The 72,089-nt window shown below is 35.7% G+C and overlaps 1 protein-coding gene across 1 annotated transcript; it reads left to right on the top strand.

The window, feature by feature from the left end:
* The first annotated feature begins 31,272 nt into the window (after positions 1-31,272).
* Positions 31,273-61,697, top strand: LOC131030502 (protein BUD31 homolog 1). Its single transcript, XM_057961355.2, has 4 exons — positions 31,273-31,509; positions 35,411-35,610; positions 60,780-60,967; positions 61,295-61,697. The coding sequence occupies exons 2-4, from the start codon at positions 35,517-35,519 to the stop codon at positions 61,448-61,450; spliced, it is 438 nt and encodes a 145-aa protein (XP_057817338.2). The 5' UTR covers positions 31,273-31,509; positions 35,411-35,516; the 3' UTR covers positions 61,451-61,697.
* The last annotated feature ends 10,392 nt before the right edge of the window (positions 61,698-72,089 follow it).

Raw genomic sequence — 72,089 nt, 5'->3', positions numbered from 1 at the left:
TTCAAAGCATTGACATTGGTATCCAGTAAGCAGAAAAATATGATCCTGATGAGTGCAGGATACCTAGATATGAAAGAGAAAGAAGAGAGATAACATAACAAGAAAGAGAACTTGATTAGCTTGAAGCATTAATTGCTCGGAGATTGCCTAAAGGTATCGGTAAGTATGATGGTGTGTAGGGGAAAAAGCGAGACTAGGTTAACATGCCCTAATCCTACCTTTTGACACACATTATGGAATACGAAAGAGCCTAGAGATATCGCACAATTGGTTACTTCTTTTTGTGAAAGAGAGAGCCACGGGATATCTATTAGGATTTCTATTCCCTTGTTGAAATTGAAAGATAAAATGATGCAAGTTCAATCCCTAACCTCAAAATGCAAATAGGAACTAATGACAAGATTGCAGAATTGAACTTAAATGATGGAAAGCTGTAAACACAAGGATAAGACAAGAATGAAAATGCGTACCCGGAGTTAAAATCTGACTGAAAATGTTCGGGACGGGGGCGCGGGCGCCACTGTCCTGATTCTGCCCCTGAAACTGCTCCGGAAACTGCTGTTTTTGCACTTTGGAAAAAGCTGTCAAAAATGCTGAAAATGCTGTCGGACCAGGGCGCCCAGTGCCCCTGTCCCAGGGACCAGGGCGCCCAGAAGGGACCAGGGCGCCCAACGCCCCACGCCCCTGTCCTGGTCTTTTGCACTGAAATTTGGTGGAAAGGTCTGTCTCAGTCTGCTTCTCCCGGATCTGCAACCTGCGGCGTCGTCCGAGTCCCGAAACCTGCAATAATATCTGAAAAGGGGAAGAGGCGGCTATATAGGGTTTTGCCTTAGTCAAACCCCCACTTCGGTGATTTCCACCTCCACGAATAGCCAAGTTGTATTGTAAAATGTATTGTGTGTGCAGACCTAGTGTGTGTGCAAGGTCCTAAAATGCAAGAAAGCAAACTAGAGCAACCTAGAAAGTAAACCCTAATTGCTTGTAAATGATAATGTAAAATGCTCTAAATCAAGATGCAAAGTGATCTAAAGAATGAATAAAGGATATATTGAAGCTTATGCAAAGACATGAAAACAACATGAAATCATACCCAACCCTCAAGGGAGGAGTACAAGCCAATCTTCAGTCGGTAATCTCCTATTGTTCTTCAATGTCTTCCAAGCCCTAAATGGATGAATGAAATTGATAATTGCTTGATAGATGGATGTTGATTGTTGTTGAAGTCTTCAAAGATCTGCTCTTTCGCTGCATATGAGGTCCTGAAAATCAAAAATTGGATCCTTTCAAATGAAGAAAGAGAGCTCTTATGTATGAAACCCTAGGTCTTAATTTCAACTTTTGGCCGACCTAGAGATTGAATATCCCGCCAATTTCTTGGGGTTAAGCTTTATTTTATGATTGGATTACGCTCCTAAAATTTTGGGAAAAATGTCCGGGACCATGTTGCACTCTGGGCGCCATGGTCCCGACAACTTTTCACCAAATTTTCAGGGCCGTCAGATATGATGATTTTAGAGAGAATCCCGAAGTTACAGGTGATTTCGAGATGTTTTGACCCCCGAAATCAAGCCCCCAAGTTCAAAATAGGACCTAATTAGGGTTTTTGATTAAATGATGTATAGGAGGAATAAAATGAAAAGGGCACACTTTAATGAAAGGGCCCAACTTTATGATATGGGAGATGATAAAATAGAACCTTAGACCTAATTAATTTGATTAATTAAGTGCTAAAGGGGAAATGCAATGCAAAATGCAAAATGCGCCAAGGCGGGTGCTAAACTAGGTGTGAAATTGTACCACCCTAGCAAGTGCGTACAATTTACGATGCTATAGATGGAAAGTTGCCCTTGAAATGTTTTTCTTGTAATAAGATAGGACATTTTGCTTCTAGATGCCCGAAGATAGTGGCTAAGTATGACATACATGATAAGTTTGATATGCATGATAGGAATGATAGATATGAGAAGCATGAAAAGTATGGTAAGCCTTATAAGTTTAACTGGAAGTTTAGGAACCAGAAGAAATGTTATTATGCTGCAAATGAAAGTGTTACAGATGATGAATCAGAAGGAGATGAAGTTGTGTTTATTACTATTAAGGAGGATAGACCTACGCCTATTGATTCCACTAGTTGTTATATCGAGGAGAAAGCTTTGGATGCAAAGGTAGAAGAAAAGGGTGTATGGGTGATTTACAACGGTTGTTCACATCATATGACCAGTGACAAAAAGGAAATTTGTAAGCATGGAAAGGTATGATGGTGGAATAGTTAGATTTGGAGATGATAAAGCCTGCGTAATCCCTAAGAGAGATTCTATTTCTTTTGATGGTAAGCATAACACTGATGATGTTTTGTATGTTGAAGGTTTGAAGCATAATCTTTTGAGTGTTGGATAGATGGTTGATAAGGGTTATATATACAATTAAAAGATGGTAAATACAAGATCTTGAATGCCTCTGGTATAGAGATTGAATCTGGAACTAAGATTGAAGGTAACATTTTTCATTTGAATGTTGGTGAGAAAAGTTGTTTGATATCTGAGATAGATGAGAGTTAGTTATGGCATAAAAGAATGTGACATGTAAACTTTGATTCCTTGATCAAGATCAGTTCTACACAAGTTGTTAAGGATCTGCCCAAGATTGTTAAACCTATTAATTCAGTATGTAAGGAATGTCAGTTGGGTAAGCAAACAAGGATTTCTTTCAAGAGAAAACAGTATTCATCTGATGGATTGTTAGATCTTGTGCATACTGACCTGTGTGGACCTACAAATGTTATATGTGTGCAGGGTGATAGATAATTTATGTTGCTAATTGATGATTATTCCATAATGATGTGGGTTCTCTTTTTGAAGGAAAAATCAGAAGCATTTGAGAAATTCAAGATATTCAAAGGTAAAGTTGAAATTGAGTCCAAATTGAAGCTGAAGTGTCTGAGATTTGATAGAGGTGGAGAATTTTGTTCCAATGAGTTCAATTATTTCTATAAGATGCATGGAATTAGAAGACAACTATCTACTCCTAGGACCCCACAATAAAGTGGGATTCTTGAAAGGAAGAGCCATATTGTTTTGGATGCTGTAAGAACCATGTTGATTGAAGGAAATGTTCCGGAGGTCTACCAGAGAGAAGCTATTAGCATTGCAGTCTATACATTCAATAGAGTTCATATCAAAGGTGATACCAGTAACACCCCTTATGAGCTTTGGTTTGGTCATGTTCCTATTGTAAAATATTTCAAAGTTTTTGGTAGCAAATGCTATACCAAGAGATGAGGATATTGGAAAGTTTGATGCTAGAAGTGATGAAGGTATCTTTTTGGGATATTCTACAAATAGAAAAGCCTACCCGTGCTATAATAAGAGACTGAGAAAGTTAGTTGAGAGTGAAAATGTGAAGGTGGATGAAAACTTTGGGAAGGAGATTAGAACTTATGATGAAGGTCAACATGTTGTTTTAGCTCCTATTCAGCCTGAAGAGCCTAAGCAAAACGATCCAGTAGAGACTGTAAATCTGGATGTTGCTATTGTTGGTGATGATGTCCAGGAACCTAAGGATCAGAACAATCAGAAGACTTTGAGGTATGTCAGACTAAACCATTCTAAGAATTATATTATTGGTGATAAGAATAAAGGTGTGATGACTAGAAGAAGGTTAGTTGTAGAAGAAGTATGTTTGATTTCTGAAGTTGAACCTAAAGATTTTGTTGAAGCCTGTAAAGATGATAATTGGATAAGAGCCATGGAAGAAGAGTTAGATCAGATTGAAAAGAACAACACTTGGGAACTTGTGCCTAGAACTAAGGATAAAAATGTTATGGGTACTAAATGAGTTTTCAGGAACAAATTGAATGAAGTCGGTGAAGTAGTCAGAAATAAAGCCAGAATGGTCTGCAAAAGATATTCACAACAAGAAGGGATTTATTATGAAGAAACTTTTGCTCTGGTTTCCAGAATTGAAGTTGTAGATTGTTTCTTACTTATGTTGCTTATAAAGATTTCAAGGTATATCAGATGGATGTCAAAACTGCATTTTTGAATGGTGATCTAGAAGAAGAAGTTTACATTGAGCAACCTAATGGATTTTCATTGTCAGATGATGGAGACATGGTATGTAAGTTGAAGAAAGCATTTTTTGGATTGAAACAAGCTCCTAGAGTCTGGTATGCTAGATTAGACAAATACTTGCTAGAATTGGGATTTATCAAAGGTGCTACTCATAGTAATTTGTACTTTAAGATTGAAAATGATAACATTTTGATTGTTGAAGTCTTTGTTGATGACATTATCTTTGGTAGTGATGATGATGTGAGTATGAAGTTTTCCAGTGATATGTAAAAGAATTTGAGATGTCTATGATTGGTGGGAGGATTTTTTTCTTAGGTTTGCAGATTGCACAGATAGGAAAAGATATATTTATATCTCAAACTAAGTATGTGAAGGAATTGTTGAAGTAGTTTGGATTAAATGATTCCAAAGCAGTTGGAACTCCTATGGTGACTAGTTATAAATTGTCTAAAAATTATGGATCTCCTAAAGCTAGTCAGAGTTTGTACAAATCTATGGTTGTTGGATTGCTATATCTTACTCAAACTAGACTTGACATTATGCATGTTGTGTGTATGGCTGCTAGATATCAAGATGATCCAAAGGAGAGTCATGTCACTACTATTAACAGAATATCTAGATATCTAAAGGGAATTGAGGATTATGGTTTATGGTATCCAAAGAATTATGATTTCATGTTGTGTGCTTACACTGATGCAGATTGGGCTGGTGATGTTGATGACCGGAAGAGTACTACTAGTGGAGCATTATGTTTAGGTAAGAAGTTGGTTTTATGGGCTAGCAAGAAACAAGATTCAATATCTTTATCTACTGTTGAAGCTGAGTACATCGTTGTTGCTAGTAATTGCACTCATATAGTTTGGATGAAGCAAATGTTGAAAGATATCAGAGTTATTTCTGATGAGCCTACTGTTATATATTGTGATAATTCTAGTGCTATAAACATGTCTAAGAATCTAGTGCAACATTCAAAGACTAAGCATATATCAATTAAATGTAATTACTTGAGAGAGAAAGTCAATGAACATAAGGTGAAGCTGGAATATGTATCTACAAAGGAACAAATTGCTGATATTTTCACTAAGCCTTTGCCTACAGATACATTTGTCTATTTGAGAGACAAGTTAGGGGTATCCACCCCTCCCGATCAGAATTATATGCATTGAGTTTCATCAATCCAGTGGAATTCAGAGCCTTATTCTTTTATCCGGATTGATGAGTTGGTGTTGCTCCTCTGCTGGAGTAGTCTGTTGATTTGGTTGTGTGTCCCAGGGAGAGAGATTCATGATTCTGTATCGAGAGTTTGATTTTCTGTTTTGGAGATCTTTGGCATTGCTATCAAAGGGGGAGAGAGGTCATGTGAAAAACTTCTTTATCTATCTTTATCTGAGGGGGAGTTTGTTGGTGATATCTTCTTTCTTTGTATTGATTATTTTTCACATTTATATGTTGTCATCAATGCCAAAGGGGGAGATTGTTGTATTTGGTTGTTCATTGCTACTGCTAGGATATGTTGTTGTCATTGATGTCAACATATTCCTATGAGTTATTCCTATGAGTTTGGGAAGAGTTTTTGATCCGGTTTTGTAGGTTGGTTTTGTTGATCACTGTTTTGCAGAATCTAGTATTTCCTCTGGTATATTCTAGTGTGATCAGATCTTGTGCTGAGACTTTGGATTATTGTTTGAGATGATCTTGTGTATCTTCATTTCAAATGGTTTGTGATTTGGTGCTCCACAAGTTATCTTTCCTCATGACAGTTTTTGATTGGTTGTGTTCTTGAGCTTTAAGACGTTGACCGATGAAGATTTGAAAAGAGGTATTGGTGCAACTGTTCTGGATTATTCTAACATGCTTGTTGGTGTTTCCTAGTCATTTAATATTTATTTTGGGGATCTGCATTGATCGTTGTGTCAATTTTTGGTGATTTCTATGAATCGGTGATGATTTTTGTGTTATGCGATATTTTTGGTGGTGTAGCGTGTTGCGGTTGATCTTGGTGGGTTTTTCGGTGGATGTAATTGTTTGGGAATTTGAATTAGGTCCATGCTATGTAATGTAAATCATGATATTGGTCTGGTGGTCAATCTTTGTATCATGCAATGTAATTTTTGTAATTGTGAGTTGAGGGTTTAGCCGACCTTGTTATCAAGGTTGATGATTTGTATATAGGTGAGATGCTTATGTAATTTAGGTGTCAGTATTATGTCTGCATTATCAAAGAAGGTTAATTATGTGAACAAGAGAGTTATCATTCGGTGAAGTGTTGAGGTGAGATTGGTATTGCAGAGCAGACAATTACGCTTAACCGAAATTGTCATTAGGCATTTGTAGATGCTATCATTGCAGTTCATTCCTTCCGGATTGTAGTCCAAATCATATTGTAAGTCAGTGAGACTTACTTGAGGGTTATAGCCTTCTGGGCATATATCTTTTGAGCAGTGAGCTCTAGGTAGTGTGCCTGAGTACATGTGCATTCCCCATTGTAATATTTTCACATACTATTGCAGAGTATCATCTTATTGTGGGTAGGTTCCCACTGTAGTTTTTCCCTTAATCAGGTTTTCGACGTAAAAAATATTGGTGTTGTGTGTTGTGCTATTAATTTGCTTATCTGTTATTGCTGCAATCTATCAGTTTATGTTTTGAAGTTTAATTTGTTGTGATCTAGTGAAGATTGATTCAACCCCTCCCCTCTCAGTCTTCCTTCTTGATTGCTGCTAACAGGTTGCCAGTTCTTCTAGCCTTGACAAAATGATGGAAAAAGGTGGTATGCCTATCTCCATCCTAAAGCCAATCAATTCTAAACTTATGTTTCCAAAAGATCTCTTTCAACTCCCATTCTTCTAGATCCTTAATAGCTAAAACCCCCTCGTACTTCAATTCTAAAGTAAACCCATGATTTCAAGCGAGTGATATAATCTAGCTGAGCTTGAGCAACCTTTTTACTAAAGTGCAGGTTTTCGAAACATTTCCTATTCCATCTCTTGAGATTATATTTTAGATACTGAAATATTTTAACAAAAGTGTACATAACCCTGCCATGAGAAGGTTTCCCTTTAGACCACCAATGAGTGACTAAATTATGAAGAGAAAGGTCTCATAGCCACATGAGTTGAAACTTAAAAGAGGGATTCTCCGAAGGTCTGAAAGAGGCCAATGATCCGAGCCCCTCCAATCTAAGATTTCAAAACAAATATTTTATCTATCCCTTATCTAATAACAAGAAACAAGGAATCTATCAAGTCTCTCAGATATTGCATCCACTCCACTTCTGTTATCCCAAGTAAAAATGTCATTATGCAACTTCACATCAATAACATTCAAAAACTCAATAATATCATTAAGGAGGATGGTAGAAGGATCCAATCTAGATAGATCCCCTCTTTTTACCTCCAAATTGCAAACTACATTGAAATCACCAGCTGTAATCCAAGGGAGAAAGGGAGCTAGGGAACAGGCAAATCTAATGTGACTCCAAAGTTGTGACTTACCCAAAAGATCAGTAGGAGCATAAACATTGGTAAAAAGAAAAGTTTCTCCAGAATCCAAACTCGAGGCAACCATAGATACAAAAGAGTGGCTATAAATCCACCACTAAGGGACAATATTCCTAGGATCTCAAAACAAGCCAAACCACCCGAACTACCATGAGCACCCACACATTGATAAGCTCCACGAGACCAGATCCTAGAAGATTTATTTTCATCACCTTCAATTGTTAGTTTAGTTTTTTGAATAAAGACGATGCCAACATGATGAGAAGCAACCAAATCTTGAACAACCTTTTGTCTAAGAATGTTGTTCAAACCCCTCACATTCCATTATAAAAAAATCATTTATGAGGATGAGAGAAATGGGAATCAATGGGTTTCACTGACCCAGACTCAACCAAAGTTTCCCCAATAATCCTTACCTTCTCTTGGTCTGTTTTCCACCCACTCCTCAAAGGTTTCTCCAGAGGCCCCTTTTTAAGGGATTTTTGTTGAAGGCCTAAGATCGGAGGAGCCTTATTGCTCTTCCCCAAATCCATGGTCTCCTTCACTAAGGGAGAAATAGGAGCTATCAAAGAAACATCTTCTTTCAAAACTAAAGTCCTACTAGGTTCTAACACAATCAAGATCCTTGGAGGAATATATGTAGCCATCTACTCTACCATTTGATTCTCTATAGATATAGTGGGATTATCATTTCCATTATCCACCTCCAATGCTACCCCCTGAAGGTTAGCACCAGAGGATCATTCAATTGGAATTCCTTCCTCCTAAACCAATTCATCTAGAACCTTAATCTAGTTAAAGATCCCATCATTTTGTTGGTCCATTAGAGTTCTCTTTTGACCTCTCCCTTTATTGTGAGGATTAATAGAAATAAAACCATCCTTGTTCGCAGTACCTTCAACCAAAGGATCCTTCCCTTTATCCACTTTAAGGGCCAAATTGGAAGGGGAATTAGTAGATGACATCTTAGATCTAGGGCATCGTCTTTGCAAATACCCATACTCATGATAGATTCTACATCCAAATGGTAGCGTTTCATAATCTAGCTGTTAAATCCAAGAAGAGGATCCAAAACAAATTTCTATAGAATCTGGTAAAGTATTATTTAAATCAACTTCAACACAGATTCAAGCATAAGAGATTACCTTTCTATCTTGAGTTTGAGTAGCGTGATAGACAGGTTTCCCCAATAGAAGACTAATGGAATGAAGAATGTCCTCCTTCCAGAATTTTGAAGGAAGCCTTGGGAGACGAACCCAAACTGACACTCTCAAGGGAAGATCCTCTGTAGAGTTGAAGCTATCATTCCAAGGTTTAACAAAGAGCCCAACCTTGTCAAATAAATAAGGCCCTCCTTCAAAGGCTTTGTTTTTGTCCCTCGTGCATGAGAAAACAACCCAAAAATAATTATTGGCCTCAACATTATTTCAATGTCTCCATTAGGGTTCCAAACCCATCGTACCCAAGATTTCAAGATTGGTAAAGAAATTCGAAGCCCCCATAATTTAGAAATGAGAGAATGATTGCTTCGATAAGAAATGTCCTCTGAAACGGCTTCCGGTTGGATCATTAGGTCGGGACGCTCTTGGTATCTCTCCAAACACCCATTCACTTTCTTGCTTTTTGAAACTCCCTTCAAAGAGGTATCACCTTCATTGGACTTCATATTGAAATCATTAACCTGTGTATGTAGAGAAGGAGGATCTAAAACCTCCATAGTTTCAAAGATCACTAGACATGAGGAAACTCCAAGACTTGCCATGCAAACCTCCAGATTCAAGAACTCTAGGAGAAAACATAGAGGACAACCTTTCTTTAATAAATAAAAAAGAAACGGAGACAACCAAATCTTTGCTCGTAAAAGACAAATGCTGCAAAAAAGACCAAACCCCACCCCAGATACATCAAAGAAACCCCTCAAAAGAGAGTCGACTAAAACAAAGAAAATGAGGTACCCTCATCTCTTGTTCGCACCACCTAGAAAAAGCACCTGCCACTCACCTAATATCACACAACACAACGAACATGATCTTGTAGCCCCGCTCTAATGTTATTGAGTCGAAGCCACTTGCATTATTTCCCCAATCTACTAAAATTAGAGAGGTGGGTGCTTTCTAACTAAATTTGGTAGAAGCCCCAAGTCTTTGATAAATTGCTTGGTTTGATTTTGATTTCTCTAAATTTTGTATTGTATATGCCTCCATATATTCCTGAAAAACCCTCCAGAAAGTAATTTTTTTTTTACCTAGATGTAAGAGATATGTTCTTCCCAACATAACTCGGGGGAAATCCTAATTTTGTAATAAATCACTTAATTTGGCTTTGATTTCTCTATATTTTTTTCTAGACGACTCAATATATTCTTGAAAAACCTACCAAAATCAACAAAAAAGTTACCAAACTATGATATAAATACACTTCACAAAATGGCCTCCAAAATTGAAAAAAAAAAGACTTAACTTCATGGTGCCAAGATCATGCTCTAATACCACTTGCTATGAAGCCTCTTGTACAATAAAAGAATATAATTGTCAAGTATTTAGTAGCATCATCACCAAATCATTAAAATCCCTAATTGATAACTTGGAGAATCAAATTTAATATGCATCCACACTTATGACATGATAAAAGATTTATATGGTGCATCAAGGGTGCAAATTGATAATCCACGTATATTTTCAACACTTGTAGTATTAGTGAACCAATATAGTCACACAAATTAAGCAACTTGAGTAAGTGGTAAATTTGTGGTTAGCACAACTGACAAGTTTCTTACTAGATGATCATAAAATAGAACAATCAATTATTATACTTCTTCCTTAGATGATGTTGAAATTTTGCTAGTAGAAATGAAGATCCATGTCTACTACCTTCAACAAGTTATTGTTTAGTAGATAATACTGACCACTAATTTTTAATCATCTATAAGAACATTTTTTCATGACCAAGTTTGGTGTACTTCAATTTTGTTATTTTGGGAAGTGTAGTCTCCTAAGTAGAGGTGGCCAATTTTGCATTTTGATTCTCTTGTTTTATAGATATAGCCAAAATGTCTTACGGATACATCATGGTTTAAGTTAGGTGATGATGTTGGCAAGGCATAGTTTTTCTACCGGTTCAAATTAAATTTAGCTAAAAAATTACAAGGGCAATTAATCTAACACCTTTAGGTTGAAAGCCCAGAAGGGTGATCTAATGGAGGCCAATGGCAAAATCTCACAAGGGTACTAGAGGCTATAATTAAGACAACCATTTCCCATATAGTTAGAGACAACCAAGGTTGTTGTAGGAATTAAATAAACAACGATGGAATACTATTACTTGGTTTACAATAACTTCAAAAGGACAAAACTGCAAAGGAACAAGGTTAGCGACACATCCCTATATATGAAGAAACAATAATAAGAATATAATCGGGTAAAAGCACAATGATGTGTCACATTTTTATAAAGGAAGTGGCCAACACAACTAAAATTGTTTAACTTCGACTGCATAAAAGTGACATTTCTAAATTGAATTTAAAAATGATGTAAACTGATCAAATATAAAAGTATTAATAGAATTTATGTCTGTTATTTTTTTATTTTTATTTTTTAAATTTGACATTTGTTTTATATGTTCAAAGACAATTTTTTTATTGTTGAAAAATGCTGAAAATCAAGGGTTCTAGTCGGTATCACCAAACAAAATGAAAATGAACTTATTTTTTGTTGATTTTAATTTTCCAAATAGAGGACGTATATATGCAGTGTTAAAAAAATAATAATTAAATTTTGATGTATATTTTTCTTGTAATAATATTTTTAAGTCCAATATAGCTGAATTTGGTAGTTTTCATTCGGCATCACCTTTTGTCTACTAAATTTATGAATATCAAAAAAAAAATTATACCTTTTTGGAGAAGATTTTCTCATCTAGTGAAAAATATATATTTTAAATTTTTTAATATCATTTAATATTTTTTAAAAATTTCTAATCAACTTCTTTTTGAACTTAAAAAACCTACTTGCAATGTTTAATTAATAAAAAATATTAAAATTAATCAAAGTATTAGAAAAGTTATATGTCTAGATTCGTGATTTCGAGCTCTACAAAACGATATTTTTTGAATTTTGTAAAAAATATTATGCCCGAAGAAAAATTGAGTAGAAGTGAAAAGTTTCAGAAATACAGACAAAATAGGTGATTTGGCTGCCACATCAACTGCCACATAGGAGAGTCCGACCAAACTATTTTGATTTTTTTTGAAAAATTTGAGCTCAAGCACTCACAAAAAGTGCCTAAGTGGTGCCATGAGTCCGACGAAACTCAGTTCGACCAGACTCTTGGCGCCATTTAAGCGCTACGCCAATGACATGGGGCGCCACATGGCAGGGTGGTAGTCCAGCTGGACTACCCCCAGTTAGTCCCAAGTGCCACACAACTTCATGCTTTTGCCCAACCATACCACACATGAGGGTGTGAGGTAATGCATGAAAGGTAAAATGTATATAATGTAAAATGGATGAGATATGTAACATGAGATATTGTCGTAAGATTATGTCATGAAGATTATATGTTAATATATTCAAATATATACAATTAATAGATACTCAATTATGTGTATGTGAGAGATACATGTATGCATGCGAATATATTTTCTATTAGCATTTTTTGTAATCCACCACATAATTTATCTTTTCCTTACTCGTCACATTGAGTTAATTACTATAACACATAATTAATCTCATATCAGAGTGATTGTTAACAATCAAACTAAATAGTCCAAGGGGTTGAGCTTAATTGGTTAAAACACTGGGTTCTCATTGTGGAGACCCAAGTTCAATTCCCAATAGGGACATCTAAATTTAATTCTAAGTTGTGACTCTTGGCCTTCCACAAAAAATGGGGAAGGTCAATCTAGTCAAACATAATAATAATAATAATTCAAAATACTACGGCTTCGGCCTATTACCTACCAAAAAAAAACAAAAACAATCAAACTAAATAACTCTGTCCATCACATTTACTCTGTCAAAACATTAAGTAAAATTACTTAAATATTAATCCAAACAACTATTACTTAATTGCATTTATTTTATTAGCCCAAATCAGACCCAAAGAAAGTCTATTTCCCTTTACATGTAACTACTCATTCATTAAAATTAATAAAAAAAATTATATTCTTAGTTAATCATAATCTCCTTAAAAAAATCAAGATTTAATTAAAAACGTCACTAAAACCTTAACTTGTCCCATTCTATAAAAAATAGCAATTGCACCTTGGTATGCAATGGGTATGCCATTAGGTAGGCCAATTAGAGAAAAAAAATGGCCTATTTTTTGCATGATTTTATATAGTACATTAGGCCAATAGGTAGGTCATTTAACAAATAATGTTGTTTATGCAACAAAGGTCATAATGGATAAGTGATGGATTCAAATCAACTATGCATCCACTTACATGGATCTAATAGATGAGAGAGAGAGAGAGAGAGAGAGAGAGAGAGAGAGAGAGAGAGAGAGAGAGAGAGAGAGAGAGAGAGAGAGAGAGAGAGAGAGAGAGAGAGAGAGAGAGAGAGAGAGAGAGAGAGAGAGAGAGAGAGAGAGAGAGAGAGAGAGAGAGAGAGAGAGAGAGAGAGAGAGAAGGGGGGAGGAGGAGGAGAGATAGAGATACATATAGATGGTGAGATAAAAAGATAAAGAGATATAGATGCAAAGAGATATAGGGAGAGGGAGTGTGGGAGACATATAAACAAAGAGTAGATATAGATAAAGAGAGAGGGGGAGAGGGGGAGATACAAATATATGGAAGAGAAAGAGAAAGAAATAGATAGGATATACAAAGGGAGCAAGGGAGAGATATAGAGGGGTAGATAGAGATAGACGGGAAGAGAAAAGGAGAGATAGAAAGATAAAGATATATGAAGTGATATAGAGGGGGGTAGAGAGGGATATATATATATAGATAGATAGATAGATAGATAGATAGATAGATAGATAGAGAGAGAGAGAGAGAGAGAGAGAGAGAGAGAGAGAGAGAGAGAGAGAGAGAGAGAGAGAGAGAGAGAGTTTTGTGTGTGTGTGAGAGAGGGAGATATAGAGTTAGAGATAATAAGGGAGAAATAGGGAGTGTGTGCACGTGTGCCAATGAGAGAGATATGGAGATGGAGTGGATTTAACATTAGATTTGATTCTGTAATTATTTATAAATTTAATTATTAATTTAAAAATATTATTTCTATAATTATTAAAGAATTAATAAAAACATAAGAGAAATATTCTAAAAAAGCTTAAGTACATATATAACTAATATAGTTAAAAATGATAAAATATCCAAAAAAAAAAATTATAATGTTATATAGGTTAAGATAAAAATTCATTATTAACTTAAAAAAATATTATTCCTAAAATTACGCTGAAGGCGTTTCTTTATTTGAGATTCATTACCCGACTTTACAAATCAACGGTTCATAGCAACATAGAGGTATGCAAGATGATCTAACAAATTTTTGCAGTTGGATTTTGTTGATCACATGTTTTCACTTTCTTTTCACTTGTATATTATATCTTCATTCACATGCGTTTTCGTTTTCTTTTCGTCTGTGTTTCTTTATTTAGATATTGTGCATCAGTTACATTATTTAATTTAACATACATTTGTACATTTAATATAATATCATAGAGGATACACTTCAAATTTTAATCTTCCACATTTGATGCCACATCATCTTTCTTAGAACATTGGACATCTCCTCACTGCCCTTCTTGTCTCTCTTGTGCTTGCCCAACTTTTTCTTTGCCTCAATTCTGAAATTACTTCAATGCTTCTATTTTCGAACACAACCCTAACATTTTCAAGTTTTCAACTGTAATTCCTTTATTTCCATATAATAATGAATAATTTTTTTCACTATGCGACATTATCTAATTGTTCTGAATTGGATAAACATTTGAGGAATTGACCTTCAACATCGAAAGTGCAACAAAACTATTTTTCTCTAGACGCACCAGTAGTTTATAGAGGTATTTTATATTTCATAAGCATTGCATTTCTCAACATGTAAATCTTTTCTTAATGGCGGAAGGTATAGTATTCAAACCAAGGAATGATTACAAGAATTCTTGTAGCGATAGCAATTATAGCAGATAGTGATACAAACTGAATGATATTAACAAATATATCACCAAAGGTGGGGGTTTATCATATTGGGCATACACACCTTAACACCCTCTAGTTAGAAACAAACAACCATGCCTGTACCCTCACCAAATATCCACCCAGTAATTTAAGTAAAATTATTGTCTTTTAGTAGGAAGATTCACAAGAAGCTAAAGTAGCACAACAAATTATGAATGTAAAACTAACCTTCACTTATGTAACTCTTGTAACTCTTCGATTGTTAGCTCACTAATTAAAAAACCATTGAGGTTGTACCATCCCCACTTATATCATCGTGTGCAACAATTGTCCTTGCTATCATAGCTCGGAGCTTCCTAAAAACTTGCACCAAGTTTATTAATAAATGACAATTGCAAAGGATATGATCTAGAAAACACTCATTTTCAACGAACTCATCTTTTGATCTACTTACCACATAAATATTGTAGACTGGCTATCCTTGTTTTAATGGAAGTTATTATTCAACTAGATTGTAATTGTAGACGTATAAATTTGACCATTTTCCTAAATAAATATTTAATATTTATTTTAACCCCATTCCTCCTATTAATTAAATCCTATTTAATTAATTTCTTCATTTTCATCTATTTGATTAAATAAATTACTCATTTTATCAAATTCGCCTAAACCTTTTCTATTCTTCAATTAAATAAATCATTTTATTTAATTAATTCCCCTTTCTCCCCTTTAATTAAATTTACGTTTAATTAAATTGATCCTTGCAAATAAATAAATCTAATTTATTTATTAAATCCCCCCACTTGTATTTATGCAAGTTGCATCTATTTTAGTTGAAATAAAGTAATTTTATTTTAATTCAAATCCTTTTCCCTCATCCACTTGCATTTTCCTACATCTCCCACTTGCCTCGTAAACCCCTTCCAAATTCTTCTAATCACTTCCAATTTAGCCTAATTCATCTCTTAATTATTGTTACATTCCCAAGCAAAGAGAAGTCTCAAAGCCTCCAAAGTCTTCAATAACCATTAAAGTAAAAGTCTTCCAAACCATTAAAGGCTCTTACATAACCATTTATGGTTAACTCATCTTTGACCTTTGGTTAGAGACTTTCCTCTAACTTAACCATCATTTTGACTCAAGGGTCTCATCAAGCATTCGTGGCTTTGACCTTGGTTATCCTATTAACCCTTGCACAAGAGTTTACCCCTTGGGTAAAAGCTTTATCCATTGGATAACCCTAACCTAACCTTAACCCTTACCTCCTAGGGCAACCTTCATGTCTTCTTAGGCATTTAATGCTTCTTGCATCTCCTCTCAAGCAACCTCTTGTTGACAATTGTCACCATTTCATTGCTGAGAATTGTAAACATGGATTGATTAACTTTCAATCCTATCCCTTGTTAAGATTATTCAATCTTAACCGTCCATTACCCTGTTTTCCCTATAAATAGAGCTCTCATTCCTCATTTTCATAATAATCCAAGTTTCATGCATCTACATTATAGTCTAATTTACTAAGCATTTTAGCCTCTATTTGTTAACATCGTCATAAACATTTAAAAACATATCATTTTCATATCAATAGTATATTCATGCTAGCATATCATGATTAGGATGATTTAGCAATATATTTATCATATCATTATCAAGAAAGGTCACCAATATTGATTGAGCCGACTCAATCAATAAACATCGACATTGAAGCAATAGTCAAAACCGTACATCTGGCAGAATCACTCACTGAAGAAGAACAACCAAAGTTTATCAAATTCTTCGAGGATAAGCAAATCAATTTTGCTTGGTCTTATGTTGACATGCCAGGGGTAGATCCGAATCTAATCGTGCATCACTTATCCATCGCTCCTGGAGTTAAACCTGTCAAGCAGAAATTAAGAAAGATGAATACACGTGTGGCATTGTTGGTCAAAGCAGAACTAAAGAATTTATTAGATGTCGAAATCATTCGACCTATAGACTATGCTGAATGGATCTCAAACATTGAACCGGTTTCCAAACCAAATAAAAGCATCATAATATGCACAGACTTTAGGGATGTCAACAAAGCATGTCCAAAAGATGACTTTCCTTTACCAAGCATCGACACTATAGTGGATCTAACAACAGGCCACACAATGTTATCATTAATGGATGGCTTCTCTGGCTATGACCAAATCAAGATAGCCCCGGAGGATCAAGATAAAACTGCATTCACCTATCCATGGGGAACATATTGTTGGAACATCATGCCTTTTGGCTTGAAAAATGCTGGTGCAACTTCTCTAAGAGCCATGACAACAATATTTCACGACATGATGCATACTTTCATGGAGGATTATTTGGATGATTTACTAGCTAAATCATTCACCCGAGCTGAACACCTGGGCATATTAGATAAAATATTTCAACGATTGGAGCAATTCAAGGTCAGAATAAACCCTAAGAAGTGTGTTTTCGGGCTCACATCCGACAAACTGTTGGGCTACATTGTATCAGAAAAGGGCATCAAAGTAGATCTAGCAAAGGTTCAGGCTATCATGGAGCTGCCACCTCCTAAAAACATTAGCCAACTCAAATCTCTGCAGGGACGGCTGCAATCCATCACATGATTTATAGCTCAGCTAGCAGACAAATGTCTTCCATTCAATCATCTGCTTCATAAGAATATACCTTTCAGATGGGAGGACAAGTGTGCAGAATCATTCCACCAGCTCAAACAATATCTGATGAATCTGCTAGTTTTGGTACCTCTCATAGCAGGCAAGCCACTCATTCTCTATATATCAACAACAGAAGTATCATCGGGGGCACTACTGGCACAAGAAGATCCAACAGGCAAAGAATGGGCTATCTATTACATCAACAGGACTTTGAACGGATATGAACTCAATTATACGTTCATTGAGAAGGCTTGCTTGGCAGTGGTATTTGCTTCTCAAAAGTTCTGCCACTATATGTTAGCCCACACAATCAAGTTGGTAGCAAAAATCGATCCTCTCAATTATCTGCTCAATAAGACAACTCTCACAAGATGATTAGCTAAATGGGTCATGATTCTAAGTGAGTTTGATATTCAGTACACAGAACGACAGGCTATCAAAGGATAGGTAATTACAGATCAACTGGCAAAAGCACCCCTACCAAACTAACAACCACTACACGTGGAATTTCCAGACATGGATGTGCTCACTATCACCCCTAAGCAATGGACCTTATACTTTGATGGATCCTATACACAACATGGATCAGGTGCCGATATCTTGTTTGTCACTCTAGAGGGGCACACAAATCCAAGATCTCATAGACTGATGTTTCCATGCACCAACAACATTGCTGAATATGAGGCCCTAGTAACAGGAATCAAGGTGGGCATGGAATGGAGAATCACATAACTGAAAGTCTATGGGGATTCTCAATTAGTTATCAATCGGATCAATGATGACTATCAGACAAAGGATGATAAGCTAATGCCTTACAAGAGAATGGTGGATGACTTCAAAAATACTTTGTACACATCACCTTTGAGAAAATTCCAAGATTGGACAACAGAGTTGTTGATGCAATGGCCACTATCGCCTCACTGCTACAAATTCCAGATAAACAGAGTCGTTACGAGTTCCTGGTAGAGCAATTGTTTTCCCCAGCTTACGACAATTCTGCATCCCAAGTCATCTATGCCCTAACTGGTTCAAATTCACCTCTACACGTGAAGATCTACAATTATCTCAAAACAATACTCTCCCACCCGACCTATCTCACAACAAAAAATGCAACTTCATTTGACAAGTTGCCCGCTATACCTTAACCGCTGACACACTTTAACGTCGAGGTCTAGATGGTACTCTTCTTCGATGCCTTGATCGTAATGAATTTGACTCCGCCTTACATGAGCTTCACTAAGGTATTTGCGGTATGCATTCAAGTGGTCCTACACTTGCCAAGAAACTTTTGAGAATGGGATATCACTGGCCAATGATGGAAAGAGAGTCCTATCAATTTGATAAGAAATATCCTAAATGTCAAATTCACGATAACCTCATACATGCACCAGTGCAGGAGTTGCAACCATTCACCACATCTTGGCCTTTATGTCAATGGGGACTCGATCTGGTAGGAAAGATTCATCCTTCCTCTTCAAATAGGCATGAGTTCATTATTACCGCCATTGAGTATTTCACCAAGTGGATCAAAGCAACCTCGATGACCACCGTAACTGGAAAACAGATCTCATCATTCATCCTCAACTCTCATTTGCAGATACAACATTCCTAGTTCCATCATCACAGATAATGAACGTCCTTTCAAGAATCAAGATGTATGAGAGATATGCAAACAATTCAAAATCCAACATCGCTTCTACACACCATACTACCCACAGGGGAATGGCCAGACAGAAACATCAAACAAAACAATCTTGAAAATCCTCAAGAAAACAGTAAATGATGCTGACAAGGATTGGCATGTACAACTCAATCCAATACTTTGGGCCTACAAGACCAGTATCCGGACACCTACAGGGGCTACACCATATTCATTGGTGCATGGTTTAGAAGCAATTCTACCTCTTGAGGTTGAAATCCCATCTCTCCGAGTATCTTTGAAGGGCCTCATACCAGATGAGGAATATTGAGTGAACATGTTGCAGTGACTAAAGCTTCTTGATGAAAAACGACAATGTGCCTATGATCATCTCAAGGCATATCAACAACGAATGTGCAAAAGCTATAATCACAAAGTCATCCCAAGGGCTTTCAAAGTCGGTGGTCTTGTACTAAAAGAAAATCCCACAAATCAGCAAGATCGCGAAAAGAAGGGGAAGTTTGAACCTAACTGGTTAGGACCCTTTGTCATCATATCAGCCTACAGATCAGGAGCATATTAGTTGTCAACTTCAAAAGGGGATGTGTTCGATGAACCAACCAACAACATCCATCTGAAAAAGTTCTAGACTTGAGTCGTCCAATGCACAGATCAAGCAAAAAAGCAAAAAAATAAAAATTTAGAAAAATACAAAAAAATGAAAAACAAATCAAAAGGTGCAATAAAAACAAGTGGTGAAAACCTGGCAACAGGTGCTATTTGTGAGAGAACAACTCCTCTATTTATCGGTACTCATATCTTTGATCCCTCTAGTCTCAACTAATAGCCATCGCCAAACACTTATACACACAACATTATCCCAGACATACTTAGCGTAGTCACTGTCCTTGATTATCTAAACAATTATCCATATCATATTCCAGCATGGCTTGGTGATCAACATATATATCCACATCGATAAATATCCATAACTGGGAGCAACATTCCTCTCACTTTAGCATCTAGACAACTAACAAGGATCGCAACATACTAGGGAATCAATGTCAAAACTACTCATTGGGCTAGAAAACAAGATCATTATCCAACTGCAACTTCAACACACACGTGATGGATGATTTTTCTGAATTATGATTTGTTTACATTCAACATGAAGTTTTGACTATTTGTATCTTGATTTCTAAATCATTAGATGTCCTGAGCTACTCAAGGATGCACTAAGCTAGAGAAGCAACGAGGGAATCTGATATCTTCCTTGGTTTTCTGTCTCTGAGGCGATCATTCGTATGGTGCAAATTTGTCTCGAGACATGATTGGAAACATATCATTGAAGATATTTTCTACTTTGCACATAAAAATGGTTAACTCTTGTCTGTTTTATGCAAGCAACACTCAGGTCATCTTGGTTCAATTATACCTTGATGCTTGTGTTGTCTTGCAAATATCAAACATCCATGTAATTTTTACTCAGGTCATTATGGTTCAATTATACCATGATGCTTGTATTGACTTTCAACATATCAAAAGCTCAATGATGACAAAAAGAGTACAAACAAGTGACTGAACGGGAATGACAACGACATAATTAAAGTGATCATTTAGTTGCATATCATTTTAAAACTTGCATTTAGTTGCATATCATTTTAAACTTGCATTTAGTTGCATATCATTTTAAACTTGCATTAGTCTCACATCTCATTATCATTATCATACATCTCATTTTCAAGATACATCTCACATCTCATTATCATTATCATACATCTCATTTTTAAGATACATCTCACATCTCATTATCATTATCACATATCTCATTTTAAAGATACATCTCACATCTCATTATCATTCAGATTACATCACATCTCATTTCAAAGTAAACACAACAATACATCATCACATTATCGCCCATTCCATCATGAATCATACATTCACATCATCATATAACAATCAAAATCAAAAGATCAAGAACATCATTATTATCTAAGCATCTAATCATCCACATAGAATCATCATATCAAAACATAATGCATATCGTAAATCAATCATCATCTATAACACATCACATATGGATAAGAGAAAATCAGTGCCATATATATATCACAAAAATGGTCAAAATGTACAAGGGATATCGTGTCTGTCAAAATACAACAAAAGTGATCAAAATGCAACAGAGATAGGTCTCTCAGGTATGACTATCTCCTGAGGTAGACAATCTGACAACAGATATCCCAACTCCCAAATATCCACCAGATGGATCATGTTAGGCAGGCCTCGTAACACCTCTGCGCTCTGCCCTCGTATGGCTACAACCAGATCGAGTGGACGCCACCGCAACATAGCTAGGATCTTTGTGATCTCGAGGGACCACCTCCTCGTATAAATGCCTATAATACTCGGCCTCCTTGGTCGAGTACTGTATCTCTCTCAGTGTGTCCCGAACTGGGGCATCGACCAAGGATCTCTCTAACCTTGTCAGCAAAGGCCTCTACCCAACCTCGATGCTCTATCTCCATATCCTGCTCTGCGATAACCTGCATAATCTGTCACTACTGCGCTAACACCTATGCTTGCAGCTCTTGCATCGAGACCTCTAGCACTCTGATATGAAAATCCTATCAATGGGTGGGCACCCTGATATGAACGGGTACTTGTGTCATGGTCCCACCCACACCTGTCCATGTCTGAGGCATTGGTGGGGGTAGAACGTTAGATATCCTCCTCTGGGCAGGTCGCCTATCATCCTCTATCCCTCCCACAGTAGCTAGCACCATACCTACCCTACCACACCCACCCACATCAAGAATGAGACCACCTCTTCCACCACCCCCTCTACCTTTGTCTCCACGTCCACCTCTATCTCCACCTCTATCTCCACCTCCATCTCCACCTCTATCTCCACCTCTACCTCCTCCACCACCTCCACCTCCATCTCCTCTACCTCCATCTCCTCCTCCACCACCTCCATCTCCTCCACCATCTCCTCCACCTCCCTCTCCTACCTCCTCTCCCTTATCCTCCTCTCTCTGTCTAGCTCCCCCTCGCCTCTGCGGCTGCTCCTCCTCCTCATTATCAAAAGTGGGTAGCAGCTCCGTTGGATCATATATGCGTGCCACGACATGTGCCACAAAGTAGGTGGAGAACTCCTCCATCATCCCATCATTCACTACCCCGACCCCATAATCCCAGGTCTATCCCACCAGGGACATGTACTCATCTATAGCTGCTTCGCTATCTAAGGTTGGTCCCCACTCCGACACATCCTGTTACCGACGAGCATACAAGCAGGCTCCCTGTGGCATACTCTTTTGTCTACCATATTGTCGATGAACGCGACTATGCAAGAATCACTAAATAATAAAGGGCGTCTTCCCAATCAGATACCTTGACACATATACATAGGGCATCTCTAGCCCATCCTCTACCCACACCTCACAATTCATATACGGTCTCCAAATGACCGTATCAATATCATCTAGCACCCTCCGCCAATGCTCTAGTTTGACCAGCTTACGTTGGATAACTACACCTATATACCCATAAACATATGCCAGACCAACTGGCCTATCCCTGTCTTCAAGCGGTCTCGACACTGGTATATGCTCGCAGGCCCACACCTGTAATAATGTCACCCCAATTGATAAACTACTATATCCCAGATATACTACCTAGTGAAGCTCTCTGTATAGATGGGCCAACATGCAAGACCCCCATGCAAACGTGCGTCCCTGCATCACCATGTCCTCCAGAACTAATCCCCATCCAACGACTAGTCCCTTCGACCCATGGTCGGGACACATGAACCCACTAACGAAACCTGTTAATGCTGATGATAGTGGAGCATAACCTAAATCCAAAAACTCCTGCCACAGGATCTCATAGCCACTAATCTCATCATCTTGAAAGATATGGCAGAGAGCCTCTGTTCCACCCTCCTCAATCTGCTTGTAAGGTAATAGAGCCCCAACCACAGGAATCCACAAAATTCGATAACAATTTTCTGGCGTGACTGTCATCTCACCAGATGCCAAGTGAATGGTGTTCATATCACTGTACCACCTCTTTGCCAAAGCTATCAAGGGCATGTCTAGTAAAGAGGATAACCCACATCTCTCAATCACATCTCTATCAACCTATGACAAACATGGGATAAGTATCCATGGCCTCAGAAATCACTCTCGAGATTGGAGCACACCAAGCTCTGCCTGCAAATCAACACATATCCATCATTAGTTCTCAATTCCATCCAATCTATCAACAATCAAAACAAATCAACTTGAAAAAGTGAAGCATATCAAGAACACATCAGAAACGTATTCACATCATGTCAGTGAATCAATCAGTGCATCATATAAAGACCCATATCGAAATCAGAATCAGGACCCATATCAAAAATCAAGGACTCATATCGAAAATCAAGGACCCATATCGAAAATCAGGACCCATATCGAAAATCAAATACTCATATCGAAATCAAGGACCCATATCGCAATCAAAACTCATATCTAAAATCAAAGACATAACGAAATCAAGGACATGTATCGAAATTAAATTCGAGGACCCATATCGAAAATCAGGACCCATATCAAAAATCAGACTCATATTGAAACTCAGACTCATATCGAAACTAAGACTCATATCGAAATCAAGACCCAAATAAAAAATAAGACTTGTATCAAAAATCAAGACCCATATCAAAATCAGAATCAAGACCTATATTAAAAATCAACGACCCATATCGAAAATCAAAGATCCATAATGAAATCAAAATCAGACTCATATCGAAATCAGACCCATATCGAAATCGGACCCATATTGAAATCAAAATTAGACCCATATTGAAATCAAGACTCAAATCAACTCAACAATCCATATCAAAAAGTAACTCATATCGAAACAAGATCCATATCAACCACAGACTCATATCGTAATCCAATAGCATATCAGAATCAGACATCATCATAAAACATGACTCACATCGGATCATGAACCATATCAAAGTAATCGACGGACCCATATCGACATCTACACAACCTATGTAATCTGTTTGACTCACGATGCAATTTTTTACAACACCTTTTTTCCAACTTTAGACCACACGTGCTAAATCAGGGCCCCAAAGCACTAAGTTGCCACATATGCGCTAACCTTTTCCACAAATGTGCTGTAAAACACACCCTACACACTAAGATATCCTGTGCACTAATTGACGCACCATTTGCGCTACCATGTTTACCCAATATGCTAAGCTATCCTACGCGCTAATTGATCTACCCATTGCACTACCCTGCATACCCTATGCGCTAAAACCATCCTACACGCTAACCTACCCCTCGACGGTGCTACAATGTGGCACCGAGACACCAAACCTACCTAGGGTTTGCTACACGCTAAAACTCCTATTGTATGTGCTAGACAACCTACCCTACGCGCTAAATTGGCAAAATCCGACCCCAAATTGAAAAACGTGATGAAAATAAATAAAATTAATCAAAAACGCAAGATGGATTTTGGCCACTTACTGGTGGGACATATGCGGCGGGTCTCTGGTATCGCCCGACGCGCTCAAATCGCTGCGAATAATATGGAATCATCGTTTTTAGAGCTCCAAATGTCACAATCACAAAGAGACAAGTGTGCAAATGTTTTTTCAAAGTCACTTTTTACCTTTTAATAGGGTAAAATCAAGGGTTAATAAGTGAGGCATGTATTTTACTCCTACTTTTTCATTTTTAACCTTATCAACATCATTTTTTCGAGAGATGAATCAATAATGTGCATACAACACAATCAATATTCTCATAATGCAATTAATTTAAAAAAAAAACAATCATAACCTTGACAAATTTTCACTAAATTCTTGATTCATCTCCTGAGGGGGCATCATCAATATTGTTCATCAAATCTACATCTGGGGCATCATAGCGACACTGACACACAACATCATATCGATCAAATTTTGGCAGCATATCCAACAATTTTCTTTGAATCAACATGTGCACACACGTCACTTCAAAGAGGGGCAAAATGTAGATGTATAAATCTGACCACTTTCCTAAATAGATATTTAATATTTATTTTAACCCCATTCCTCCTATTAATTAAACCCTATTTAATTAATTTCTTTGTTTTCATCTATTTGATTACATATATTATTGAATTTATTAAATTCACCTAAACCTTTTCTAGCCTTTAATTAGATAAATCACTTATTTAATTAATTCCCCTTTCTCCCCTTTTAATTAAATTTACATTTAAATAAATTGATCCTTGCAAATAAATAAATCTAATTTATTTATTAAATCCCCCCACTTGTATTTATGCAAAGTTGCATCTATTTTAGTTGAAATAAAGTAATTTTATTTTAATTAAAATCCTTTTCCCTCATCCACTTGTATTTTCCTACATCTCCCACTTGCCTCCTAAACCCCTTCTAGATTTTTCTAATCACTTCCAATTTAGCCTAGTTCGTCTCTTAATTATTGTCACATTCCTAAGCAAAGAGAAGTCACTTCTCAAAGCCTCGAAAGTCTTCAATAACCATTAAAGGAATTGTGTCTTCAAATGGTTAACCTCTAAAAGTCTTCCAAACCATTAAAGGCTCTTACATAACCATTTATGGTTAACTCATCTTTGACCTTTGGTTAGAGACTTTCCTCTAACTTAACCATCATTTTGACTCAAGGGTCTCATCAAGCATTCATGGCTTTAACCTTGGTTATCCTATTAACCCTTGCACAAGAGTTTACCCCTTGGGTAAAAGCTTTATCCATTGGATAACCCTAACCTAACCTTAACCCTTACCTCCTAGGGTAACCTTCATGTCTTCTCAGGCATTTAATGCTTCTTGCATCTCCTCTCAAACAACCTCTTGTTGACAATTGTTACTATTTCATTGGTGAGAATTGTAAACATGGATTGATTAACTTTCAATCCTAGCCCTTGTTAAGATTATTCAATCTTAACCGTCCATTGCCCTATTTTCCCTATAAATAGAGCTCTCGTTCCTCATTTTCATAATAATCCAAGTTTCATGCATCTACATTATAGTCTAATTTACTAAGCATTTTAGCCTCTATTTGTTAAAACATCATCATAAACATTTAAAAGCATTTCATTTTCATATTAGTAGTATATTCATGCTAGCATATCATCATTAGGATAATTTAGCAATATCTTTATCATATCATTATTTTCATACTAGCTTAATCATCATAGTTTTAACATCATATATATCTTAGAATGCACCCATACATATAAATCAAATATCACTCGTTCTTGGAGTTGTCATTCCTAAGTCATTTGTTCAATGATCTGAGAGTAAAACATGGACTTTAGGGATCCTGTGAGATAGAGAACAATGGGACACCCCTTTGGAAGTTGAACTAATTGAATTAGTTCATATACTTGCATCAAGAGTCTCATTGGTGTGTGGGTCTTTTAGATTCAATTTATTCATTTTTGTCACCACATTTTCCCGCATATAGTAATTAATGCAAATAAATAAAGTCTTGGGTGTTTCTCTTGAGGAATAAAATAACGTAGTTAATTTAATTTAAGCACATTAGCTTTTATATGTACCTTTTGTACAATATCAACACCAGATTTTTCATTTGAATCAAACCATAAGTTTTATTCCTGTTGAAAATAAGGATACATGAACATAAGATGCTCCTCCTCTAAACATATTCCCTTAATCAATGGCTGCAAAACAACATTTTTATTATCCCGATCCAGAGTCTTTTAATCTTCAAGTTCAGTCTTCGTCCCAACTATAACCTACTATGTAGACTAATCACATACAAAGATTAAACATCGGAACTCCCACAATAAAACATTATAACTCCCACGTGATCAACACTGGGTTCCTGTGATAAGATACTCAACAAAATTAGTCTAAAAATGGACTAAAATAACACCTTGATAATAGTCCTCCTCAAGACAACTTTGCAATTATTTCTAACAATTTTTTCATTTCATAGATGAAATTTGTCTTTGTCAATTCCTTCCAAGTAGAGCAAGTATTGCTTCAATTTCATCTTTGGAAGCAACATCAACTATAATGGTGGTTGATTCTATAGTTATAGTTATTTTTCTTTCAATTCCAAGTTGCTTCTCTATAACATCCTCAACCTTCATGCCTAAATCACTAGACATGAACTCTGCACCTATGAAAAGAGGATTGTTTTAACCTCTCCACAACAATTGTAAATGCTAGACCCTAAGTTTTTTTCTCCTATAGTCTGGAAACTTTGAGAGTTAGCAAGATAGACCTATGATTCATGCATTCACATTATCTGGTGGATAGAAATCATATCCAAATATCCCAGTTTGATTTTAAAATTTAATAAGATAATTATATAACAATAGTAAAAAATAGTTTATTATGATAATGCCTAATGTTTCTTTGTCCCTGGCATATTCTATAGGGGTCTTAATAAGGAATACTCATGTTGTTTGAAGTTCAAGTCTTATTATTTCACTAGATTTTATATTTATAGGTATAGTTCTACAACATTTTGATTGAAAGGCACATAGTGAAGAAAAATGCATAGGTTGCAAATGTGAACTACATTCCTTGCATGAGAGAAACCTCCCCACTCCATAACCAAAGCATTTGGTAGATTCCTTCTAAACCATTTTAACTCGAGAAATGTGAATTAAATAGATAGTTTTAGAGAAAATGTCTACCATTGACAATTTAAAAAAAAATAAAAATAAAAATAATAAAATTACTTATTTATCTTACATGGATGTATTCTTAAATCTCATTGAGATTCACATATTTCTCTCTCTTTCTAAGATTGTAGATTCTTACTTCAAAGACAAACTTAAGTTGTACACTAGAGGGTTATGTGACATGCAAATTTAAATCAACATCAAAATCTCATACTTCTTTGGAGAGGCACTAACTTGATTTTTTCATAGAAATATTACAAAGTTTCTTCTTATAGTTTAATCCCAGGATGACCCTAAATTGAACTATGTAGTGCCAAATGACAATATCGCAAACATTTATTTTAATTAATTTAAATTTATAAATGCCACTTGTCAACCACTTGAATAAATTGCTCGATCTTAATGTCCATGAATAAGACTCAAAATTCAAAGAGTATTTAGCATTCTTGATAAGACTTAAAATGAGGCATTGTGAAACATTTAAAAATCTAGCAATATATATTTATAGACATGTTTTAATATATATTTGGAAAAGAATTACATTCAATTTTTGAATATTTCCCTTTAGATTGCGGAATTGTCTTTTTACAAGCATGTCTACTATGATTGAAAAATATAAATTACAAAAATTAAGACTAACTAAATCACATAAATATATCACTGCTTCTCAAAGCCTTTTCTCTATATTGAAACTACCGATAATAATACTCTTTTGTAGATGCAACACCTTCGTACAACTTACAGAGGTATTTTATATTTCATAAGCAATACATTTTCTAGCATATAAAGCTTGGTAATCAATAAATTGTGTTTACAATTTTACACCTTAAATTTTTTGTCTATTAAAAAGAAGTCATGACTTTGTAACATTATTTAGATGTGTGGTGTTTAAGCTTAGCCTTTAGATGTTGTTTGCAAAAATAAAAAATAGTCCTTTTTCAAAACATACCCTCAATTTTTCTTCAAATTGTTGTGATTCTTCATTATATCATGTTATGTAATGAAAGCAATGTAAACAATAACCATGAACAAGAGGAAAGTTATCCTATTCAGCCAAACACCCACTATAAAATGAACAAATTACTTACAAATTGTAATATCTAAATTTTAATCTTAATATATACAATATTTTTTTTTTGTATTAAGTATCATAGAATCACAAAGTTCATTTTTTTGCCCATTTGAGCATCCATGTTACAAACTTATTACAAATACCAGCTCCTTTCGAGCAAACTTATTACAAATACTAGCTCCTTTCGAGCACCAAACTAGAAACAACAATTGGAAGACCAAGGGTCACAACTTAGAAATCCACTTTAAACAACCAATGGAAGACCAAGAGTCACAACTTAGAATTCTACACAAAGGTGTCCCTCATGGGAGTTGATCTTGGGTCTCCACATTGATAACTCAATGCTTTAACCAACTAAGCTCAACCCCTTGGACATATATACAATATTCAATATATTGACATTATTTTATTTTATCTCCTTTTAAATTATGATTTATTTCATCATATTAATCTATATTTAAGAAAACATCATTTAGTATCTTTAAATTTATAGATGAGTAGCCTTTCACACAAACATTATTTTGTTTCCTCTACTCTAAATTAATGCTTTCTTTCTAGGTTTTTTTTCTTCTGACATTTAAGTCTATTCTTAGTTTTCATTGCATGTCATCAAGTTTTATTGGACTAAATTGTTTAATGCTAAATGATAAGTAAATTACAAAATTTTCTCCTCTAAATTGAACTAGTTCTCTTACAAGTTAACTATTGTAAGACAATTCAAATGTTAAAAAATAAGTATCACAGAAAATAGGATGCCAACCGACATAATGATTCTTGGTAGGAGCATGGTAAAAAAATTTATTTAAAAAATCATATGTAAATATTAGAAATATAATATAAAATTATGTTTTCTAATATAGGTTTAATATATTATATATTTGATAAAAAGTTATAGAACACTCATCATGATTGTTTCTTGATTTATTATTTATACCTTCTTTTAATTTATTCCTTTCTTGGGACATGGCTAAACATATAGATAATTGTGATATCATTGAATTCTCTACTATAGACTGACAAGTTCTAATGTCACGTTTAAGTTCCTCACTCATCTCTGAAGAGAAATCCATTTTCGTAAATGAAATGGTCTCACTACATAATAAGCATATGTTGTTATCTTTAACAATGCTAATTTCCTTATCCACTACAAAGTAACTTAGGTGATCAAAATGGTTAAATCCACGTGAAGAAAAATTGAATATAAGATCCCCTTATGCTTTGGCCTTACCAATAGTGCAATTGGATAGGTCAAATTAGTTATATATAAGGATGATGAAAAACCACCACAACTTCCCTTATTTGTTGTTGTTCAGTTCAAACATAACATAGGGTTACTCTATAATTACAACAACCTTAAAAAGTCCTTAAAACCCCATTGAAATATGGTGATTGCCATTAAATCCCATTAAAAATTGTATGCACCTTAACAATACACAAATCACAAGGCCTTACACTTGAATAGACAACTTATGACATTGATAATATTAACTAACAATGTTTGAAATTCATAACTATTTGAAGAGTACATGAACTTCTGAGGCTCCACATACACCATTCCTTTGCATTCAGAGATATGAACACATTCAGAAAAGCCCATGGATATATTGCTCCTAAAAAAAGAGAGGAGGGACACTTGATAACATTATCAAATGCAAGCTCTTAAAAAGATCATAAAAGGTTACAAGCACTTCAAGTTTGTTCCTTAATTTATTTCATCTATATTTAGTACACTTACAAATCATTTCCACAACTTTACATTCTTTATTATTATTATTATTTAATCTATAAGATAAATATTCAATTTATAATTTCAAACAATAATGCATCTAACAAAAGTTATATTATTTATTACATGTTGATTATATATCTTTTCTTCTAGAGGATCAATTTCTACATAGAAAAAAATTCTTGATGCAACATACTTGTTTATTATTAATTACTTCTAATTTTATATAATTTGCAAATTTTACTTATGCACAAAAAACAAAATAATACATTGAAATTTTATTCTCTATATAGAGTTCACTTCAGAGTATTTTTCTTCCTTAATTTAAAATTTTAAAAAATAAGACATCAATATCTACAATATTGTGTTCACAAAACACAATTTTTTTCTTTAAATGACACATTAATATATACATTATTTTGTCCACTACGTTCATTGCTATATTTTCAAAAACTAATAGATGTGAATATTATCATTATGACATGTTTTTTAATTACAATTAAATGATACAATTTTAAAACATTTGTTTTCTTTAATATACAAATTAAATGCATTTGTTCTTTACATGAAACACTAAATTCCACCCATACCAAATGATTCTTTAGTATACCCATTGCACACCAAGATGCAATTGCTAGTTATAAAAGAACTAATAAAAACATAAGAAAAATATTCTAAAAAAAACTTAAATACAAATATAGTTAAAAAAGAAAAATATAAAAAATAAATTTATAGGTTAAGATTAAAATTCAACATTCTATAAAAATAAAAAATCTAATATTGTCAGCCATGTCTCATTTTCGCTGCGATTGCAAACAATTGGGTGAGTAGACAAAATAGGTGTTCGATTTAAAGAAAACTTCGTCCGAGTGGAGGACGAGGGACTCCTTACACAATCGCTGATAAAGCCCTTGAATGAAATCCAAAATCCAATCTCCTTCAGCGTTCATGTGATGTGAAGAGACGGTGCGGCGCAAACCGTAAAGACAATTACAGAGCTCTGCCCTCTGTTCAGCACCATAATTTTTCAAGTAAGTTCAATTTTAAAATGGATTGATCCCATGACCGCTCCACGTATTGGTCATTTTGGACACCTGTATTGATTTGTAATTCCATCGTAACATCAAACTTGACAGTTGCAATTTATGTTGATTTTTTTTTTCAGTGCCCACAAATGGGTTCCATTTTAAAAAGTCTTTCAATACCACTAATTTTGGTTCTGATCAATGTGATATACTCACCAGTGTCTGTTTCAGTAATAAACCCTACTGTACGACCTACCCATGTTTCAGCAGGCATTCCGAAAATGTGTCCTTTATCCTCAATTTTTATTTTCTACACAGAATTGGGTCAACTGGGATTTTCGTTATTCAAACTTAAAACCGTTGCCTTCAACTTTCGTTCAGACTGCTAAACTCTCTGGGAAAGCAGCGGTAGAGCTCCAGGCTGAAATCCCAGTGACTGTGAAGAATCAGGTTTTAGCAAGTGCTTGAAGATTATCTTTACTATACAAGGGATTTTGACTTTGCTAATGCCAGAGATATTAGTCTCAATACCCCATGCTTTATACACTAGCTGTTATCCAGTGTACATCAATAGAAGAACTTAACCCGAGCCTCTAAGAAACATCTGCTTTATAATACAATTAATGAGTCTCGAGCCCTTCTTTGAAAGAATTGGTACAATGTCTTGTGACATCCATAGCTTGTTGCCTCCACATCAATTGTTTATGAAAGAAAACCAAGCTTGCTTGCAACTGTGTCAACTTTGAACAACATTGGATTTCCAACGCAGGAGCTTGGGGAATTTTGCAAACAGCACCCAAATGTATTCAGTTATTCTTCAAAAGAACTGCAAAATAAACTGCAATCTATGAGAATCTAGGAGTCAGTAAGGCTTCTGTTGTAAGAATCATAATCTGTTGCCCGTTGGTTCTTAATGATAGGCTTCTGTTGTGAGAATCATAATCTGTTGCCCGTTGGTTCTTAATGATAGGCTTCTGTTGTGAGAATCATAATCTGTTGTCCGTTAGTTCTTAACGATGATCTATATAGAGACTTCATGGTAGTTATTATCGGTTTGAATGGTTTTTAACTGGAGAAAAGCAGGATTCTCTGTTTGATGGAAATAAATCTGCGCAACAGGCTATTTTAGAAAAAAATACGCTTTTAGTGGGCACTGGTTGCTCTTGGAATGAGATAAGTCATTTCATGCCAAGAGTGACCTCCTTAACAATGGTTCAAAAGAATCCCTATGCTCTATAATAGAATTTCATCAAGTTGAGGAATATAGAAGGACAATGTTTGCCGCATTTTCCTTACATGTCCCAAAATTCTGAATCCTGAACTAGTCAAATGTATCGAGATAGGTGTTGCAACTTGCAAGTGTCCCAAAATACACAGTTGAAATGATTTTTGAAAAGCAAAATTTTTCTGCATTCATTAAAAAACATCTCAAGAACGTCAAGCCAATCACTCCATTGTGCAAGATGATCGAGAAAATATTCACTTTATGCTATTGGATGGAGTAGATGTAGTTGATAATGCCAGTCTAGAAAATCCAGAAAATATTGACTTTATGCTATTGGATGGAGTAGATGTAGTTAATAAAGCCATTCCAGAAAATTTTCAAAGAATAATGATGGAAGGAGGAGTATTAGCCAATAGAAAGAAAGACCTAGTTGTTGACAGCTTTCAACAGAAGCATTCTGCACCGAAAATTTAGAGAGCCTTCTTTTAATGCTTAAGCCGAACACTTTCTTGAAAGTAGGCTTAGCCGCAAATTTTGAAAAGATGACAAAGTTGCCAGAAGGATTGCATATACATCCAATAAGTTGCACGAGCGATTCAATTATTTGCTGGGACATGAATCGCCCTTTTGCACTCTTTGTAAGATTCTCTGGGGGCAACCTGGTATATTCAACTAAAGTTTGTATCCACTTCAAAGGAAAGTTGATTTTCTTAGCAGTTCTGTAAGCAACCCACTCCAGGTCCTTGAATTATGTCCAATGTACTTGACTCAGTGTCTTGAGCATAGAATCATACCGCGATACAAATTTTATCAATGGTTAAGTGTAAATAATGTTCTTAAGTTGGAGTTTAGGATCTCTTCCATCATTAGGTCAGCAGAGAAAAACTTTGAGAAAAAATATGTAATGCTTCACCCCGAAGGGAGGAACTATTTCAGGCAATGCATGCTCACATATGAAAATGCTTCATCTCCTCAAGGAAATATTCAGTTTATTTTATTGAATGGAGTAGATGTAGTTGATAAAGCCGGTCTAGAAAATATTCAAAGCTTAATGATGGAAGGAGGAGATTTAGCTAATAGAAAGAAATACTTAGTTGTTGACAGCTTTCAACAGAAGCATTCTGCATCTGTTCAAGAATTACAAATTTGTGAAAATTTAGAGAGGCTTATTTCAATGCACAAGTTGAACATTTTCTTGAAAGTAGACTTAGCTAAAAACTTTGAAAAGATGACTAAAGTTTCTAAAATGATTGAATGTAATTTTGATACTGCTTATTTAGTATTGTAAAAAGGTAGAGAAGTTTCTATAATAAAAGTACTCTTGATATCGTCTAGAGAGCTTAAGGAAATTTGCACATTTGTAAACCAAATACTTAAATATTTTATAAGATGATCGTTGGCTAACAGTTGTAAAAATAAAAACCACAAAGATTAAAGGTAAAACAGCTTGCAGGGAATCCATGTATTCATTGTTAAGATTAGAAGAAAGCCTAGAAACAAGCATTACATGGATGGCAAAGAGTACAATAATTGGTGAGGTATAGGTTTGATTTAACATGAGAACATAAATACCATGATCAAGGAAAGCATACATAGTTGAGATGCTAATTTGTCACAAACATGGGCCTACATTTTAAACATCTTATTTTCATTAGAATAGATCAAAAACTCTATTCAGTCCCTAAAACAATTATGAGAAACTCTATTTTTAGCCAAAAAAGAAAAGTTTGTTTAGATTTAGCTATAACTAGATGATATGCCACTAAATTGGGAAAGAGTAATATCAAAACTGATATCAAAAGCTAAGGGCAAGAGTAGACTAATGAAGGCAGTCTCGATGCACCACAACAAAAGAAATAGACAGTTTTATTTAAGTTAAATCTGCACACTATTACCATGCCATATTCTCAATTTCAAATCTGGTTCTCTCCAAAAAGAATTGGATTAAGAGATCTTGAAGTGACCCTTAAACCAACAGATCAAATCTTCATAAATCCAAAATGAACTTTGATACATGATCAAGTTACATATAGAATGAATAGAACTGCTTGCTTTCAAAATTTTGAGAAGCTCAATTAATTAAAAATTTACCTTGTAACAATTTAATTATCTATAAGTTTTTATATTGGGCTTTCCCATCCAATGACTCTCTTGTTAATGATTTAGTCTGCTTACATCTTCTGAACTGCATCAAAATTGAGAGCTCTTTTAAATGCTTAAAAATTATGCTTGTCCTTATAGAATAGTTGCAGAAAGGCATGAAGAAGCTGTTGGGAGTTGACTAATAGTGCTAAGGTATATGATTAATATGTTTTTGATGCATTCACATTGCTAAGATAAATAAGTGCCATTGATTCATTGAGATGTAAATTAAGTGTGGGTTTTTTTCACTGAGATGTAAATTAAGTGTGGTTTTATTATTATGTTAATTACCATACCTTTTTTCAGTGAGATGCAATTTTGGTGTGGTTTTGTTTTTTAAGGTAATGACGGTACATTGATTCACTCCTAAATTCAATTTTCGCATTCCCTGATTTGTACTCTCCAATATATTATTTAATGTATATTTTACTGTTGGTTTAACCATTGCACTTCCTTTTGGTGCAAGTGCTAGTATTTAAATTTTTAATAAAAGCTCGATCCAGTTTTATTTATGGAAGGGAATCTGTATTGATGTAACAGGCTATAGCTGAAAACCACTTCGCCTGTAATTTGCGTGGTATTTGAAGTAACTGGGGTCCTCCCTTTTATCTGTTTTCCTGAATTAATTGAAGATAGAGCCGAGAAAATGCCCAAGGTTCGAACAAACCGCGTCAAGTACCCCAATGGATGGGAGCTCATCGAGCCCACTCTTAGGGATTTAGAGACCAAGATGCGAGAAGGTATGCATTTATCCCCTTCCTCACTGTCTACAATTTTGCTTTTTTCATTTCTCAAATGGGTGTAAAATTAGGGTTTAGGTTAAGAAATTTCTGTAACTACACAATCACTGCAAATTCATCATCTTTATTCTTTTATCTGGTTTGGGGCAGAACAAAGATACCGAGGCCCTGGCTGCTACAGTTAGAATATAGTTTATGGTACCTCTTTATTTCTATGACATAGACCTTATCTTTTTGGGCACAGCCACATGTTCTTTTAGTTATGGTCTAGCTTATCGTAATTTGAATCTTTGTCGCATTCTTTATCATTCCATTACTTTACTACTACAATACAAGCCTATGATTTAATAGTCGGCACCATTGCTGTGTTGTTTGCAGTCAATTGTGCTGATACTGAACATATATGTCATCTTGGTTTTGTTTTGTCTGGTCATTTTGAAAAATGGCTGGTAGAAATCTGTTATGTTTTGTTTGGTAATTTGCTCTGGAAGTTTGTGATAATAACATTCCAAGAGTGGCAATTGGCATTCATTGGAGTTTTCCTAACAGGTTAACACAGAAACTTGTTCGTGGAAAAACTTTCATTTGATACATTTAACTGTATTTACAAAGTCCATAACCTTGTCTTCGAGAACGTTTATGTGATTCCTATGATGTCCTATCCATTGAAAATTTAATACATTCTTTTTCATCATTTGGAAACTTATTTTTGGATGAGGCTGTATTCTGCCTTTAATACTGTAGACACCTAAATTCATCACTCAACAATTTTGCTGTCATCAGTCCAATTCGCATCGACACATCTAAATTCATTAAATAGATCCTATTTATTTGATTAATTGTCTTGGTTTATCACCTAATGCTAATTACTTATCATTCTTCGGATGATGTTTGAATAAATTAGGACTATTTCTTCAATTAATTAATCCATTTGAAAAAATTCAACCATAAATTAATGAATTAATTAAGTCCAAAATTTATTTATTTTAAAAGCCCATCATACACATTCTGAAATTTTCTTTAATGAATTTTATTATTTAATTCCACATTTTTCTTTTCACCTATTAAATAATCTAACTAATCATTTGCAAAGCATAATTAATCTAATTGATTCTGTTCATTTCACTAAAAATGCATTTGTCACATCCACCTCATTTTTCCAAAAGTCCTTTGATAAAATCTCAACTATTCATTTCTCTAAGAAGATCTACATCTTCTATCTTATACATATGATTCACACGTGTGAGGTCTTTCACTTGTCAAATCACATAACCACCTATGATTTTCACACATATGTGAGATCAATAACATGTCACAATCACATATCCCTATGATCGTTTTGACACATGTGAGAATTTTCAATCTCCACCCTCCGTTCAAATTAATAAAATTTTGACTACCCAAATCCTTGAAATGATAATTGATTGTTCTAATTATTTAAGGAGAGGAATGCTCTTTATATAAAAAAATACAAGACGATCTTCCCATATCGGAAACGATTTATAATAGAAACATGAAAGACAGATAGGAAACTTTCTAAAACTAACTAAAGACGATAGACATAAACCAAAGTTTCTGAAGACTAATTAAATAACTAAGATGACCATTATAGCAATATTACAATATTGCTTTAATTCCCTCCCTTAATGGTCGTTCTACTAACTACCCTACAGAAGATGTGACACTACCCTACAGAAGATGTGACATAATTTGCAGTTCATTTGGCCACGAATGCATGGAAGGCTGCTGTCCCCTTCTCCTCAAAACGTTCTGTGACATGAGAGAGGCTTCCTGGTTCTGCAAAACTTCTGGATATGACCAAGTTTACCATAATCCTCCTACCACAATCTTTCCAACATGATGTTGGGTAACATAGCCATCCCTCCCTTTATCTAGAGACATCGAGATCAGCTTCTCAAAACTTGTGCAAAAAACCCATCATGATTTTTTTTAGAGAAAAACCAGAAAACTCAGAAAACAACAACACGTTTCATGATTTTTTGTGGAAAGAATTAGAAAACCCTCCAGTAGAGGAAGGACCCACGATTTTTGTGTGAAAAATTTGTGCAAAAAATGAACAGAGAAACCATGATTTTGAAGAGAAAATTGTGCAAAACCCTCCATGATTTTTCGTGGAGAAAAATCAGAAAACCCATCCACAATTTTTGAGGAGACAATCATACAAAACCCCTTAGTCTATTCAAAAACTTTACTCACGGCCATCACGAGTAGTGAACAGACATAAAACTCCATGATTTTTGTGGGAAAAATGAAGCAAAACCCTAACATGATTTTTTGTGGAAAAAAATCAGAAAACCCACGATTTTTTTTAATTTTTTAAATTTGCCAAAAAAGAACCTAAGCTCTGATACCATGAAATGATAATTGAATTTTTAAATTAATAAAGGAGAGGAATACTCCTTATATAGAAAATTAGAAGACAATCTTTCCATAACGGAAACGATCGATAATAGAAACACAAAAGACAAAAAGGAAACTTTCTAAAGCTAACCAAAGACAAAAGACATAAACTAAAGTTTCTAAATAGTAACTAAATGACTAAGATGACCACTATAGCAATATTACAATATTATTTTAATAGTCCCCTTGATCCTTGCTCCCTTTCCAGTGCTCCAATCATAATGTGCCACTTAGAGGCTCGTCATCTCTCAAAAGTCCTCATTTAACCCCAACCATTGATTGTTAAATCCAATCTTAACCCTTGATCATCTTTCTCCAAAATTTTTAAATGGACCTTCTTGGAAGCCATTTTAATGAACATACAACTTTGAATGCAAAGTTATGATGCTTGAATGAGCAACCAAACATAATTTTAATCACACACATTTTGAGCATATCCACACCTTTGGTGTGTAACAAGAGGTGTTGGGAGGTCTCTTGCAAGGTTTGTCAACTTGGGCGCACTACTTCTTATGCTGAATTGGAGGTGCATTTGGATGTAAGGAAAATGCTTAGTTTCTTGCATTTGAGTCTTGATTTCACACTTTGTTTCGCCTTGTTCACAAATACACTGTGGGATATGCTTGGATCACATATTTTAAGATTTTTAACATCAGTCATGTTTGAACGCACTTAGTAATCATGATACAGCTTGCTACATGTCTGATGGATTTATGGCTAACTTATTCAACTGGGGAAATTTAGGCATGAGGATCACTTTTATGAGTGCCCCCTATATGATTATATATCATTGTGTCATGCCCCCTTTCAAATTAATTTAATTCAAGCAATTATGAGCCCAATTTCCATATTTCTTGGGATAAGGTAAATTAATAGGGAAATGACAATTGTAATATTTAATAATGCACCCGATGGAATTTAATATTTCAAAATCAATTTTGGGACATTTAAATATTTAAATAAAATATTTTATAGCTCCAAATGAGGCGTGGGTTTCCTTGGGACCATCATTTGATGGTCAGACAGTGGATTCCATGAGGTTATGTCAATTGTATGGCAGTTCATTAATTAGGCATGATTTGGTAGACATTTATGGTCATGCAATTATGAGAGGGAATTCAAAGTATAATTTTAAATTTTTTTCCTTCCAAGACGGGTGTTGAATTTAGTGGACCAAGTTGGGTATATTACAACATTTCATTTCTCATTTGGGTTTCATCAGATCTTTTTTTTTATATGAGCTTCGACTATACAAATTCATTCTTGGATGAAAACCCAATGAAGGTTGGAGATTGTGGATGGAACCCCATTAATTTCCTGAAGGCAATTTCACTTCAGGAATTGTATTGGAGCATAAGGATTGCAGTGGTATTAATGTTTTATGTGTTATGTTGTTTGCAGGTTGCAGACAAAGTTGATAGTTGCTGGATTAGTGTGTTGATTTGTTTTCAGTGTTTGTGTGAATTGTTGTGGATTGTGGTTTGCTATTGTTAGAAGTGTGTTTGGCTGCTATAGAAGTGTGGCTTGTTGCTGTAGAAGAGTGGTTTTGATCAGCCTCAGGTGTGGAGGAATTATCTTTCTTTTTGGAGCTGATCAGTGATTGCAGTGTTGTTTGAGTTATAATTTCAGGTGGTTCTTTTATCTGAATAATTACCATATTTTGTTGCTGCTGTTTATGTTAGAGTTTATGCTAATGTAGCAAACACATTTTCATTTATTAAACCAGATTTTATTAATTTAATAAGACTTATGAGTTTTGTGCAAGTTTGATCAAATCGGGTGCTTAGTTTCAGTGTTGAATTTGCTAATCTTTGTGGGTAGTCATGAAATTTCGAAATTTAGATTTAAAGGGGTTTTGAAGTTTAATTTTATTTTCAGATTTTGTTGTGTTGCTATATTTAAATAATTTTGCAAAATATTTAATTGGTGTTATTAGAGTGGTATCAGAGCAATGATCTTGCCGGTCTGTAGGTTCTGTGGATGATTGATGTTTCTAAGTGACTGAGAACTTAAATTTCTGAAGAGAGCTGAAGATGTTTCAACAAGAAAGGACTATGGAAGATCATGAAAAAGAATTTAGAGAAAATATGAGGACTATGAAGGTAGTGGTTGAAGGGTGAAATTGCCTTGTTGACATGATCAATTGTTTGATTCAATGTTTAAAGCCCAATGTTAGTTGTGACAATAACAATGGAGGAGCTAGTGCTTCAGGGAAAATTAATAATGAAAGAGGAAATGGAAAGGAATTGGTAGCACAAATTTAGGAATTGGAATTGAGAATAGACCCATTAAGCTTAAGTTCATTCAAAGAGTGGAAGAGATTCCAGATGTTGAAACTACATTCTGAGATGACATTTCAGTTTGTTATGTATTATATAGGGCACTTCTACCATAGATTCAAGAGGCTATGACATTGACATACTATATGACAATGAGGATGACCAAAGGTGCAACCAAGCAAGAGCCAAGGATGTAGACAAAACCCAAGGGTTTGAAGCTCACTTTGGAAATTAACTCTTTCTACTTTTGATGGTTCTGAGAAAACTATAATAAGCTCTTGGTTACAAAAGTTAGATGCTTGTCTCTGAAACCAATGGCAAAAGATGAAGCTATCAAATTTGCCATCCTCCATCTTGAAGGTATAGCTCATGATTGGTGGTACCGCAAGATGATTACCTAGGGTCATAATCTTATCTACACATATGATGAATTTAGCAAGAGATTGATCAAAATGTTTGATAGGAAGGATTCTGAAGTGCATTTTAGAGAGTTTGCTTAACTCAAACTAAAGAGGTAATGTGGGGGATTATGCTGGTGATTTTCAAAAGCTTTTTGTTATGGTAACCGATAATTCCAAAAAAAGGCTTATTGCACTTTTTATAGAAGGACTATTTGAACATCTTAGGGGATTGCTGAGAGCTTTCAAACCCACTTCTTTGCAAGAAGCTATCAAGAAAGATTTTGATTTGGAGGTAATAGTGTCTCAACAAAAGTCTTTCTCAAAATCCTCATTTTGGAACAAGCCTAAAGGAAACTTTGAGAAGAAGTCATTGGTTGCCCCAACACAAAAATCTGCACCTCCAAATGATACCAAGAACGAGCTTAGGAGGAAGAAACTTTGTTTTTCTTGTAGGTAACCATGGACTTCAAGGCATGGATGCCTCAACAAGGGACATTGTATTGAGGTTGTATTTGACAAAGATTCAGATTTAGATGAACTTGAAGAACTTTTAGCTTCACAAGAGTATGTTCAGGAGGAGGAAGAAAAAGAGGAAAATGTTGGCAGTACACTTGTCACTCTTTTAGGAGCAACTAGATACCATTGTTTCATAGTTTGAGGAGTGCCATCTGGACAAATAGTGACTTTGTTGATAGAGAGTGGGGCTACCCACAATTTTATTGATGAGGGAATGGTAGCAAAGGGAGGTTTGAAGACAAAAGAATTCAAAGATTTTAATGTCACAGTAGTTGATGGATTCACTTTGCCTTGTATCAAAATGATCAACTATCTCAGCACTATGGGAGATCATGAGGTATGTGATGATTTCTATGTCATTGTTATTGGAGAAATTGATGTGGTTTTGGGTGTACAGTGGCTGCATTCTCTAGGAGAGTATTCACAGAATTATCAAACTATGGAGCTCAAGTTTACATTAGATGAGAAGAATGTTGTTCGTAGAGGGATCTGAAATGGAACTCCATGAGTGGTGATAGCAAAAAGGATGGAGAGGGATTTTAGAAGAGGCCAAGTTGCATGGGCTACAAGCTGTGTGATAATGCTTGCAAATCATAACGTGGTTTTTAGTGTTTTCGTCTAGGTTAATCATTTGATAGGGGCTTTGAACATATGATTGAGTTGGAGCCTAGTGCAAAACCTATCATAACCACTCCATATAGGCACCCAAGAAGGTATAAATAAGAGATAGTGAAAGCTATAAACAAACTTGAGATGGGTTACATAAGGCCTAGTTCGAGTCCATTTGCATCTTTAGTTGTCTTGGTTAAAAAGAAAGATGGCACTTTGCGTATGTGAACTGATTATAGAGATTTGAATAAAAAGACTATTAAGAACATATATCCTACCCCTAGGATAGATGAGTTGCATGGAGCTATTTGCTTCTCAAAAATTGATTTGAGATCAGTATACCACTAGATTTGCATGGGAGAAGATGTGTAGATTACAACTTTTTAGTGTCATTATGGACACTTTGAGTTCTTGGTCATGCTATTTGGACTTAGTAATACTCCAGCCATAGTTGAAAAAATTGGACTTGGCAATAACTCTTTTGGCCCAAAATTTTTAAAAACTTGGGACTCAGCAAAAAGTTGAGAAAAAATAACCAATAACTTGATCAAATTTATCGAACATTTGAAAATATATAATTTCTTAAAATATTCTTAAAAAACACATACACTGAATTTGTAGAACATATTACTGATTTCCATCATATATGAATCAAAGCTTGAGTTAAATACATATCAGAGACCAAATGACAAGTGCAACTTCTGAGTAAATTTGAGTTAATACATATCGTAGACTTGAAAACAACTCCAACCTTTGAATACATATTGAGTTCAAGTTTTGGTACCAATGAAAATTAGAAATCATAAATTTCATCTACAAATAAAGCTCAAAAGAGTTTGTTGCCATCGTGTGGTGTTGATGAAGTAGCTACAACATCCTCAATAGTAACTCAATAGGTGGATCAAGCTATGTACATGAGGAAATTGTCTCTATTGGATGACCGACCTCGCCTTCTGCCTCCTCACATGCTACCACTTCTGCCTCCCAGTCAGCTGCTTCCCTCTCCAACTCAGCCAAGTGATTGTGAAAAGAATGGATCCACATCAACATAGCATCATCATACTCAACAATCTAATATGCTGAATAAAGATTAATGCTATCCAGGTTAAGTGCTTCATGTGAACCCTTACTTTGTACCTTCTTTTCATGCACTTGAAGGTTGTACTGCACATAGATAAGGTCATTCAAATGCCTTTGAGTCAACCTATTGCGCTTTTGTTTGTGAATGGCCTTAAAAACACTCTAGTTGTGCTCACAGCTAGAAGCACTACAAGGCTAAGATAATATGCGGGTGGCAAGTTTTTGAAGATTAGGCATTGTGGCACCATAATCTTCCCACCAAAAATCTGTGAGGATAAAAATTGCTGTTTATAACTTGGTTAAGATTTTAATAAAATTAAAGAGTGAAATAAATGGTAAAATAAAATTAAACACGTTTTTTAACTTTGCAGCAAGGTGGCTCTCCTATGAGTGCAATCAAGTGAAGAAAACAAAGGCCTTTCAACCTTCTTATAACTTTGTAACTTATCAAGTATGAGGTCATGAAGGTTCTCATTATCAACTAATCTCTAAATACATCTATTCAGGCCAACAAGAACCTATTTATTTGCTGTGAAAGTTGAAGAGAAATAAAACTCAGGGTTCAAAAAGTATGCAGCAACATGGATATGTTGGTGGAGTTGTTAGTTCCACCTTCGATCAATTATGCATCATATGTGTTCCTATTTGGTCTTGTTTGACCCATACAAATGTTGAATTGCCTCTTTTGCCTTATCCATGGCCTCATATAGATATCGCATGGGGTTTTGATCCCATCCACCATTCGTACAATCACTCACCAACGGTTCTAACACCTAGATATAAAAAGTTTAATAAAATCAGCAAATTGTAATATTATAAAAAAAAAATCATCAATCGAAGTTTGGAAACTTACATTGATGGTCTCATCCATGAGTTTGGCAAATCTATCATCAAAAATGGCCTTCATGACCTTATTTGCTTTAGACTTCCTAGAATAAGGAATCTCCAACCATCTTTCACTCACAAGCATTTGCCTCAGGTTGGGCAATGCAGTTAATATGTTCAGCAAGGTGAGGAAATTAGAGGCAAAACGTGACTTTTGATCACATGAGATCCTTACCATCAGTGTGTTGTCTCATAAGTTCTAGGAACCATGTGTGGGTGTAGATGTACTTTGTGATATCCCTTCCATCTTCAACCACTTTCTTTGTAATGTCCCTTTGTTGAAATAGGATTCATTAATAAACAATAATAAAATTAAAAATAAAAGAATTAAAATAAAATATAATATAATTAAAATTTAATTAAGTTTAGTGAATGGTCAAAAGGTATCAGATGAAGAGTCGTGATTCCTCAAACCTGAGATATAAAAGAGAGAAGAGTTCATTTGAAAGGGGATAAGGAGAAAATAAGTAAAGATGGAGCATGTGAATCAAGAAAGAGTTAATGGAAAAAAAAAAGAATGGGAAGAAAATAAGGGAGTGACTCCTTCAAAAGGCAAAAACTATGAAGGGTTAAAGTTTGCGACTCTTTCAAAGGGTGGTAATTGTGAAAGGTTGGGACTCTTTCAAAGGGCAGACATGAGGAAGAGGTGTGACTCCTCACTCACATTGGAAGATATGAAGGGGAGAAAGTTTCATTTGAGGAGGATATCCAAGGGAGATCCATTTGGAAAATAGTTAATTATTCTCAAAAGGCAGCAATGGAGGGTGTTGATTCAATTCTTATGAAAGGTGGTGACCCTTTCATCAACCAAGCATAGCATTCAAGGATCCCTTATCAATCATCACCCATGAATACACAAAAGCAATCATCAATTACCAAACCAAATCAAGCAAACAATCAATCAGCAAATCATTCTATCAAATCAGTATTCGTTCAATCATCATTCACCAATATATCAAACCAGCATTTGTTATGACAATGGTATGGCAATTCAAATCAGGCATAATTTGGTAGGCATTTGTGGGCATGCAGTTATGAGAGGGAATTCAAAATATAATTTTTATATTAATTTCCCTTCAAGGTGGGCATTAGATTTGGTGGACCATGTTGGGTATACTAAAACATTTCATTTCTCATTTGGGTTTCATCAAATCGTTTTTCTACTGTACTTTTCTTTGTATGAGCTTCAGCTTTACGAATGCCTTCTTGTACAAAACCCAATGAAGGTTGAGTCCCTGGATGAGATCCCATTAATTTTCTGGAGACAATTTCACTCGAGTTGCATTGGAGCATAAGGATTTGTAGTGGTATCAATGTTTTATGTGTTGTGTTGTTTGAAAGTTGCAGGCAAAATTGGAGTGCATGTTGTTGGATTAGTTGTGTTGATTTGTTTTCATTTTTCAATGTTTGTGTGAATTTTTGTGGAGTGTGGTTTTCTGCTGTAGAACTTTTTGATCAGACCAATGTGTGGAGGAATTCATCTTTCATTTTGGAGTAGATTTGTGATTGCAGTGTTTTTCGAGTTGCATTTCTGGGTGGCTATTTTATTTAAATAATTTTCAGATTTTGTTGCTGCTGTAATAGTATATTTTCATGTATTAAAACATATTTTCTTAATTTAATAAGACTTAGGAGTTTTGTCAAGTTTGATCAAATCAAGTACTTAGTTTTTGTGTTGAATTTGCTAATCTTTGTAGGTATTCATGAAATTGCATAATTTAGATTTGAAAAGGGTTTGAAGTTTTAATTTTAATTTCAGATTTTGTTGAGTGTTGAAACTTGATGTATATAAATAAATTTGCAATTTTTTTAATTGGGGTTATTACACATTGGGATCAGCATACCCAGACCCTTAAATTCAATAAAATGTTGATTTTAATTTTTTTTTAAGGACTGTGACCATGAGCATAAGGATCACCAAGCAGTCCTATTTGGTGGCCAATGCATACACAAACTTTTTAATTCTAAACAATGTGATTATTATGTGCTCACTGTTAATTTTATCAATCAGATATAACAGAATTCAATGTAAACTGAAAAATGCAATGAAAAACACAACACAGCAATACCCTGGGAAAACCTCCCTCTTGGAGGTGAAAAACCCAGCCTCAAAATCCAATTGTATTATGTCAAATATGAAGGCAATTACAAGACATGAAACTTGTCTCCAATATAAGATCAGTTTGCTGCCAAAACAGTCTTCAACCAAATTCACTTGATTTATGTGGAGATCGAAATGTATCAAATCTGCTTCGCTGTCTCGGAGATGTGATACACTAATATGTAGAAGGAATTCGCTTGCATAGGGATGATTCGCTGGCCTTCCAGAAGTCTGTCTCAGACTTAAGGTGACTCTTGCAGACCCAGCAACATGTATATCAGACCTGCCAATGGAAAAGGATGTGCGCTAACCTTCAAGAAGATGAATATGCTAAGGTAACAATTTCGCTGACTTGAGGCTCATTACGAATTCGCTGACTTGAGAGATGTGATTCACATGATATAATTGTGTGTAATGCCATGCAAATGACTTGTTTATATACTTGACTTGAGGTGTCAAGTTGCAAGTCGGCTTGCTTATGTATTTTATAATAATATTGTTTAGACCGCTCAATAGGTCCTGCCTCATAATGACGTTATTACTTGATTTGCCTAGTACCGCCTATTTTGGGGTTCACATTAAATTGTACATGTTATGTTTGGGTCCTAGCCCAATTACAATAAAGGAGAATAAATTGCACAAGTTGTTTACAATTTTAATTGCCATATGGCAACATTGAAATTTAATTTAATCCGAATTAGCCATTATTTCAACATTCCCTCTTAGCTAGGTAGGATTCTAGCAAATAGTGTAATCATGCATCATGGACTTCTTTATGAGATTCATCTTACTTGCTCCCAGAGGATGAATGTAACTTGCAAGAAAACAACAAAACTTTCCATTTTGCATTGCCCGCAAAGGATATATTGTCACCTTGCATTGCCTGCAGAGGGTGGAAGAGGTCTTTCACCTCAACCTTCTCCCAGAGAAGGATATACTGTCACCTTGCATTGCCCGTAGAGGGTGGAAGATGCAACTTAATGCATCACTGAGACTGAGACTCCCTCTCAGTTATAGTTGGATTCTCCACAATTCCAAGCCTATCTCTGAAGTATTCAAACTTCACACGAGCAAGGGGCTTGGTTAGAATGTCTGCAACCTGCTCATCAGTGCTGACATATTTCAGCTGCAAGACACCTCTTTGTACCATATCACGAACATAGTGATAGTGAGTTTCCACATGTTTTGATCTGTCATGAAACACATGATTAGCAGACATTTTAATGCAACTTTGATTATCACAATGAATAACTGTGGGTTCCCAAGGTTGTCCAAACAACTCAGCAAAAAGCTTTCGAAGCCACACTGCTTCTCTCAATGCAACACTCGATGCAAATATACTCAGCTTCTGCAGTACTCAAGGCTACTAAGGACTGTTTCTTGCTGGCCTAGGAAATCGCAGCAGTACCCAAACTGAAACAGATACCTGAAGTCCTCTTCCTATCGGTAACACTTCGTGCCCAATCAGAATATGAGTAGCCTTCCAAGGTAACGATAGTGTTGATTGGATACTTTAGCCCATAGCCAACAATTCCACGCAAGTATCTCATAATATGTTTGGCTGCAACAAGGTGAACATGCTTTGGCTTGTTCATAAACTGGCTGAGTGCACTCACTGCATAACAAATGTCTGGTCTAGTGTTAACTAGATACATCAATGATCCAATCAACTGTTTGTACTCAGAAGGATCTGCAAATTCAGAGTTGCTCAATTTCTTCAAGTTAGTTTCCATGGGAGTAGACATAGGTTTGCAATCCAATATTCCAAATCTCTTCAAAATATCAACAATATATTTTCCTTGACTTGGAATGATTTCATTAGGTCTTTGCCACACTTCTAACCCTAGAAAGTAATGCATTAGACCTAGATCCTTCATTTCAAATTTAGTAGCTAATTCTTTCTTACACCTAATGATGAGACTATCTTCCCCAGTTAAAAATAAATCATCCACATATAAAACCAGAATTAGCATTTCACCATTAAATACTTTAAAATAAAGGTTAGGATCAACATCATTCTTACAAAACCCTAAACTAACCAAGTACTTATCAATTCTTTCATACCAAGCTTGAGGAGCTTGCTTGAGACCATAAAGAGCTTTCTTTAATCTGCATACATGAGATTCTCTATTATGAGTCTCATATCCTTCTGGTTGCTCAATATAGACTTCTTCCTCAATGACACCATTAAGGAAGGCAGTCTTTACATCCATCTGATGTAACTTCCAACCCTTAGCTGTAGCAATGGCTATAATAGTTCTAATAGAAGTATATCTAGCAACATGAGCAAATGTTTCTTCATAATCTATGCCTTCCTTTTGAGGAAAACCACGAACTACAAATCTAGCTTTATATTTCTCTATACTACTATCAGCAACATGTTTAATTTTAAACAACCATTTAGAAGAAACAACAGACTTACCTTTAGGTCTAAGTACAATATCCCAAACATCATTCTTGATGATGGATTGATACTCTTTGTCCATAGCTAATTTCCATGCTTCCTGGTTCATAGCTTCTTCTATGTTGGATGGTTTAGTCTCAATGATGTTGCACATCTTTGCAACATAGTTGGAGAAATTCTGAGGTCTCCTACTTTCTCTGAAAGTGCCACTAAGAGCTGCAAACTTTTCTGCTTCTTGAATTGTGCTCCTAACCCAAAGTGGCCTTTTCTTGCTAAATGCAATATCTCTAGGTCCATCAGTTGGATCCAAAGGCTCAGGAGGATCACCATGCTCAATGGGTTCGGGAGGCTCAATAGACTCATTCTGAATCTCAGGGTTAGTATCAATATCCATGTTTTGATTATCATTAACTTCTCTATCATCATTGACAAGGGAACCTTTAGATTTCTTAAAAGCAATATTTTCTTCAAACGTAACATCTCTACTTACCTCAATATACCTTTGTCCTAGAATGCACATACAAAATGCTTTGGAGGATTCACTGTATCCAACAAGGATACCTTTATTCTCGGATGACTCTAGCTTAGTTCTCTTTTCCTTTGGCACATGAACATAGACATGACTTCCAAATATCCTTCGGTGATTGATATTCGGTTTGACTCCAGTGAAGGCCTCTTAAGGAGTTATGTTCTTTAGGACACAGTGAGGGCATCTATTTTGAATGTATACTGCAGTCTTGGATGCTTCGACCCATAAGGAAGTCTGTAGATTCTGATCATGAATCATTGCTTTAGCTGCTTCAACAATGGCTCTATTCTTTCCTTCAACCACACCATTTTGTTGAGGATTGTAGGGAACGCAAAACTTCCTCTTAATTCCTGTCTCTACACAAAAATCATTGAAACTACTTGAGGTGTATTCACCTCCATTGTCAGATCTTAACACTTTAATCCTTTTACTAGACATGTTTTCAGCTAGGGCTTTGAATTCTTTAAACCTACTTAACACTTCATCAAATTTTTTAGATTTTAGAAAGTAAATCCAAGTCTTTCTAGAAAAATCATCTATAAATGTAACATAGTATAGAAATCTACTAGATGAGGGAACAAACATGGGTCCACATAGATCAGAATGAACAAGTGCTAATTTTTCCTTAGCTCTACTTTCACTTTTATGAAATGGACTTTTAGTGTTCTTACCTAATGTAGAACCTTTGCAAGTATCATCATGAAAATAACTAAGTTTAGGCATACCTTAAACCATCTTTTCAAGTGAGGGAAGTGCTTGAAAGTGAAGGTGGCCAAGCCTTCTATGCCATAGCTCGCTAGATTCGGGAGCTTCATGGATGAGTGCTCGAATAGGATTAGCTGAAAGCTTATACAAACTATCATATCTATTTCCAATAACACGAGTAGATTTAAAACTAGATTTCTTAGGCCAAGCAAGTACTTTACCCTCAAAAAATGCTATTTGATAACCTTTATCTTCTAGGGCAGAAATGGAGATTAAATTTCTTTTAATTCCAGGAACAAATAAAATATCACTAAGATGCAAGGAGATACCAGATTCCAAATTTAAAGAAGTATTGCCAAAACCTCTTACTGAATACTGAGCTTCATCACCAATTACCACATGAAGATTGGACTCTTTCTCCATTAAGTCTGAGAGGTGCTCCCGGTATCCCGTGATATGCCTGGATGCACCATTGTCTATCAACCAAGTGTTGCTGTCAGTTGGCACATTGTTAGATAAGGCAGAAATGAAGAGGAAGTCTTCGTTATCCTTCAAATCTGCAACTTCATTCAGGTTCGCTTCTCCTTGCTTGGGCAGATTCTGACATTCTTTAGAATAGTGTCCAAACTTATCGCATCTGAAGCAACGGACATGTGGAAAATCCCTTGGCTTCTTCCTTGAATCGTAAGCAGTAGGAGGTCTGAAGTCTCTATCTCTTTTGAACTTGTTCTTCTTCCAATGATCACCCTTTCTTTTGACATGTTGAGATGCAAGCACATGATGGTCACCTCTATGAGTGCCCTTGAGCATTCCTCTTGCAGCTAGGCGAGATTCCTCTTGAATGCAATCAGACCGGAGGCGATCAAAAGAGGGAAATTCAGCTCTTCCGCTTATGCTTTGAATGAATGGATCCCAAGAATCAGGGAGACCATTTAATGCAATCATGACAATATCCTTGTTCACTTCTTCACTTCCAATGGAGCTGAGTTGGCCCTTCAATTCATGAAATTTTCATGAAGAAGGACATGACTGAATCTCCCTTGCTCATCTTGATTTGAAGAAGTTGCTGCCTCAGAGTAAGAGCCCGGCCTGATGTTATTGATTTCAAACATTCCTTCTAGGTGTTTGAACAACTCCTTGGCTGAAGGTAACTTGGAGATGACTGGAACAAGATGATCCTTCACAAAATCAATTAGAAACTTCTTTGCCTTAAGAGCATTCTTCTTGAACTGCTTTAACTCATATGGATCTGAGGGTTCAGGCAGATCCTTGTCTTCCACAAATTGTAACAGCTCAACCTCTTCAAGGGCAAGAAGAACACGAACTTTCCAAGAAGTAAAGTTGAGAGCACCATCAAGTCTTTCCTCTACCTTCAGTCCTGTAACCATCTTGCAAAACTAAAACAGCAAATTGAAAGTGAAGGATAACTGATAATCTAATTACTTTATAATGAACCTAGAGCTCTGATACAATGTTAATTTTATCAATCAGATATAACAGAATACAATGTAAACTGAAAAAATGCAATGAAAAACACAATGCAACATAAACACAATGCAACATAAACACAACACAACAATACCCTGGGAAAACCTCCCTCTTGGAGGTGAAAAACCTAGCCTCAAAATCCAATTGTATTATGTCGAATATGAAGGCAATTATTGTTAAATTTGTGCCCTAGTTCAGTAATCAGATTTGTAACATTTAATTATTTGTTAGCATTTAGTAAACCACAATCAAGTAAATCCAAGAATGAAACAAGAGAGCAGGAGACAAACACAAAATACCCTGGGAAAATCTCCAAGGAGGAAAAACCCAACACTAAAGACCCACAGGTCAGATTATGTATTCACTCTTAATTGTACAAATACAATACTTAGCTTGATTCTCCAGATCTGATCCCCTTTTGTATATCAGATCTGCCCTTCTAAATACACCAAGTTTGCACCAAAATGCCTTATATCCTCTTGGACAAGTTCGCACAATCCTCTTCTATATTTCGCACCTTTAGTTGCAGAGATAGTTCACTGATTGCATGAGAGATGAAGTGATTAATGGTATTTGCAATTTAACTTTATTTATATGAGTCTTTAACCCATATATCCCAAGTCGACCTTCATCCTTTTTGGCGCCAATTTATTTATTGAGGCGTGGTGCTTTTAGGGTGGCGTGGAGGTATGGGGCCGAACTTAACTTGGGGGCATGTTACCCCTTTAAGATAGGACCCAGTCCTCTATGGGTTTAGATGTTGCCTTAAGGCAATCCGAACCCATCTTACCTAGTTACAAACAACACTCCCTCTTAACTAGGGAAGAAGAGAATACATAATCTGAACCTTTAGAGTTCCATCTAGCACACAAGCATAGAATGGATCTAGCACACAAGCATAGGATGGTTCTAACACACAAGCATAGAAAGTGTAATACACAAGTGGGTCTTTACATAATTACAATTTTCCATCTAGCACACAAGCATAGATTGGACACATTTCATTCTTGCACACAAGCAAAGACTGATCAAAGCGCTGCAGATAGAGTCACTGAGATTGGAGCTCCCTCTCAATCAGGGTTCCATTTTCCACAATACCAAGTCTGTCTCTGAAGTATTCGAACTTCACTCTGGATCAGGGTTTGGTAAGGATATCTGCAACCTGTTCATCTGTGCTAATGAACTTTAGTTGAATGCCGCCTCTTTGCACCATATCCCAAATGAAGTGATAGTGTGTTTCCACATGTTTGGACCGGTCATGGAACACAAGATTTACTGACATCTTTATATAACTTTTATTATCACAATGAATGGTGGTAGGACCACTAGCTTGACCAAATAATCCAACAAGGAGCTTGCGAAGCCACACTGCTTCTCGGGATGCAACAGATGCTGCAATGTAGTCAGCTTCTGCAGTGCTTAATGCTACCGAAGATTGCTTTCTACATGCCCAAGAGATCACTTGTAATATCTCAGCAATTTTTTTTTTTTTTTTCAACAATAAGAGTTTGCAAGCAAACACCACAACCTGTTAAGGTTAGAGAAATAATCCAAACTGCTGAAAGGGAACCCTTCCACCTTTTGTTCACCGAAAGCCCAATCTGGGAGGGTGAGAGCATACGGTGTTTCAGGGATCGTTAGCACCAAAAATCAAACTGAAATTACAATGCATGGGCGGCAAGCCAGCCCCTTCTGCTTATCCAGCAGGATAGAAACCAAACTCTTGGCGGTAAACCAGCCAGGGGAAAATGACAAGAAACTGAAATTCAATCACTCTACTGCATATTTCAGCAGGAGGACATTACATTAAGCTATCACTCTACCGCATATTTCAGCGGGAGGACAATTGCATTAAACTTATCACTCGACCACTTATTTAGTGGGAGGACTGAGTACATAAACTGAATTCAAAGCAAGAAGGCGGCTAAGCCAGCCTCTTCCACTTATGCAGTGGGAATTACAAATAAGGACAGCAAGAATGATTGATCAGTACTACTGAAACAACCTTACAAAATAGAGATAAGATGAGAAGAGTGATGCAGATTATAATATTACGAACAATGAATTTCTGCTACATCCAAACTGTAGGCTGGAATTACAAATCAACAACCTATGGAAATGCTAGAATGCTCATAACTCCCTCATTTTACATCTGAATCTACTCAAACCAGTCCCAAACCCACCATATAACATGTGCAATGACAACCAATTAAAGCCACAACCCAAACAACCCCTTATTTAATTTGCACGCATCCCAATGCAATATCAGACCCACGCCATACCTAGGAATTTCGATTTGATCTAGGAAATTCAAAGCTTAATTAAAATTGCTATAAACTCACAAAATGTATCACCATTGCTGGGAAGGAGGATAGAGCTGATACCCATAACCGTCAGTCGCTCCAGTAGAGAGGTGTGATTGAAAATGTGCTTCAGCCACATGCAAAACAGCAAGTCTCCAACATCATTTCAATACCAAAAATGTCTAAGCAAACTCTGAGAATGTAGAGAATACAATGCACAGCTAGGTACTGTATTTCAAGTACGAAACTGGGTAGCACTAGGGAGACGCACTCCGAAGTCTCAAGTTCTGTCGCCAAACCGGCAGCACAACATTACAATTTTTCAAGATGCTGCAAATGGGAGCCCAAGTCTCATATTTATAACTTCACACACCTCAAACCCAAATGCAAATTCCTTCAAATTCAACGCCTTTCATTTGCATTTCATTCCACTACATGTGGACCCCAAGTGTGGCGTCACTTCCCACCAGTCAAACTCCACGCCCAAGGCATGGACCCACGTTACACTTTGGCAAATATTAGAGATAAGTCATAAAAATAATATCTCTCTCAAATATTTCGACATCTCTTTAATAAACGTGAAATTCGCCAAAAATTTAGGAAAAATATAGACTTTAATCCCAAATTCGATAATCAGTAGCAATTAAACAGATTAATTAAATATTAAACCTTAGGATAAGGAAATAATATTTAATTATATCACATATGACTCCCGTACTGATTATTATCAAAACTAGGATGAAACTAAGCCAGGACGACCACAAAACTGCTACAAAATCAGAACTCTGTCCACTGCCAAAAATAGAATTATGCCACACTGCCACTTACTAAAAATAGTAAGTCAAGAATTAATGCTCCGAAAAGCATGATCTTCGCGTTCAGAGGCAAAGCATGGATAGCTCAGTAGGACAGTATCACCAGGATGGCTATTCCCTGACTTACTAAAAATAGAAGTCCTCGTTTCATCAATGCTGGACCTTCATTCTTTAATCCACCTAGCCTACGGGTCTCAGGAATAGGCTAATGGACCACTAGAAGGTCGTCAATGAGAAGGGGACATTACAGAGCCCAAGTTGAAGCAGATACCCGAAGTACTTTTCCTGTCCTTGACACTTCCTGCCCAATCTCGATCTGAGTAGCCTTCCAAGAAGATTGAGGTATTAAGTGAATACTTCAGCCCATAACCAATAGTGCCACGCAGGTATCTTAGAATGTGCTTGGCAGCAACCAGGTGAACAAGTTTAGGCAAGCTCATGAACTGACTGAGGGCATTCACAGCATAACAGATATCTGGCCTAGTATTGACTAGGTACATCAAGGATCCAATCAACTGCCTGTACTTAGATGGATTTGCAAAATCAGAGTTAGCTGCAGAAACACTTAACTTCTTTAAGTTAGATTCCATAGGAGTATACATGGGTTTACAATCCATCATTCTAAATCTTTTCAGAATATCAATAGTATATTTTCCTCGACTTAGAAAGATTTAATTGGGTTTTTGCCATACTTCTAACCCTAGGAAGTAATGCATTAGTCCTAAATCCTTCATTTCAAATTCTGAGGCTAATTCCTTACATCTTATGATTATTTTATTTTCACCAGTGAGAAATAAATCATCCACTTACAAAACCAAAATAAGCATATCATCATTATAAATCTTCAAGTAAATGTTAGCATCAACATCATTCTTGCAAAATCCTAAGCTTAGTAAGTACTTATCAATTCTTTCATACCAAGCACGAGGAGCATGTTTGAGCCCATATAAGGCTTTCTTCAACTTGCAAACATGAGAATCTCTTTTATGGATTACATAACCTTCTGGTTGCTCAATATAGACTTCCTCCTCAATGACACCATTGAGGAAGGCCGTCTTAACGTCCATTTGATGTAGCTCCCAACCTTTGGCTGCAACTGTAACAATAGCTATTATAGATCTAATAGAAGTATATCTAGCAACAAGAGCAAAAGTTTCTCATAATCTATTCCTTCCTTTTGAGAAAAACCACGAGCTACAAACCTAGCTTTATATTTTTCAATACTACCATCAGCATTGTGCTTAATTTTAAACAACCATTTAGAAGAAACAACAGACTTTCCTTTGGGTCTGGGTACAATGTCCCGGACATCATTCTTGATGATAGACCCATACTCTTCATCCATGGCTGATTTCCAAGCATGATGGGATATAGCTTCTTCGACATTGTGAGGTTTAGACTCTATGATATTACACATCACAGAAATGTAGTTGGCATGATTTTGGAGTCTCTTGCTATCTCTAAAGGTTCCTCTGGGAGCAGCCAACCCTTCAGCATCTTGAATTGTGTTTCTCACCCAAAGTGGTCTCTTCTTGCAGACCACAATATCCTGAGGTATATCTGTAGAGTCCATGGGTTCTGCTGGGTCATCCTGAACTTCCTGATCCGGAAGGTTAGTGGACTCCTTCTGTATCTCAGGGTTAGCATCAACTTTTGAATCTTGATTTTCAATCACCATATCATTATTATCAGATAACGAACCTTTAGATCTTTTGAAAGCAATATCTTCTTCAAAAGTTACATCTCTACTTACCTCAACATACCTTTGACCTGAAATGTAGATCCTGAAGGCTTTGGAAGATTCATTGTATCCCACTAAGATGCCTTTCTTTCCAGAGGGGTCCAACTTGGTTTGTTTTTCTTTAGGCACATGAACATACACCGGGCTCCCGAATATCCTTAGGTGGTTGATGTCAGGTTTGATTCCTGCAAAGGCTTCTTCAAGAGTTACATCCCTTAGAGCACGATGAGGACATCTATTTTGAATGTAAACTGCTGTTTTGGATGCTTCTGCCCATAGAAAAGGTTGCAGGTCTTGATCACGAATCATGGCTCTTGCAGCTTCAACAATGGTCCTGTTTTTTCTTTCAGCAACTCCATTTTGCTGAGGATTGTAGGGAACACAAAACTCCCTCTTAATTCTTGCCTTGACACAAAAATCATAGAAACTACTTGAGGTGTACTCACCTCCATTGTCTGATCTTAAACATTTAATTCGATTTCCTGTAGAGTTTTCAACTAAGGCTTTGAATTCTTTAAATCTGTTTAGGACTTCTTCAGACTCTTTAGATTTAAGAAAGTAAATCCATGTTTTCCTAGAGAAATCATCTATGAAGATAACATAATAAAGGAAGCCGCTAGGAGATGCTACAGACATAGGGCCGCATAAATCTGAATGAATAAGTTCTAACTTTTCTTTAGCCCTACTATCACTTTTATGAAAAGGGTTCTTTACATTCTTACCCATTGCACAACCTTTACAAGCATCATCATGAGATAAACTAAGTTTAGGCATACCTTTAACCATTTTACTGAGAGTGGGAAGAGCTTGAAAGTGTAGATGTCCAAGTCTTCTATGCCATAGCTCGCATGATTCAGGGGCCTCATGGATGAGAGCTTGAATTGGATTAGCTGCAAGCTTATATAAACTATCACATCTATTTCCAATAACACAAGCAGTTTTGAAATTAGATTTCTTAGACCAAGCAAGTACCTTCCCTTCAAAAAATGCTATTTGCAAACCCTTATCTTCTAAGGCAGAAATGGAAATAAGATTTCTTTTAATACCAGGTACAAAAAGGATACCACAGAGTTGTAAGGAAATACCAGAATCTAGTTTTAAAGAGGTAGTACCAGAACCTTTTACCGAGTATCTAGCATCATCACCGATTACCACATGAAGGTTGGTATCTTTTTCAATCAGATTTGAAAGATGCTCACGAAAACCTGAGATGTGTCTGGAGGCACCACTGTCAATTATCCAAGTATTACTGTTCGTATGGACATTGCTTGATAGAGCAGAGATAAGAAGATAATCCTCACTTTGTTCAGCAACTTCATTTAAATTGACTTCCCTTTCCTTGGGATCATTCTGACAATCTCGGACATACTGACCATACTTATCACATCTGAAGCAACAAATGTGAGAGGAATCTCTTGACTTCTTCCTTGGATCATAGGAGGAGGATCTAAAATCTTTGCTTCTCTTTTCTTTCTTCCAATGTCCACCTTTCCTAGATTTAGCTAAGAGAACATGATTATCATTTTTGTGAGAGTTCTTCAGTTTTCCTCTTACCTCAATTCGAGATTCCTCTTCAATGCAATCCGATTGAAGATGCTCAAAGTTGGGACGATCAGCTCTTCCACCAATACTACGAATGAATGGTTCCCATTCATCAGGTAGACCATTTAATGCAATCATAACAAGATCTTTATCTGAAACTTGGTACTTAGCTTGTCCTTTAGTTCATTGATCTTCATGAAGTAGGCTATGATTGAGTCTTCTTCTTTCATTTTCATGTGAAGAAGCTGCTGCCTCATAGCAAGAGCCGTGCTGAGGTTGTTGACTTCATACATCCCTTCCAAGTGTTTGATCATTTCCCTAGCAGACGCAAATTTTGATATGACAGTGACAAGATGATTCTTGACGGATTCAATTATGATCTTCCTAGCCTTGAGGGAGTCTTTCTTGAACTGCTTCAGCTCTTCAGCATCTTCTGGAGGGGACAGCCTTTCTTCTTCTACGAATTTCAGCAGATCATTCTCTTCAAGGATCAAAAGAATACGGACTTTCCAAGCAGCAAAATCAAGGGCTCCATCAAGTCTATCTTCAGCCCTCAAACCTGACATTTTAATCTGAAAACAAACAACAGCTATATGCAACAAATGATTTACTAGAATCTGAAATTAGTGACACCTTAGCTCTGATACCATGTTAAATTTGTGCCCTAGTTCAATAATCAGATTTGTAACATTTAATTATTTGTTCGCATTTAGTAAACCATAATCAAGTAAATCCAAGAATGAAACAAGAGAGCACAAGACAAACACAAAATACCTTGGGAAAACCTCCAAGGAGGAAAAACCCAGCACTAAAGACCCACAGGTCAGATTATGTATTCACTCTTAATTGTACAAATACAATACTTAGCTTGATTCTCCAGATCTGATCCCCTTTTGTACATCAGATCTGCCCTTCTAAATACACCAAGTCTGCACCAAAATGCCTTATATCCTCTTGGACAAGTTCGCGCAATCCTCTTCTATATTTCACACCTTTAGTTGCAAAGATAGTTCGCTGATTGCATGAGAGATGAAGTGATTAATTGTATTTGCAATTTAACTTTATTTATATGAGTCTTTAACCCATATATCCCAAGTTGGCCTTCATCCTTTTTGGCGCCAATTTATTTATTGAGGCGTGGTGCTTTTAGGGTGGCGTGGAGGTATGGGGCCGAACTTAACTTGGGGGCACGTTACCCCTTTAAGATAGGACCCAGTCCTATATGGGTTCGGATGTTGCCTCAAGGCAATCCGAACCCATCTTACCTAGTTACAAACAACAATTACAAGACATGAAACTTATCTCCAATATAAGATCAGTTTGCTGCCAAAACAGTCTTCAACCAAATTCGCTTGATTTATGTGGAGACCGAAATGTATCAAATCTGCTTTGCTGTCTTGGAGATGTGATACACTAATATGTAGAAGGAATTCACTTGCATAGGGATGATTTGCTGGCCTTCCAGAAGTCTGTCTCAGACTTAAGGTGACTCTTGCAGACCCAGCAACATGTATATCAGACCTGCCAATGGAAAAGGATGTGTGCTAACCTTCAAGAAGATGAATATGCTTAAGGTAACAATTTCGCTGACTTGAGGCTCATTACAAATTCGCTGACTTGAGAGATGTGATTAGCATGATATAATTGTGTGTAATGCCATGCAAATGACTTGTTTATATACTTGACTTGAGGTGTCAAGTTGCAAGTCAGCTTGCTTATGTATTTTATAATAATATTGTTTAGACTTTAGACCGCTCAATAGGTCCTGCCTCATAATGATTTTATTGCTTGATTTGCCTTTTACCGCCTATTTTGGGGTTCACATTAAATTGTACACGTTATGTTTGGGTCCTAGCCCAATTACAATAAAGGAGAATAAATTGCACAAGTTGTTTACAATTTTAATTGCCATTTGGCAACATTGAAATTTAATTTAATCCGAACTAGCTATTATTTCAACACTCACAGAGTCCTCGTTTTTCGTAAAACATCATGAGGTGTTAACTAAGGTTTGTAGTATACTTTGAAGCTTATTTACAACATGAAGAATTAGAATCTGAAAGTAGCCTTGTGCTCAACCAATACCAACAATGCCCAGTCAAATAAAAAATCCTGTGAAAATATAGAGAAGAGACAAATTACTGTTTTATTGAGATGCTTTTTTTCCTCCAGTCTTGTCTAATCCTGCTTTTTTTTCTCCTGGGAAGATTGGTATGAGCTTGAATACGAGCTTTTATTAAAGAAATTGCTGAATTGCAAAGATTTGACTTGACTTGATTGAAACATAAGGAAGCTATGAGCAAAGTTATTGAAAAACATCGTACTATTCAGTTGAGGAGTTGCTAGCATAAGAATAATGCCAGGCTCTGCACCATTCAATTTAAACAATGCTTGAATTCCAGTGAGGGTTCCTGATATCAAGATGCTTAATGCTTGAATCAAGCATCTTTCATAACTTGAAAACTTCATCGAATTTCATCACTCAAATGTATATTAAATCTAAATACCTCAACAGAAGATATCTAAATGAAACCTTGAATTCCTATTATAGTAGCCTATGATTTTGAAATCTATGAACCTTATTACAGTGATTTGCTTACATATCTTGGAAGTTGGAAGTCACTAAGAGGAAGCTACCAGCGCTACATGGTCATTTTTTTGCATCAAACTCTTTACTGATTGGATTAAACACATTGATAGGGAGCAGCTATAAATTGTTGGTGTTGGAAATAAGCCACACCCGGACTGACGATGGGCTGGTCCAAGAGGGGCCAGTAGCTCAGTGGTAGAGCACTCCAGTAGCGTATGGAAGGTCCTAGGTTCGAGTCCCAGCTGGTCCATGTCTCAACATGGTATCAGAGCCAGGTCCAGGCTAGGAACCCCAAGCACACGAGAGGTGTGGCTTAAGGGGGGGTGTTGGTGTTGGAAATAAGCCACACCCGGACTGACGATGGGCTGGTCCAAGAGGGGCCAGTAGCTCAGTGGTAGAGCACTCTAGCAGCGTATGGAAGGTCCTAGGTTCGAGTCCTAGCTGGTCCATGTCTCAACATAAATAATATTTAAATTTCTGGGATTTCCACAGCTAAGAATTTTGATGCATTTATATGGCATTTCACAGTTGCTTCCAGATAAGTGCATCAGGTTGTTATGCTTGTTGGCTGTAAAATCAATGGAACTATTTCAAATTTAAATTACTTTATTGCTTTAAGGATCTCTGTTGCATGTTTGTCTCTTTCTGTTAAGTGGAATGTACTCGCATTACACATGATTTGTTTTATCTCTTCATTTATATGTTTCTGTGATGATATGAATAACTGTGAACATCTGGCTTTGTTGGGCTTATCTTGCAGCGGAGAATGAGACACATGAGGGTAAAAGGAAGTGTGAGACTCTATGGCCTATTTTTAAGATTGCACATCAAAAGAGTCGATATATATTTGACTTGTATTACCGCAGAAAGGAGATATCCAAGGAACTCTACGAATTTTGCTTGGACCAAGGCTACGCAGATCGTAATCTGATAGCAAAATGGAGAAAAGTAAGTAGGTGCACCTTTCAATGCACATGGCTATGTTATGTGAGTAATCTGATAGCAAAATGAAGAAAAGGAAGTAGTAGCTGAAGTAAAGATTAGTGAAACTTATGTGAATCTAAAATAAGAAGTTTTAGTTGTAAAAAATGCACGTGGCTATGTTTTGTAGTAGCTAAACAAGTTCTAATATGAGTATATCTAGAAAGACACCTTAGTGCTTTGTTAGTTTGAGGGTAGTTTAATACATGCACAAAATTTAGAATGAATCATACTTCATTCAAAGTCACTTTTTTTGGTTTTGTCCCCTTACAAGCCTTTATTTCTTCTATGCAGTCTGGATATGAGCGCCTTTGTTGTTTGCGATGTATGCAACCTCGTGATCACAACTTTTCCACAACCTGTGTCTGCAGAGTTCCCAAACATCTTAGAGAAGAAAAGGTCATCGAGTGTGTCCACTGTGGTTGTAGAGGATGTGCCAGTGGAGACTGATGGCACAGCAACAATTCAAAAGGCACCTACAGACAATGTGAAACTTGACAATTATAACATTAGCAGAGAGGTGAAAGCCAATTGCACAAATGATAATCGAGTGCTTTAATGTATCTTATGGATAATAGCAGTTACTTTATCTTTAAACATGTTTTTTTACTGGGACATGCTTTCCAAATTCATATGATTCATATATTTTACTATTTTAATTATTTTAATCAGTAACGTGTTCTGGAATTCTCACTTTTGCAAGCGTATTAAATTGAAATGAAGTTTCATAATTTTCAAAGTTTAAAAAAGTTAAGCTAACTTGTTTTATCTAGATTCTAGCTGATTGGAAGATGTCAACAATCTTTGCTATAGCTATGTTCAGAAATATAATATCTTCAATCTGAAGAAGAAATATGATCTGACCTGTCATATTTGTGTATGGACTTTCATCTCAGAGAACTTGTACGATCTTTAAGAAATATGCGTTTGGGTTTATACCCCAGGGCATTGTGGTTAAATACTTGGTGTGGGTCTTGATTCAATAACATATTCATCGGGAGATACCAGTTTAGGGATGAGGACTGTGTTTCCGTTCCTGTATCCACATATTGTGTTTTCTATATTTGTGTAATATAGCTGTATTTTCCTTCTTAGCCTTCTTCGGGCAACTGTGATATTATTAGTGTGTCACCAGGGTTTTTACAGGGCTTTGGGAATGGGGTTAACAGGGACAGAATGTTCCCTTCCTGTCCCCATTTTTTATTTATCCTGGGGATGTTTCCTGGGATGTCTCTCTTTTTTGGGGACTTTGTTGGGACGGTTTGCTGTCCCTGATGCTCCCGTGAGTCCTGGGGACTTCAGGATGTCCCTCGCAGCTGTCAACTTTAATTTTGTAAAAGAATCTTTTGATCTCATTTTTTAATGCTTTGTTCCTTTGCTTATCATTTTCTTGTTAAAGATGACTGCTTGGATGTCTGTGCAATCTGCCAAAGCTTGGAGCCACCAAGGGCTGTAATTAATTGCATGGTTGAGTAGCTGGCAAGTAAAACCTGCAGCAGGCCAACAATGGGCTGCAGAGTCAGGGTGGATACATGACAAGTGTGTCAAGGTCCAAAATCTGAAATAGAACTTTACTTCAATTGTATGTTTAATAATGGTTTTAGTGTGGACAGTTATAGATCTAAACATCATAGAAAGTCAGAAGATGTTTTTTCTGATATTTGGATTGCTGCCAAAATGATATTTATCTGGCTGAGAAGCAGCTTGGTTACTTTTAGCAGAAACCCCAACTTTGTGTTAGATGCTTGAAAAGATTGTTGATGACAGAAAGCAGTGTTTCAACATCATGCTCTGTCAAGAATCTCATTGGGATGAATGACTAGCAAACAATATGAGAGAAGAATTACAAATGTTTTCTACAAGGGTGTATCAATCTGGTAGACTATAACTTATTTTTCCAAGATAATCTAATCCACCTTTTTCTAGCTCTGGTTGCTTTAAACATTGCTCGGAGTTTGCAGCAGAACTCTTGGTGGGCATCAATTTTCTAGCAATTCACTTTATAATTTTCTTCTACAATATCCAATTGTTATTTTCTGCTCAAGTAACCATCACGAAATACTTGATATCTTCTTTTCACTTATTTGAAGCCATTTTAAAATTAAAATATAAATATAGCCAATTTTATTTTATTAACTGTACCCCTTCTGACCCCAGAATTTAGGAAATTTTGTCATCCCTGAAACCCTGTCTCCATGCCCTGGTATCAATTAACCTTTGTGTGGATGTTATGGTAGTGAATCAATGGCTTTTTGCATATACAAAATTATAACATGGTAAGCACACTGTAAAGAACAAGATAATAGCCAGTTTTATGTCTATTTAGAATTTTCTATGAATATGCCTTAAAATTAAACACAGTATAATCTATTTCGCTAGTAATTAGGTGGCACAAAACATGCATCATGATGTTTGTGTATAATGATCTATTTTCTTAAGAATATGACAAATCTCATTGCCATAATGTGTGGATCATGATGATTTGCAGAAAAATAAGAATTTTCTTTAAGGCAAGAATGGTGTGAATTCAAGTTGATGCTGTCATGGATTTGAAGAAACCTTTTGATGAGCTGATGCCTTGTTCCATATATCTTGGTATCAAATTATCCACCTTGGAATCCAATGATGCTATAGTTGATATTCAAATGGGATCATTAACCCCAAATATAACATCTAGAATGATGATGAGGATGCTTTCAGGGAAGAAGTGTGGCTGGTGGGATGTAATGACGGAAGAGTGATTAGGCAGAGTTTAAATTTTCTAGATTATCACAGAGGTTGCTCAAACACTTATGCTTGTAGTGCTGGTAACCCTTTTATATGAACATTTTATGGCATTTGCTAGTAGCTATGCTAACAGTAGTTATCTTTGTACTGGGTTCCACAATACTGGCAAGAAAACAAATGCCTTGATGGAACAACTGTAATTGTTAGTCCATACTTTCTCTTGAAAAGGATTGATCTTATTTTTTGTTGTATTATCTTCACTCTGTGCTGTTTTCATCATATTATAGTGTGGAGCAGGGGCATGTGTGTGGTGGTGCAATGGAGACAGCTTTGTTTTGTATAACCATAGCAAAGGCACTGTAGTTTTAGATTTACCCGGCCATAACCCGAAAATTAGTGTGTATTCGAATGCTAGAAGCAGGTAATCGTAACACTGCTCTCTTCCGGGGTTTCCCTAAACCACAGAGGAGTATTTGAGTGTCTTATTGACAAGGCAACCCTCAGATTATAATAGAATGAGGATCAGTAAGGTTATTATAGTGTGTGGATAACATATATATTAACAGCTGGAAGGAGTGAGATAACTTATAAAAATTGCCATGAAACATTATAGGGAATTCAGTCAAGGAAATAACAATCAGTATTCGTTCACCTTCATCTTGATAATGTGCTACAAAGATCATTCTTTATGAAAACGGTGAGTTGTATTGATAAAAAATGCAAAACAAGCTATTGAGTATAAGAGTGAGGACATAATCCTGATTAGAAGATAAACTAAGATAAAGATGAGCAAAATTAACTGTGATCGTACTAAGAGAAACATGAATACTAAGAAGACAAAAAGTCTTCTCCAAAGAAACTTCTGTTGGGAGCGTACATCTTTAGAAACACAATAAATAGACCTTGTCACAGCAGACATGCTACACACTGCTCTCTGTGAGTGCTAATCCTATATCCAAATCTCCACTCTGAGGGTGTGGAGTCATTCACACTATCATAAGTTCACTTTGTCCATTAGGGTTTGGATTGCTGGAGCAAGCCCTTGGTGAGCTGCCCCCTCGATTAGCAGGATATCGATAGAATTAGAGCATCAATTTGAGAGTGGAGATGGGCATCAGAGTTACTGAGATCCTTGTTTATCTCATCCATGTGTTTATGCTTCTCATCACCTATGGAGTTGTGTGGTCTTAAATCTGCAAGTCTGTATATTTCTTATCAAGATTTCATATGCTCTCCTTTATTTCTGGCAGCATACCTACTGCTGTCATACCTCTGTTCTTGCTGAGCTCTAATGGTTGCTCTTGCAATGTTGGCACTTTCCAGACTCTGCTGTATGAGCTAAAATGCCTGATTGGCAGTAATGGTATTCTGTTGTTGAGTCTTTGCAATGCATTATCTCCCAGGAAGTGGCCTCTTCACAATTCCCTGGAATACTTTGTCTTTGCTAGTCTAGTTCTTTTTTTGGATTAATCTTTTTTTTTTGAAGGGGGGGGTAAATGCTTTTGATCTGGACCTATGGACCAGTGAGGTCACAAACAGGGGACCTCATCTCCAATAGAATCATTCAACAACACCACTCCAACAGGATTTGAATCTTGATGGCAAGAACAACAATACCACAACAACTTAACCATCACACTATGCCAATATCGACAATTTTCATTTAACCTTATCAATGCACTCATCTTAGATTCTTTCTACAAGTGAACGAAGTATATGAAGACATTCTGAGCAATGAGCAAAGAAAAATGGTGGTTGTCTAAAAAGACTAATTATCTGAGACTGAAAGGCATTCATGTTTCCCAATCAGATAGAAGTACAGTTATTAATATGAAAATCGTCGCAGTGATTATTAATACTACCTGTTGTTAAAGGAAGAGAATTTGAACAGAGATAAATTTGAACAGAATTACTTTAACCCAAGGCTTAATAGGCGCACATGAGGTAGACAGCATATGAGGAGAGCTTTTAAGTTTTATTTATAGCGTGAATCTCTTGACCAGTATAGCAAGCAGGTCTGTAGGATCCTCTAAAACATTTTCTTAGCTTCATTCTTTTACTGGAAGATTGTTTGGTTCATTAGAAGTTGTAGAACTGTAGAAGCGCACCCTTTACGGGAATCTAAACCTTGAATAATCTTCATGAGATTTATATACTGTACCATTTTTAATGCCATCTAGAGTTTTCTATTTTGCAAGCATCATTAATTGAAATGAAGATTGTATGATGTTCACTTTTTTTATCTGGTTAGTAGGAAGATGTCTAATATTTGTTTAACTATGTTTGGAAATCCGAAATACAATGTCTTTGATCTGCAGATTAAGTGTGATCTGATTCTCTACTTGTACAATAGTTAGTACATCTAATAAGTCTGTTAAGGCTGAACTAGTATTTTTAAGATTTTAAAATTATAATAGAAGCTGAATAGTTATGCCAGTTCAAACAAATGAGTCACAATTATGATATGTGGTCATCATACAGACACTGTCATCATTAATGCCACAAACATAATGCAGTTAGCTTGATTGTTTGATCTTTACTGTAGTTCTTTGTTTGTTTGTATCTTACATAAGAATATTTTGCTTCTTCAAGTACTGGGAATAATTTGAGGATGCTACTGGAGATTTCTCATTCATTATGAATCATAGTAGCATTCCATTTACATGACATTGATGTGATGTCACAAAAGTGGATATGGAATTCAATTAGCATGTGTGTGTTTGGGCTTTTTCATGTCGAAGTAATTTGTGCAATTGTTGGTACATTGAACCATTCTGTTTCTACCAAGCGTTATGCATTTTTAGGTTAGAGAACCATGTTAGAATCTAAATAGTCATGGCAGTTGAAAGTGAAACATATGGAACCGCAAGGCAGTTGAAAGTGAAACATATGAAACCGCAAGTATGGTATGTGGCAATCATACGACAGTCATCGTGGAGGCTGCAATCATAATGTGGTCATCTTGATTGTTTGATATTTACTGTTGTTTTGAGTTTGTTTGTCACTAACAAAAAGGATAGCTTCAGTATTGTAATGGTGAAAATTACGCGCCAATGCCCTTGTGTTTTGCGTCTGCATCAACTAGGTTGTTAATTCATTGGTGAATTTATAAAATTAATCATGATCTATTTTACACGAATCATAGCAAATAACACAATATGTTCTTGATACCACCATAAATTTTTTACACGAATCATAGCAAATATCACAATATGTTCTTGAAACCATCATAAAATGTCCCCAGGTTAAATTTTATTTTAGAAATTTTCCATTTTAGATTTCTTGGGTGAAATATGTGAATGTAGAGTTGATCTAGATCAGTTTCATGTCTCTGGATATGACATCCAAAGTTTCAAAATTCAAATTCAATTTCAAATTGTCACCCATTTGACTCGACCAATATGAGTATATGACTAAGGTGCGAATTTATCAAATTACATGTTTACATGTTACATGTTGTATTTAAAGACGAAGCCTGTGGATGTGGTCACCAAAGTTTCAAAATCAAAATCAAAATTCAAATTCAAATTTTGCTGTTTATTTCACGTAATTGTTATGCACCGGTTGAAGTGTAGATTTATAAAACTACACAATTATAAATGAATTAATTATCTAGCACTTAGGTTTGAGCAAATCTAAGGATTTGTTTGCATATGGATAATATGGACTATATCAGCACTACATCATCTAACGTGCATATTGCATGTTTATTTGTTGTTTTCGAGCATGATTAACTGCTGTTAAATTGATCCATCTAGAGTTATAATTGGGGAACTTCACCCTCACAATTCAGAAAATTTTCAAAGGTGTTTGTAAACACTGTCAGTACTTTATGTAGGTTTACTATTTATACATCAGAAAATCAACACAAACAAGTCACAGCTAAATCAGACCACGGGCCACAGGATGCTCAAAAGATCATTTCTGCACTTGTGGCTAACACTCTTCATGAGTTGTGGAAGTGACCCCAGATAGTGAACGGTCAGATTTACAGGGTAATATGAAAGAATAAGATTCAAGGCATCCACAAATAATTCCTTAGACATCTAGATAAAAACTTCTACATCAAAATTAAAACACAGTTCCATGCATTTCATTTATTAATTTTCTATATTGTACTGGGACATTTAATTTTGAGAATTTTGTATGAATAGCGCCAATTCATTTATCTAAATCAATCATTGCTTAAGTGTGCATTTATTTTAATAAACTATAAAATAAAAAAAATCATTTATTTTCTTTACAAATACAACGTTTCAAAAACAACTTTTTAAAAAGCTCCAAAAGCACACAGATGTATATATATTATTTCTTTTTACTTTTCACCATTATCTACTAAGCTTTACTCGCTAGATTTTGAAATGCAATGCTACATATTATCAATATCTAAGACTTTCATTCCCGTGGAATACATTCACCATATGAATGACTCGTTAGAATTCAAAAGAAATGTACAATTATTATGTTCATGGTGGCATTAATTGCTTGAGAAGAAGCAAGTATGCTTCCAAATGTTAAGAAAGGTCATAGGTACTTGGATAAAGCATGGGTCGATTTGAGATTTTCAGTTAATGCTGTGTTGATGGAGAATACATGGAATGAATGACTGGAGATTTTTAATGACGTTCACAAAACCAGGCACAGTACAACACAATGACTGCTAGAAAACCAAGTGACCAATCCCAGAAAGGATATGGAAATGCAGATTCAGTTAACGCTGTGTTGATGGGGTATGCGTGGAAGGATATGGAAATGCATACAGCATCTATATGGTTGTATTGGTTTGACTCTATATTGGACTTTAATATAGCGTATGTGGTCAATTCTTAATTGGACGTATTTGTTGTGAAAAGGTTATAATACAGATTTTGGGCCGTAAAGTGATGTATCTTTGGAAATAACAGAAAACCATGAAAGAAATTGAGTTATAAGTGACATTATCATAATACAATTAATTATTAGCAATTGTATCTTGGTGTGCAATGGTTACACCGAAGAGGTGTGGAAGGTCAATTAGGGAAAATTTTTGTCTTTTTTTGCATACATTTCTGAAATACATGAGATCAATTGCTACGCCATTAAGAAAGTGATGTTGTTTGTGCAACTAAGATCTCCATGGAGAATTTATAGCTTCAAATCAATTATGCATTCACTTGTAGGGATCCAAACATGACTAAAACAAATCAGGAAGATAATTAGGCTCCATTACCAATAGACTCATTTTATGTTTGCAATAGGGAGAGAGGAAGAGATAGGGATAGAAAGAGGGAGAGATAGAGAGGGCAAGAGTGAGAGAAAGTGTGTGTGTGAGAGTGAGGGCGGAGGAGGGTAAGGAGATAGAGATAAAGAGAAATATAGAGAAGGAAGAGGGCTAGATAAAGATGCAAGATAAATGTATAAAGAGGTAGAGATAGGGAAATAATCAGTGGGAGAGATAGAAAGATAAAGATAGAGATACAAAGAGATTTATAGAGAGAGGTAGAGAGAAGGAGAGATATAATGGTAGAGATATATGGAGAGATGAGATAGAGATAGAGGGAGTGGTGGAAGAATAAACATGGAGAGAGAGAGAGAGGGGCAAACTAATATAGCTATAGAGGTCTAGAAGAAGAGAGGGATAAAGATACATGGATAGAGAGAGAGAGAGAGACATATCTAGAGGTAAATAGGGAGAGAGGAGATGCAGGTAGAGATGAAGATAGAGTGACAGAGGAAGAGGAAGAGGAATATAAATTTAGAGAGAGAGAGAGAGAGAGAGAGAGAGAGAGAGAGAGAGAGAGAGAGAGAGAGAGAGAGAGAGAGAGAGGGCAAATAGGGAGATATAGATATGAAGATAAAGAGATATAAAGGAATAGGCAAAGATAGAGAGAGATATAGGGAGAGATAAAGAGGGAGAGATAAAGAGGGAGATATAAGAGATATATGAGAAGAAAAAGGGAGAGAGGTAGAGATAGATAAATAGGGGAGAGAGAGGGAGAGATGGGGATAGATAGAAAGGGGGGAGAGAAAGATGATACATAGACATACTGAGAAAGAGATGAAGACAAAGAGATAGAGATATAGAGGTCAAGAGGTAGAGAGAGAGAGAGAGATTTTGGGAAAGAGATATTGAGAGAAAATAGATTAATAGTTAAAATTGCATCTATAACATCTAACAAAATCCCCTTCCGTAATGTTATGGTAGATGCCATACCTTATTATAGAGCTCTTATTTTGGCATAATTAAGTGTAATATAATATAATACAAATAATAATAATATAGTATAAATACTATAATAATAATATTAATGCAATATAAATAATTTTAAATATAATATAAATAGTGATGTATTAATATCATACTAATATTTTATTAAAATATAGTAGTAATATAAATATAATAATGGTATAATATAAATATTTTTATTTTAATATATTTTATTATTATTAATAAAATTGTATTATTATATTATTATTAATTTTTTTTCTTATAAATTATGAAATCATTGTCAGTTTATATGTAACATAATATTACACCAATCTTAATAATAATATAATATAAATAATAAGATTTTAATATCAATAATTTTTCATATAATGTAAATAATAATAATATTAATAATTTACAAGTATAATCTATATAATAAAAAACAAAATATTAAAACTAGGATATTCCTCAACTAACTTGTCAACAATATACTTTAATTCTATATCAGGGTAGTTGCAATGGAGAGGGCACATGGAAGAGCTAGGGTTTCGGGAGCCGACATAGAGGAAGGGGAGGATGGGGATCTAGATGGGGATGATGATTTCCCCCTTTCGGTTTGGCTCTTGCTTGCCTTCCTTGGGGGCTTTTTATGTTGTGGCTCATGGCAGTTGTTGGAGAGGGCTTTTGCTTGGTGAGGATGGGGGCATTGATGAAGACGGTGGTGTTGATGATCCTGGTGATGTGCTCCTGTTTCTTCCTTTTTTTTGGTAGAGTTTTTTGGGGTTCTTTTGTCTTTGGCTTCCCTCTTCTCTTGGTTTTGTTGTTTTGGTTGGATCTTGATGTAGGTTAAGGGCGCCTTGGGTAATACCCTTGGATCTGGGATCTATTGTTAAAAGGTCATGGGAGCCTTGCAAAACCCTTATCTCTTGTGTTGCTGACATCTCGTCTGATGGATTAGGCATGGTGGGAGGCTTTGCTTGTTCTTAGCTGCCTTGCTGATGTTTGGTTGACGGTTGGTTGTTGTTAGTCTTTGTTTGAATATTTTTGCAGTGTTTTGCTTGTGGGTTCTAGATTCCTGTTAATTCCAAAGAGTTTCACGTCCCTTCAAAACCTGTTGTAAGGGGTTTTGGGTCCCTTCAAAACCTGTTGTAAGGGGTTTCGGGTCCCTTCAAAACCCTTTTTATCCCTAATAAAAAGGTAAAAAATATTTTTAAAAAAAAAAGTGATTATATTATAATGTATAATTAATGAAAATTAAAAATTTCATAAATTTCTTAAAATAAAACAACTTAATTATATGATCCATTTTTGTACTAAAGAATAATGTTATCACATGTTATTACTTGAACAAAAAAAATCTTAAGTCTGATATTATAACACCAAAGAAAGTAATTACTAAGCATCCCCTCTTCATTATTTATCATCTTGATATAAAACTAACTTTGAATTTTTTCAATTATTTCAACAATTCTTTGACTTATAATTTATTTATTAATTGAAAAGATTAACTATTTAATATTTTTATAATTTATTACTATTCAAAATATATATTAAAATTGTATGAGTAATTATTTTTAAATTAAAAATAATAAATAATATTAATTTTATTAGTCTATTAATGGGCCTTCTCAAGTTGATCCAAAAAGTGAAGATAGGTCTACAGTGGAATGGAAGAAACCGAAGCAGGGATGGACAAAAAATAATTTTGATGGAGCATCGAAAGGCACTCTGGGCCCTTCAAGAGCTAGTTATATTGCTTGTGATTGGAAGGTTGATACTCTTGCCCTTGGGGCGAGATGGCTTCTAGAAGGAACAAACAATGAAGTTGTGGCTCAAGTGGCTTTGTGGGGAGTGATGATGGCAAAGAGGCTGAATGTCTATAAATTGTACTTTGAAGGGGATTCACTGATCATTGTCAACACAATTATCAAAGGGGAGGCACCCTCAAGGAGGCTAGATAAATTTATAAAATTAATATTAAAAGAATAAAATAATTTTGAATGTTATCAAATTTCCCATACCTTGCGAGAAGAAAACCATGAAGCAGATACTTTGTCCAAAGTAGGGGCATCATTTAATATTATGCAAAGTAGGGAGATATGGGAAGATTTCCGAGTGAGTGATCTGGCATATGGGGAGGAAGCTATGCCAACATTCGAGGAAGAATGATGATTT

Source organism: Cryptomeria japonica, chromosome 2, assembly GCF_030272615.1.
Source record: "Cryptomeria japonica chromosome 2, Sugi_1.0, whole genome shotgun sequence".
In the NCBI taxonomy this organism is placed as follows: domain Eukaryota; kingdom Viridiplantae; phylum Streptophyta; class Pinopsida; order Cupressales; family Cupressaceae; genus Cryptomeria; species Cryptomeria japonica.
This window is presented reverse-complemented; position numbering and strand designations above follow the sequence as displayed.

Coding starts and splice junctions, on each gene's coding strand:
- LOC131030502 (XM_057961355.2), top strand. CDS start 35,517: ATGCCCAAGGTTCGAACAAACCGCGTCAAGTACCCCAATGGATGGGAG. Junction 35,611..60,779: donor AGAGACCAAGATGCGAGAAG/GTATGCATTTAT, acceptor CTTATCTTGCAG/CGGAGAATGAGACACATGAG. Junction 60,968..61,294: donor TGATAGCAAAATGGAGAAAA/GTAAGTAGGTGC, acceptor TCTTCTATGCAG/TCTGGATATGAGCGCCTTTG.